The sequence below is a fragment of the Rhinoraja longicauda genome, chromosome 1, assembly GCF_053455715.1.
Source record: "Rhinoraja longicauda isolate Sanriku21f chromosome 1, sRhiLon1.1, whole genome shotgun sequence".
In the NCBI taxonomy this organism is placed as follows: Eukaryota; Metazoa; Chordata; class Chondrichthyes; order Rajiformes; family Arhynchobatidae; genus Rhinoraja; species Rhinoraja longicauda.
In genome coordinates, this window is record NC_135953.1 from 116,141,089 (window position 1) to 116,213,177 (window position 72,089).

Sequence of the window (72,089 nt, forward strand, 5' to 3'; positions counted from 1 at the left end):
AGAATCACTCAGGTTATGTAGCAGCTTAGGTGAAACAGCAGTGAGTTGTGCTATCTACCTTCGAAATAGCAGCATTGCTCTGAGTTCTTCAAGCTTGTTCTCGAGTGATTGATCATTAGCTATAACTGGGCTGGGGAAGGGGGGATGTCTACCTCCGTGCACCTAGAACCCTCACATTTCTTTGCTTTGTTTGTACTCTCAGCTCTGCCGGCAACGTTGGGTCCAATAAAGATCACTAGTTTTGTAAGATCCTTTGAAATTCAGATAACTGACGGAACTTTCAGCACTGGAAGTAATGGCTTTCTCAGCACTGGAACGGATGGATAGAAAGGAGAAGCAATCATACAATACTGTCTCAACTCCTTTAAGAGGAGTTTCTCGTAAAATGATACCACTCTCTGGCATCACCTTTGAGAATGCTTTTGAGATTGGTTGAAGAGGTTATGTGTCTGAGCAGTTGTTGATTCTTTAACTTGATTACTTCTCTAACTTCAGATAGTTCCTCTGTCCCTCTCTTTCCCCTCCCCCTTCCCAGTTCTCCCACAGTCTTCCTGTCTCCAACTACATCCTATCTTTGGCCCACCCCCTCCCCTGACATCAGTCTGAAGAAGGGTCTCGACCCAAAACATCACCCATTCCTTCTCTCCTGAGATGCTGCCTGACCCGCTGAGTTACTCCAGCATTTTGTGTCTACCTAAGAGTTGTTGATTTGTTGCACTGAAAGTATCGTGGCTGAACTCTTCACAGTTCTGTTGGTGATTATTGTGTTTAATAGCCTGATGGTTGTTGGGAAGAAGCTACTCCCGAACCTGGATGTTACAGTTTTCAGGTTCCTGTACCTTCTTGCGAAGACAGGAGTGAGATGAGAGCGTGGCCAGGATGGTGTGAGTCCCTGGTGTTCCTGGCTGCCTTTTTCAGGCAGTGCCTCCTGTAGATCCCTTCGATAGTGGAGAGGTCAGTACCTGTGCCGGACTGGGCAGTGTTCACCACTTTTTGCAACCTTCTTCCTTCCTGGGCGTTTGCGTTGCTGAACCAGGCCGTGATGCAACCATTCAAAATACTCTACTGTAAACCTGTAGAAGTTCACAAAAGTATTTGTTGACATATCAAATCTCCTCAAATTTCTAAGGAAATAGCTTTCTTTATGATTGCATCAATGTGCTAGGTTCAAGACCCAGCATAAAATGACGTAGCGGGAATTTATGTAGTCAGAAGGTGGTGAATCTGTTGAATTCATTGCCACAGATGACTATGGAGGACAAGTCATTGGATATTTATAAGGTGGAGATTGACATATTTGATTAGTAAGGGTGTTAAAGATTATGGGGAGAAGACAGGAGAATGGGGTTGAGAGGGAAAGATAGATCAGCCATGATTGAATGGCAGAGTAGACTTGATGGGCTGAATGGCCTAATTCTGCTCCTATCTTATGAACATGAAGACATATCTTCAGAGATATGCGCTCCTGGGAATTTAAAGTTTTTGACTCTCTCCACCTACTGTACATCCCGTTGATGAAAACAGATTTGTGGGTCCTTGACCTTCCTCTGCCAAAGTCACCAATCAGTTCCTTGGTTTTACTGATATTGAGGGATAGTTGTTGTTCTGGCACCCTTTGTTCAGTCAATCGATCTCCCGCCTATACTTTGACTTATCATCTGTAATTCAACCAACAGCAATGGTGTCATCAGCGAATTTGCAGATGGAGTTGGAACTGTGTCTGGCTAAACACTCGTGAGTATCAAGTGAGGAGAACGGGGAGCTGAGCACACGGCTCCTTAAGGGTGCTCCTGTGCTGATGGTTATCGAGGAGGAATCGTTGCTGCTAATTTGCACAGATTGTGGTCTGTTGATGAGGAAGCAAAGTATCCAGTTGCAGAGGGATGTGCAGAGACCCAGTTCTGTGAGCTTGGTAACTAGCTTGGAGGGGGTGATGGTATTGAATGTCAAGCTGTAGTCTATGAACGTATGTGTTATTATCCTGACGTATGCGTTATTATCCAAGTGGTCCAGTGCAGAGTGGAGCGCCAGTGAGATTGCATCCTCCGTTGACCTGTTGTAGCGGTAGACAAACTGTAATGGGGCAAGGTTCTTGTTGAGGTAAGAGCCTTAACCAACCTCTCAAAGCACTTCATCACCACAGACATCAGTGCCACTAGTCAGTAGTCATTGAGGCACATAACCTTACTCTTTTTGGGTTCTCTTATTGATGCCCTTTTAAAGCAGGTGAGAGCTAATGCAGTGAGAGCTAATTTATGTGATGTCCTCTGAGTATATCAAAAATAAATTATAGTGTTTCTGCTGTTCTTAGAACATATCTGCTCAAATCGCCTTACTATTCATACTAGCTTTTCTCCAGAATAACAGCCAAATATTATCTCAAATTTAGAAATTTGTCAAGTTCCAAGTTCCAGTTTTAAGTTATTAATTTGTTGGCAAAACTTCTCCTTGCAAAAGTGCTACAATTCATAGAGTCAGTATCATAGAGCAGAGAAGCAGGCCCTTCATCCCATGCTGATGGAGATGCCCCATCTACATTAGTCCCATCTGCCCATGTTTATCTGATATCCTTCTAAATCTTTCTTATCCAGCTCAATTCATTTGTTTCTGAAACATAAATAATGTACATATGTAACAAGATTGGTGTAAATGTCAGCGTACATATGGGAGGAAATTGAATACAAGTCTTAACAAGTATATCATCTATGCACACGAGGGCTACTCCTGCACCTATTGTCTATTGTCTATCCTGTGTAAGCCGATGCTGGCCACATTTTGTGCCGAGATGGCTTGTGGAAATCAGTTAGGGTTTGACAATGGCAACGAGGATTCCTCAAAAGGTTTGTACTTTGAGGAGATCTGGCTCCTTAGAGTCATAGAGACTTACAGCACAGCAACAGGCCTTTCGGCCCATCCTGTCCATGCCAACCACTGTACCCATCTCTACTAATCCCGTTTCATCAGCCTTTGGCCTGTAGCTTTCTATGCTTCGGTAGTTTAGGTCTGGATACTTCTTAAAAGTCATGAGAATCTCAGCCTCCACCAGTCTCTCAGGCACTGTATTCCAAACACACTCCCTGTGGAAAAGTTCTTCCATGTATCCCCTCCAAAACTCACTCCATACATTAATGGGTTCAAGGTCTTTTATTGTCACCTGTACCAATTAAGGTACAGTGATATTCGATTTACCATACAGCCATATAAAAAAAAGCAACAAGACACACAACTACACAAAAGTTAACATAAACATCCACCACAGCGGATTCCCCACATTCCTCACTGTGATGGAAGGCACTAAAGTCCGATCTTCTTTCCTCTTTGTGAAGTGCAATCTCTAATTCCCTCTAATACGTCCTCCAGTTAAATATTTCTCTACAATGGGAAATGTTTACCACTCTCTCCCCTGCCCATACCTCATAATTTCATATATATCTTTTAGGTTCCCCTTCAGTCTTCTCTACACTAAGAAAACCAAATCCAGCACTATTCAGTCCCTCCATAATTGAGCTACGCCATCCCATGCAGTCCTGGTTGTGAGAGAGAGGTAAAAAGGGATCATTGATTTAAACTAAGGACCATGAGAAATAGCTGACCCAACTGTGCTCGGCTAGATAAGAACCGCAAGAACAAATGGTGACATTCCAAGGATAAGTGTTAGAAGATAACCAAAGAACTAGGAGAGAGGGCAAGATAACCAAAGAACTAGGAGAGAGGGCAAGATAGCCAGAGAACAAGGGGAAAGGGCATGAACTACTCTGTACTGCGCCTGCCTAATAAGATAAATGAATATTACAAGAACGCCCAGCATGACAAGATGCCTCATTTAAATGCACATGCGATGTATGATGTGGGAGGCAACAGGGGCGGTGTCGTTAGATTGTGCACCTCAGTGCTCCGATTGGAAGGAGCCCGAAGGGGAGGAATTAAAGGTGTGACAATTGTAAAGTGAAGTGAATAAAAAGAAGGGATTTTCCCGACCTCGGTGTGTCTTGAGAGGGAAGGCACCCAACTCTGCAGACTTGCAAATAAAATACTTGTTTCTCTAGATTGTCTCGAGCATCGTGATTGTGAGCACTCACATTTGCATCTCACAAGCTTCCTCCCCCATTTTCTTGGGTGGTCTCCTAGTTCTTTGGTTATCTTCTAACACTTATCCTTGGAATGTCACCATTTGTTCTTGCGGTTCTTATCTAGCCGAGCACGGTTGGGTCAGCTATTTCTCATGGTCCTTAGTTTAAATCAATTATCCCTTTTTACCTCTCTCTTACACTGGTGAATCTCCTCTCACATTATTTATATATGATGATGATAAAAATTGTGCACAATATTTCAGCTGTGGCCTCACTTACATTAACTGCATCTTCCATGCTCAATACCCTATATTCTATGCCCTGTCAGATGAAAACAAACATATGCCTTTTTTTTTACCACTTATCTACCTGAGTTGTCTCCTTCAGGTAACTTTGTATTTTCACACCAGAGTACCTTTGTTCCCCAATACTCGCCAGGGTATGCCATTCACCGTGAATGTCCTCTCTCCCATCTGGCAAAAGATATAAAAGTTTGAAAGCACGTACTGCCTGATTGAGGAATAGCTGTTGACAGACTACTGAACAGTCCTTTTTATAAACTAAGGGTGTAGTCCCATTCTATCAATCCACCTCATTGAGGACCTTGCACTTTTTCATATGCCTTTTCTTCATAAACGTAACACTATAATGCCCTAACTTTCTGCACTTTCTCTTTGCACTACCTGTTGAACCTGTGTATGGGGAGATTGGACTCATGTACAGCGTGATTTGACGACGGCACGCAAGGTTTTGCCACTGCATCATGGTACACGTGACAATAATAAACCAATACCATCATTTTACCTCCAAACTATTACTTCACGCTTGTCAAGATTTAACTCCACCTGTGGTTGCTCGTGCCAGCTGACCAATATCTATAAATCGCCTGAGAGATTGCACTTAACAATCGACAACGTCCCCAGTTTTGTTGCACCATTGAGTGTTGCCTTTCGTATAAAGCGTCTGTTGATAACAGTCTGAAAGTTGCAACACCAAAGAGTATAAACAAACAACTGAAATGAATCCTCAACAAGCAAACTGTAGAATTGGGGATCATTGGTCGAGCTGGGGTAAACCGTAAACGTATCTAGCGCCTTTTCTAGTGCAGGGTAGGTAAACAGCAAGCTCCTTGAAAATACAGCGAGGGGGGACTAAGATATGATGGGTGACTGACTGACTGACTCACGATACGATTAGAGCCGAGTATGTACGTGACTTCTCCTCGTGATATGGCTTCGTCAACTTTGCAAGTTTGAACTTTCTCTTTCGAAAGTGCGCCGAACAATTAATTATCCATCAGCAGAGGGTGCTCGCTGGAGGTCGGTCATTCCCTGGAACAAAGCTGGTATCTCGCGTTGCGAGCTGACAGTTTGTGTGCATGCGTTGAGAGGGAGAAGACTCACTTTAAGTTGGAGTCTGCCTGGGTTTGACGAGTTGGCGCGCTCCAGGATCATGATCGCTACCGCGAAGAGGAAGTAAAACGGACGGATGAGCCCTCTATTCTGCATCTTCGCCCTACCTCTCACTGTTCTGTCGCTTATGCGGTCCTCTCCATTCACCCAGGTAATTATTTTACAATACCGTGCATATTCTTTCTGCAGAATGGACCCTAGTCCCATTTCGGCTTGCGATCGCTCCCCTTCCTTGCCATAAACAAGATAAGGAATAAACATATCGCCTGGTTAAATTTGATCCCCCCCCCCCCCCATGTTCTAGGCTCACGTAAACTTACTTTCTGGTGAAACCCATTGGTTTCCAGTGGAGTGGGTGAGAAGGCATCTGGAGCTGGTGGGCTGCAGCAGCGCCAACAAGCCTGCATTTTCTCTTTCAACGTTCAGCGTTTGTTTGAACAAAAAGCTCGACATTTACCGGCTCAATGTCAACAGTTGTCCCCTGCGCAAATATGTGCTCGGGGAAGAGTTCGCTTTTGGAAACTCCGCGACCCCTTTTGATTGCAACCAGCAAAACATTAACAGCCGGGGGAAGACCGAGGAAACCCAAGTGCCCTGAGCGCATGAAATGACCGGGTGTAACACCATGATTCACATGGTGTGAAAGTTTAGATTTGAGCTAGATATAACATTGAATGAACATTTCATTGCTATATCTTGCACTAAATGTTGTACTTCGATATTATATATCAATGTTCTACCCCTTATCCTTTATCGGTGCACGGTGGACAGCTTGATTGTATTCACGTACAGTCTTTTCTTTGACTGGTTAGCACGCAAACAAAAGCTTCTCGCAGTACCTTGGTGCACGTGACAATAATAAACTCAACGAAAGATATGAGAAATATGTTTTGTCAAAAGATTTCTGAGTAGTTATTTGGCTCCCACTGGTATGACTTTGGTCTTGAAGCAAAGCATAAGTATACTATAACGTTCATTTTTTATTCATTTGGGGGGAAAAAACATTCTAGTTGGCAATTTTCTTATTAAAATAGGGGAATTTTCAAAAATAATTTTGGGCATGAGCTTAATGTGTATTTATGCTGTGGGAAAATAAGTTGGGCAAAATATGATGTAATATCAGGTCAACATTTTTTCAGTACCTAAAATATCCCACGTTTCTTCGAAACAACGCTGCCAAATACATTTTGAAACAAAGTGTCCTCAAATTACTTATGAGACAATTTCAGAACCAAAAAAAGCTCAAGCAGCTTTTAAAGATGGCCTTAAAATTTCGTTGTACTGCTCGTACAATGACAATAAAGGCATTCTAATTCTAATGGCAAAGGGGACAGAAAGGCCTTGAGATGGAACTTTGGAACTTGGGACCTGTGCAGTTGCAGTCACAGCTGTCAGTTGTGTGTGTCAGAAATAATGTGTAGGAAGGAACTGCAGATGCTGGTTTACACCGAAGATAGACACAAAAAAGCTGGAGTAACTCAGCGGGACGGGCAACATCTGGAGAGAAGGAATGGGTGACTTTTCGCGTTGAGACCCTACTTCAGGCATAGATAACAATGTGCTTTAGAAATACTTTAACTGTAAGCATTTCTAGATCAGTAGGTGTCACTAGGATGGAGGTCAATCACATTGCAGGCTTGTGAGTAAGCTGAGACACCAAGAACTTAAAGTGAGAGGCCAAACCTTTTTTATAAAGAGTTCAATGGGAACAGCATATAACATGTGATGATATTGAAATGTTTTACCATGTTACATTAACTTTGATTTTGTTTGGAGCATTGACTTGCAGTCGATAAATACTAAACAAATTCCAATAGAACAAGAGGATATACAATGTCACCTGAAAGATACAGATTTTGTATTTCTCTGTTAGAATGGGCAGCTCAATGTGGCCATAGACTGGTCAGATAGAACCACACTGAGATAGACAGCTGGGTGACCAGGAATGCCACATGTAGTTTCCTTATATTAGAAGATGCACCATTGTCCAATGAGTTGGAAGATAGAACAGATAAAGCCACTTTAGCAGTCATTGGAAGGAATGTTCCTTTGTTCAGTTGACAATGGGTGATATAGTATTAGGAAGTGACAAAATGTTGGTGTAACTCAACAGGGACAGGCAGCATTTCTGGAGAAAAGGAATGGATGACAATTTGTGTCAAGACCCTTCTACACACTGATATAGTATTATAGACAATAAACAATAGACAATAGACAATAGACAATAGGTGCAGGAGTAGGCCATTCAGCCCTTCGAGCCAGCACCGCCATTCAATGCGATCATGGCTGATCACTCTCAATCAGTACCCCGTTCCTGCCTTCTCCCCATACCCCCTGACTCCGCTATCCTTAAGAGCTCTATCCAGCTCTCTCTTGAAAGCATCCAATGAACTGGCCTCCACTGCCTTCTGAGGCAGAGAATTCCACACCTTCACCACCCTCTGACTGAAAAAGTTCTTCCTCATCTCCGTTCTAAATGGCCTACCCCTTATTCTTAAACTGTGGCCCCTTGTTCTGGACTCCCCCAACATTGGGAACATGTTATCTGCCTCTAATGTGTCCAATCCCCTAATTATCTTATATGTTTCAATAAGATCCCCCCTCATCCTTCTAAATTCCAGTGTATACAAGCCTAATCGCTCCAGCCTTTCAACATACGACAGTCCCGCCATTCCGGGAATTAACCTAGTGAACCTACGCTGCACGCCCTCCATAGCACGCCCTGCACGCTTACACTAACCTACACACATTAGGGACAATTTACAATCATACCAAGCCAATAAACCTACAAGCTTGCACGTCTTTGGACTATGGGAGGAAACCGGAGCACTCGGAGAAAACCCATGCAGGTCACGGGGAAAATGTACAGACTCTGCACAGAGAGCAACCGTGGTCAGGATCGAAATTGGGTCTCTTATGCTGTAAGGCAGCAACTCTCCACTGCTCCATCCTGCCACAGTGGAGATACTCTTAAAGCTAGCTGGAAAGTGAGGTAGACAATTCTATTGAACAAGCAGGCCGACAAGTGAGATGCTGGAAGAAGGTTTCTGACCTTCTATGAAATATGATGATGGACGGATACAAGTTTTCCCGGAGATGACTGATGAATGGAGAGATATTTGACACATAACTGAACTGAAGTTGTCTGAAAAATGTAATTTGGAGATTTGAGGGATTTGATTGATAAGAATATTGTATGGGGGAGTGGAGATATAGGACTGAGGGATCATCTTTTGAGAGAAATTGATTTTGATCTGTAAACTCTGTGGTGCTGCAAATCCATCTTGTCAGTGATAATATGTTGAGTAACAACAGCACAATTATGTCCACAATAAAAAGAGCAGACAGCACCAGTTTGAAGGATGCAAGCAATATAAATGGCAAGAAAAATGCCCCATGTATGGAATGGAATGCCACGAGTGTAAACACATGAATCACTTTCCATCCCTGGACTGGTCATTTAATAGGATGGGTTCAGAGGGATATTGGCCAAAAGCATCTCCCTCGTGTAGATGGGACATGTTGGTCGGTGTGGGCATTGGCAAGGGTTGTTGTCACACTGGCTGACTATGTCTCGAGGTATTTGACAAGGTTCGGCATCAGGAAGGATAGATCGCATGGGATCTAAGGAGAGCTAGCTGATTGGAAAGAAAATTTGTTTTTTTGTAAGGAAGCAGAGAGTGGACAGTTGTTTTTTTAATTGGAAGCCTATTGGAAGTTGTTTTTTTAATTGGTGTGCCTCAGGGTTCCATTCTGGGCCCATTGCTGTTTGTCATCTATCCCAATGATTTGGATGAGAATGAACAAGGCATGATTAGTAAGTGTGCAGATGACACTAAAGTGGATGGTATTGTGGATCACGAAGATGGTTGTCAAAAATTGCAGCAGGATCTTGATCAGCTGGACAGGTGGGCTGAGGAATGGGTAATAGAGTTTAATACAGAAAGGTACAAGGTGTTACATTTTGGGAAGTCAACCCAATGCTGGACCTACACAGTAAACAGTAGGGCTCTGGGAAGTGGTGTAGAGCAGGGGGATCTAGGACTGCAGTTGCACAGTTCTTGAAAGTGGCATCACAAGGTGGTCACGGAATACATATTTTGAGTCGCGCAATTTTTCAGGATTCTAATAAAGCTTATTGTTTTAGCGAAGGATATAACATCATTATGTAAATATATAATGCTTAGTTTCAGAAGGCTTGGAACTCTGTCTGATTACAGGCAGATCCCATCTTACCTAAGGTTTCTGTTCGTGAGAACTATCTGTAAACCATTTTGTCTCTCTCCATAAGTCAAAAGAAAACACTTTTACGAGTGTCCTTGAAACATAAAGATTTAATTACAATGCCTAGTTACAATGCCATCGAATAAGAATGCACCACATCCATTGGCTAATTTTGAAGGCCTTAAAGTATCAGTGGAAGTTACATTGTGTAGGAAAGAACTGCAGATGCTGGTTTAATTCGAAAGTAGACACAAAATGCTGGAGGAACTCGGCGGGTCAGGCAGCATCTCTGGAGAGAAGATATGGGTGACGATTGTTTGAAAACTATTTTGCATGTAGAAAAGGTCGACTTATCAGTTTCCAAAGCAAATATTTAAAGTGAATTCCTACTGTGAACAGGTGGTGGCTGTGATCTTAAACACAATAATGTTTGATTACTGCGGGGAGGTTACATCAAAACAGATTTTCTGAAAACTGGTTATCTTTTGAATTAATGAGGTATCACCTTCTTCTATAGCTCCTGTAGAATATGGCATTTAATTTAGTTTAGAGATACAGCATGGAAACAGGCCCTTTGCCTCACCAAGTTCACTCCGACCATCGATCACTTGTTCACACTAGTTCCATGTTATCCCATTTTCTCATAGAAACATAGAAAATAGGTGCAGGAGGAGGCCATTCGGTCCTTCAAGCCAGCACCGCCATTCATTGTGACCATGGCTGATCATCCACAATCAATAACCCGTGCCTGCCTTCTCCCCATATCCCTTGATTCCACTAGCCCCCAGAGCTCTATCTAACTCTCTCTTAAATTCATCCAGTGATTTGGCCTCCACTGCCCTCTGGCAGAGAATTCCACAAGTTCACAACTCTCTGGGTGAAAAAGTTCTTTCTCACCTCAGTTTTAAATGGCCTCCCCTTTATTCTAAGACTGTGGTCTCTGGTTCTGGTCTCCCCCAACATTGGGAACATTTTTCCTGCATCTAGCTTGTCTAGTCCTTTTATAATTTTATATGTCTCTATAAGATCCCCTCTCATCCTTCTAAACTCCAGTGAGTACAAGCCTAGTCTTTTCAATCTTTCCTCATATGACAGTCCCGCCATCCCAGGGATCAATCTCGTGAACCTACACTGTACTGACTCAATTACAAGGATGTCCTTCCTCAAATTAGGAGACCAAAACTGTACACAATATTCCAGATTTGGTCTTACTAGGGCCCTATTCAACTGCAGAAGAACCTCTTTACTCCTATACTGAAATCCTCTTGTTATGAAGGCCAACATTCCATTTGCTTTCTTCACTGCCTGCTGTACCTGCATGCCAACTTTCAGTGACTGGTGTACAAGGACACCCAGGTCTTGCTGCACCTGCCCCATACCTAACCTGACACCACTGAGATAATAATTTACTTCCTTGTTTTTGCAGCCAAAGTTGGTAACCTCACATTTATCTATATTATACTGCATCTGCCACGCATCTGCCCACTCACTCATCCTGTTCAGGTCACCCTGCATCCTCCTAACATCCTCTTCACAGTTCACACCACCACCATCATCTGCAAACCTGCTAGTGTTACTTCTAATTCCTTCATCCAAATCATTAATATATATGGTAAACAGTTGCGGCCCCAACACTGAGCCTTGCGGCACTCCACTCGCCACTGCCTGCCATTCTGAAAAGGTCTCATTTACTCCTACTCTTTGCTTCCTGTCCGCCAACCAATTCTCTATCCATGTCAACACCCGACCCCCAATACCATGTGCTGTAATTTTGCTCACCAATCTCCCGTGTGGGACCTTATCAAAGGCTTTCTGAAAGTCTAGATACACCACATCCACTGGCTCCCCTTCATCCATTTTACTTGTCACATCCTCAAAAAATTCCAGAAGATTAGTCAAGCATGATTTCCCTTTCATAAATCCATGCTGACTTGGACTTATCCTTTTACTGCTATCCAAATGCACTGTTATTACCTTTTTAATAATTGACTCCAGCATCTTCCCCACCACCGATGTCAGGCTAACTGGTCTGTAATTCCCCGTTTTCTCTCGTTCCTTTCTTGAAAAGTGGGATAACATTAGCTGTCCTCCAATCCACAGGAACTGATCCTGAATCTATTGAACATTGGAAAATGGTCACCAATGCGTCCACTATTTTGTAGAGCCACCTCCCTGTGTACCCTGGGATGCAGACCATCAGGCCCTGGGGATTTATCAACCTTCAGCCTCATCTAGTCCCTACACACTAGGGGGAATTTACAAAGGCCAATTAACCTACAAACCTGTATGTCTTTTGGATGTGGGAGGAAACCTAAGCATCCAGAAATCCACATGGTCACAGGGAAAACGAGGAAATTCCACATAGACAGCACACAAGGTCAGGATTGAACCCGGGTCTCTGGGGATGTGAGGCAGCAGCTGTGCCACTATCTTTCCTATCCTGAAAAATTCTTCAAATATTTATGTGCCATTTTCATAGAGTTGTATTTATGTAAGTCAGTCCTTTCATGACTGGGAAGCTACTGTAGTTAAATTTGCCATTGCAACAGCAAGAGCTCTGTTTAGTTTTGGTTTAGTTTAGACATGCAGCGTGGAAACAGGCCCTTTGGCCCACCAAGTCCACGATGGTCACCGTACACCAGCACTATCCTACACACGAGGGACAATTTACAATTTTGACCAAAGCCAAATTAACCTAAATCCTATAGTATAAGAAAATAACTGCAGATGCTGGTACAAATCGATTTATTCACAAAATGCTGGAGTAACTCAGCAGGTCAGGCAGCATCTCGGGAGAGAAGGAATTGGGTGATGTTTCGGGTCGAGACCCTTCTTCAGACCTAAAACCTATATGTATTTGGAGTGTGGGAGGAAACTGGAGCACCAGGGGAAAACCCACACAGTCACGGGGAGAATGCGCAAACTCTGTACAGACCGCACCTGTAATGGATCAAACCCGTATCTATGACGCTGTAAGGCAGCAACTCTGCCGCTGTGCTGCCCCCTCCATTATGAATAGAGAGGATTGAACTAGTGCTCTCGTTCCTGTGCAGGTGAGTTGACTGGAGGTGAGGTTAGGATAAGTGTAACATTATAATTCATAAGTCAACGTTTAGTAGAAGGGAAGTTTCTTGTGGAAGGTGATTTGCAAGAAGAGAGGAAAATTGTTGAATACACTTACAGAAGTAGGAATGAACGTAGCTGGACAGTTTCTAAATGAATTATTTTAATTCCCAGCATGTTATTTTTATCTATGGATTTCATGAAGATCCCCTCAAACTATTTTGTTTGATAAATTTTGTTTAATATTATCACTACAATTGATACTTGAAAATATCTTGTATTTATTGCTCTCGCTACTGTTTATACGTAGGCCCGATACATTATTTTCACAATCAAGTTATTTTGCTGTAAAATTGATTCCTACTAATTCAAGTTAGCGATGTGGGTATTGCTGTTTAAGTCATTGTTTATTGCCCATATCTGATTGTCCCTTGCACCTTCTTGAACCATTACCGTCCTTATGGTGAAAGTGCAGCTAATTTTTGTCATTCGCCGTATCCCAGTTGGTAGTTTCAGGTTTCTGAGGTGCATTTGTAATAATCAAGCTGAATAAATGGCAATACATTTTGTAGATGGTACCACTGGTGGTGGAGTTAATGAACACTCACGGTTGTTTGAAGTGCTAATCAAGTAGGCCATTTTGCCTGGATGATGTTGAGCTTTTCAAGTATTGGAGCTCCATACACCAAGTGAGTGGAGAGTAAAGGGTTGATCATGTTATGTCCATAAGGATAATGCCCCCCAGATGTGGCGACACTGCCCTAGCAGCTGTGGCTCGCCTGCGGTCCATTTGTCTTTTCCTTCTTGTCTTGTTTTTAATGTTAGATGAATGTTATAGTTTACTTTTAGTTGTGTATTATGTAGGGGGTGGGGGAAACTTTTTTAAAATCTCCTTCTTCAATGGAGATGCAACCTTTTTCCGGGTTGCGTTTGCATTCGTGCTGCGGCCTAGCAACAGGGAGCTGACGGCTTCCAGACATACTTACCATCGCGGAGCTGGCTGACTTCGAAGGTTTCGGAGGCTTCGGCCGCAGGCCCTGTGGACTCTGGCGTCGGGAGCTCGCTGGTCCCTGGTTGGCGACCGTGTTTCGGGGGCTCCAGTTGCAGCGTCTTCGTCTGCCCAGAATCGTGGGCCTTGGCTCGGCCCGTTCGCGGGACTTTTCGTCGTCCGGCGCGGCTTGGAATTGGCCATGGGATCTTCCATTGTCCGGCGGGGACTTCAGGGTTGGGAGCCTCGACGAACCGTTCGCAGGACTTTTCATCGTCCGGCGCGGCTTAAAATCGATCGCGGGATCTTCCATCGCCCGGTGGGGTCTCTGGAGTCGGGAGCCTCGATGGCCTCGACGCAGCAGTTTTGACTGCCCGACCGCAGGTGAAGAAGCAAGAAGGAGATAGGACTTTTCTTTTTACCTTCCATCACAGTGTGGAGGTGCCTGGAGGAGATTCACTGTGGTGGAGGTGTGTGTTGAATTACGTAGTTGTGTGTTTTAGTGTTGTGACTGAATTTCATTCAAACTTGTTTTGAATGACAAATAAAGATATTCAGATATTCAATTCAATTCACAAATCACTACTCAAAAATCTGAGATTCTCCTGCTGTTAACATGACAGCAACAAGTCAATGACGGCACAGTGGCGCAGCAGTGGAGTTTCTGCCTTACAGAGCCAGAGACCCGGGTTCGACCCCGACTACAGGTATTGTCTGTATGGAGTTTGTACGTTCTCCCTGTGACCATGTGGGTTTTCTCTGAGTGTTCCGGTTTCCTCCAATGTCCCAAAGACATGTGGGTTTGTAGGTTAATTGGCTTCTGTAAATTGTTCATGGTGTGTGGGAGAGAACTGGTGTATGGGTGACCGTTGGTTGGTGTGGACAGTGGGCTGAAGGGCCTGTTTTCATGCTGTTTCTCTAAAACTAAAACTAAATACTGAATAAAATTTGCTTTCGCAGAATTTATGTAGCAAAAATGCACCTAAATAAAACATAGTCATCAAGTGATACAGTGTGAAAACAGGTCCTTTGGCCCAACTTGCCCACGCCGGCCAATATGTCCCAGCTACACTAGTCCCACCTGCCCACATTTGGTTCATATCCCTCCAAACCTGTCCTATCCATGTACCTGTCTAACTGTTTCTTAAATGTTTGGATAGTCCCAGCCTCAACGACCTCCTCTGGCAGCTTGTTCCATGCCCCCATCACTATTTGTGTGGAAAAAGCTACCCCTCAGATTCCAATTAAATATTTTCCCCTTCACTTTAAATCTATGATTACCCCTCATCCTCCTGCGTTCCAAGGAATAGAGTCCCAGCCTACTCAACCTCTCCCTATAGCTCAGACCTTCTAGTCCTGGCAACATCCTTGTAAATCTTCTCTGTAGCCTTTCCAGCTTGACAACATCTTTCCAAAAACATGGAGCCCACAACTGAACACAATACGCTACATGCGGCCTCACCAACGTCTTATACAACTGTAATATGACCTCTATACACAGTACTCTGACTGATGAAGGCCAATGTGCCAAAAGCTTTTTTGACCACTCTATCTACCTGCGAACCCACCTTAAAGGAACCATGCACCTGCACTCCTAGATCCTACTGCTCTACAACGCTCCCCAGAACCCTACTATTCACTGTGTAGGTCCTGCCTATGTTGGACTTCCCAAAATGCAACACCTCACGTTTCTCTGTATTAAATTCCACACAATTATTTTTTTTCAAGTCTCATTTCTTGACACGGGCAGATAACACAGCTTTACGTAACGGAAAATCAAAATATAAATAATTTTCTCGGAATGCAACTCTTTCCCCAACCCCCATCAAGTTGCTAAATGTAAATGGTGTAAAGACTTTATGGTGTCAGATGGAAAATCATTTGCTACAGAAAACCTAGCCACTCAACCTCTGTTGTACTAATAGTATGCATGTGATTGGTGGCTTGACTAAGGCTTATCACTGTAAGTACATGATTCCCCCACCCCTGACATCATTGATTCCTGAATTTGGTGTGAAAATGCTAAGGTTGGGTAAAAATTGGTAATAGTTCACAATTAGTTAATTATCTCACCGCCCATCTTCCAGCTTTCTTCCCCCTACAACAGTCAGTCTGAAGAAGGGTCCTGACTTGACACATTGCCTATTCAAGTTCTCCAGAGATGTTGCCTGACCCATTGAGTAACTCCAGCACTTTATGTCATGTTTTAGTGATATACACTATTTTATATAGGCCCTGGTAAGAAAATCTATAATAGTGTTCCTTTCAAGTTCACACAATGTTCTCCTTAATAAGTACAAGACGCCAAGCCCCATTCACTTCAGTAATCACCTGAGTAGGTGTACAGTGAATAAATCTCTGCACAGCTCCTTTGGAAATCGTTAAGATTTGCATCTAAAAAGAACTCCTTTAATAATCCAAATCATGTCTAACCACTGATTGATGCCGCTGCAGTGATGATTTCTATCATCAACCACCCCTCCCCCCCACCCCATCCATCCTCCCCACCCTCACAGCCCCTTCCCCTTCCCCAATAGCTGATTGCACCATCTTAACACAGCCTGGTTCTTCATTGATCTAGTGAATCAGTCTGTTATGATCACAAAGAAATGCCAGCACATTGAAAAGGTGGCAAATGTGACAACTCAGTTCACATTTTCAGAATTGTGACAAATCCTGACTTTGTGCTGTCATGATAACATAGTTCAATGGTCAACTGCTTAGAACAAACATATTCCACTTCATAATGTGGCTGTTAGTTTAGTTACTTGTATGGTTAATGTATAATCCTCATGGGTGTTGGTCTCTGCATGAATAGCTGCCGGTATTCCTTGCGATTAATTTTAACTTTCATTCCTTGTAGCATGTTCCTCATAGTATGATGCAATATAAAATGTGGTCAGTTTTTATCCATGAAGGTGACAAAACTGTCTTTATCTGTTTCCATCTTCTAATATTTTGAACTCTCAGCTTTTGCAATAGGCCTGTCCATGCCAATTATCTGCCCATGTGTAAATGTTATCCAGATGTTGCAGCCATGGACGGCTTCATCTGCGGAGCATCAGTGGACATCCGACCTTTTGAAGTTCAACGACTGGCCAGCACAGTGGCACAGCAGTGGAGCTGTTGCATTACAACACCAGAGATTCTGGTTCGATCTTACGGGTGCTATCTGTACAGAGTTTGTACGTTCTCCCTGTGACTGCGGGTTTTTTCAGGTGCTCTGGTTTCCTCCCGCACTCCAAAGACATACAAGTTTGTAGGTCAATTGACGAAGGTAAAATTGTAAATTGTCCCTACTGTGTAGAATAACGCTAGTGTACGGGGTGATCGCTCATTGGCATGGACTCGATGGGCCGAAGGGCCTGTTTCCGCGCTGTATCTCCAAAGTAAAGTCTAAAATAATATGGAAACTTGCCCATTTATGTCCAGTGCATAAAATGTAGGATAATCAATTCCAGATAATTATCATCTAAAACAGTATACCCTCAATCGTCAGTAAAGTGATGGCAAGTATAATTGGCAGTGTTGTCACTATTCAGTTGGAGATGGTAGGCCATTGGATACTGTTCTGAAGAACTCTTACAGTGATATTCTGCGGATTTTGAATGACCTCTAGTAACCTTAATCATCTTGCTTTGTACCAGGTACAAAGTCCAGTGTTTTCTCCTGGGATGTCAATTCATTTTTGCAGGATTGGAGCAATGACTCTCGCCTTGCTTCTGGAATTCAGCTCTATGCTCCATGTTGGACAAAGATTGTAATGAGATCTGGAGACAAGCAGTTCTGGTGAAACGCAGACAATGCATTGGTGAGCAGGTTAATGATGAGTAGTGACAGCATTGTCAATGAAACTTGCCATAATTTTACTGATGATTGAGGGTATACTGCTTTTGACAGTAATTATCTTGATTAAATCTTCCTGCTTTTCGAACTGGCTGAGTTCCCATATTAAACACAAAATGCTGGATCCCAGTGGGTCAGGCAACATCTCTGGAAAAGGAACAGGTGACATTTCAGGTCAGGACCCTTCTTCAGACAGTGTAGGAAAGAACTGCAGATGCTGGTTTAAATCGGTTAGACACAAAATGCTGGAGTAACTCAGCGGGGCAGGCAGCATCTCTGGAGAGAAGGAATGGCTGAAGTTTCGGGTCGAGACCCTTCTTCAGACTCCTCCTAAGAAGGGTCTTGACCCAAAATGTCACCCATTCCTTTTCTCTGGAGATGCTGCCTGACCAACTGAGTTACTCCAGCATTTTGTGTCTGTCTTTGGTGTAAACCAACATCTGCAGTTCCTTCCTACACAAGTTTCTATATCGTTGAGAAGATACCAGAGTTGTAAGTTTGTTCAGCACTGACCAGACATATATCTGGTGCAAGACTAGGACCTTTGTCTAATCCTAACATTTTCTTTCGCTGCGTTCAATGTTCTCAACCTTGGAGTGAATCCAATTGGCTAAGCATGATTTCCGTGCTGTTGACAATCCCCGGAGGAAACCGCAGTGAGTCACACATTTGGCATTTCTGCCCGAACGTGGCTGTGAATAATTCATCCTGATTTTTATCATGCATGTGCTGGACGCTGCCATTGTTGAGAATCAGTATGTTCATATTTGTTGTATTGTCCACCATCATTGCAGATTTGCTGTTGCCGAGGTTTTGTTGCAATTCTATAGAGTGTCGGTGAGTCCTCGAGTAGAGTTTGTCCACTTACCCAATAAATAGATAATACTAGACCAGGTGGACCCGTTGGGCCCAAACCTCTTCTGCATTGGTGCAGTACCCTCTCCTCCCCCCCCTCCCCTCTCCCCCTCCCTCCCCCCCTCCTCCCCTTCTCCTCCCCTCTCCCCCTCCCTCCCCCCTCCTCCCCTTCCCCTCCTCCCTTCCCCTCCCCCTCAACTTCACCCCCTCAACCCCCCTTATCCTCCCTCCTCCCCCCTCCCTCCACCCCCCTCCCTCCCTCCCCCCTCCCTCCCTAGGAGATAGATTTAAACTTTAAAATGTGAATAACTTTAAGAATATAACACCGATTTCAATTAAACTTCTTCCATTAGCACCATAGGGATGACGGTGAGTAAGGTGGGCCTAAAATTGTCGCGCTATCGTGTACCATTTTGGCTGTAGTTCAGGAATAAACAAACAAACAAATGAGAGTTTTAGTATATAGATAACATTGGATGCATTCTAAAGGAGATTCACCAGACTAATTCCTGGGAAGAGAGGGTTGTCACATCTAGAGAGAGTAAGTAGTTTGGACATGTGTCCTTGGAGTTTAGAATAATGAAGGTTAACATTTAAGTATATATGGATTAAAAGGGCGAGCGGGCAAGATCATCTCTGACCCCTCTCACCCTGGCCACAAACTCTTTGAAGCACTTCCCTCTGGAAGGCGACTCCGGACTGTCAAAACAGCCACAGCCAGACATAAAAACAGTTTTTTTCCCACGAGTGATAGTTCTACTCAATAACCAAAGTCTGTAGTCTCTTTTTTGCTCTGGTTTATTTTCACCCACATGTTTAGACCGTAATGGTGAATCCTTTTTGTTTTGATGTTTATGCTTTATTCTTAATAACAGTATAACAGTATAACAGAACTTTATTGTCATTCGGTATAAATACCGAACGAAATTTCAGCAGTCACAAGACACAGCAAAAAAGAAAAGAACACAGGACACACGACCCCAACACCAACATCCATCACAGTGACTCCAAACACCCCCTCACTGTGATGGAAGGCAACAAAACTTCCACTCTCTTCCCCCCGCGCCCACGGACAGGCAGCTCGACCCCTACCGAGGCGACCGACCCGCACAGCCCCCGCAAGGGGATGGAAGGCCCCGCGGCCGAGTGGCCCCGGGCACCGAAACGTCCCGCGGCTGAGCCGCGCTGGCGATGTTAAGTCCAGCGGCCAAGCCGCGCCGGGCGATGGAAGGCCCCGCGGCCGCTGCTAAGTCCCGCGGCCAAGCCGCACTGGGCACTGAAACGTCCCGCAGCCGAGCCGCGCCGGCGATGTTAAGTCCCGCAGCCGAGCCGCGCCGGGCGATGGAAGGCCCCGCGGCTGCGCCGGGCACTGAACCGTTCCGCGGCCGAGCCGCACCGGGCTATGGAAGGTCCCGTGGCTGAGCCGCACCGAGCGCTGAACCGTCCCGCGGCCTTACCGGGCGATGGAAGGCCCCGCGGCCGAGCCGCGCCGGGCACTGTTAGGTCCCGCGGCCGAGCCGCGCCGGCGATGTTAAGTCCAGCGGCCTGTTAACTTATGTTTGTATTGTAATTTGTGAGCGGAGCACCAAGGCACATTCCTTGTATATGCATACTTGGCCAATAAACTTATTCATTCATTCATTCATTCATTCATTCATTCATTCATTCATTCAACAAGGTTGATGTAGGGGTGTTTTCATTAGTGGTAGTCTTGAACAAGGGGATGCAACTACAAGATAAGGGGCCGATCTAAAACTGAAGTTTCAAGTTTTTTCTCTCTGAGGATGGTAAATCGCTGGAAATTTCTATCAGGTGATTGGCTGAAGCTGGATCATGGAAGTATTTGAAGTGGAGGTGGGTAAATATTTCAAATGTTGAGGATCAGAGGGATGTGACAAAATTGCGCCTAAGAGGAGTTGAGGTTGGCATTGATCAGCCATGAGGACCATGGGGCAGACTTGAAGGGCCTGATTCCCGTCACCTACTTCTATTTCTTTTGTTCTGTTAACCATATGCCATTTTATCTGCTTATAGCACATATTGCAAACTCATCAGTTTGTCACATCATTCGATTTAAAACTGTGCCTAGTATTGTGACATAGGATTTATCCTGTTGATGATGATGATACTTTATTGTCACTTGTACCTAGGTGCAGTGAAATTCTTTGTTTTTACGTACAAAACACACAAAAAATTAGGCACAAAGGCGTCTACAAAATTACAAAAGTACTCATACCTTCTTCCACACAGGCCGGGTTCCCCTTAGTTCTGTATGTTCCCCCCCCCCCTCATGTTGTCCCTCTTAGTTCTTGGCGGCCCCCCCAGGCCAGGTTCCCTTTGTTCTCGGCGAAGCGGCATGCCCACCTCGAGACTCTGACCGTGGCACCAAGAGGTGACCATTCAAAAAAGCAACTTCGATCCTGCAAACAATCATCTCAGTCTGAAGAAAGGAATGGGTGACCCGAAACGTCACCCATTCCTTCTCTCCAGAGATGCTTCTTGTCCTGCTGAGTTACTCCAGCATTTTGTGTCTATCTTCGGTTTAAACCAGCATCTGCAGTCCTTTCCTACACAAACAATAATCTCTGTTCTCTATTTCTTGCAAGCTGTCTTTTACCTGAAAGAATCCATATAAATGAATAATAGTTAAACTGTTTGCGATTTTGAACATAATGCATCCCAACAACTACTTGGAATCTATTCCGATGTGTACAGGGGAACAACCTTGTCCTTTGTAAGTTCTTAAATCTTGTGAATAATGTGACCAAACAGATTCAGGAAAGGAAACCAACTCTATTTCCTTTGGCTCAGCACCCTGTTTCAAAAGCCACTGAGAAATGGTTAGTCACTTTTTATACAATTAAGGCCATTAAACGTGCCTTTACAGTACTGAAGTAACTCAATAGGTCCTGACCCGAAACGTCACCTATCCATGTTTTCTCAGATGCTGCCTGACCCGCTGAGTTACTCCAGCACTTTGTGTCTTTTTTGGTAATTCAGCATTTGCAGTTTCTTGTGCATGCCTTTACAGTATAGTCATCGTTTTAGTTTTAGTTTTAGTTTAGAGATACAGCACAGAAACATGTTACCAGTGATCCCTGTTTTCTCGCTTTCTCCCCTTTCTTTGATCCCTTTTTATTTTGAGTTAAACTCTTCACTGCCGATTTTGCACCTGCCATCTGACCCAGTTGATGAATGACCTTACAGCTGACATTTTTTTAAACTACTTTCTTTTCCTGCTTTAAGTTCTCAGGCTGAACCAGACCCAACAACCAGTCTTTAACAATCACTTTTGCAATGGACATGGCAAAGGTTTTCCCCCAATGCTGACAGCATCAAATATCAAGCCCAAGTGACAACAAGTCGTGCTGCAGCCAGAAGTATGACAGGATGTGATCTAAAAATTGATTTTAATAGTTGTGTCCCACCAGGTTCTGTTATCTTCGGCTTAAAGTATCTCCTCCTTAATTTGGTTATTGTTTAGTGTTGAAGTGAAATGGCACTTTTATGACTTTTTAAATTCTTTTCATCATCTCTGCCAGATGTTTATTAAGGGTGAACTGCTGCATCCAAACTGTTTTGCAAATTGTAGAAACAATGAACTGCAAATGTTGGTTTACAAAAAAGGACACAGCGCTGAAATAATTCAGCAGAAAATATGGATAGGTGACATTTCAGGTCGGGACAAGTCTTTAGACTGATTCCATTATGCATTGCATAATGACGTAATTGCTCCTTTAACACTTTATTGCCACTACATTTATTTGTTTAGATGAATTTGTCTCTCAAAACCTGCTTCCCGATCTTATAGATTACTGGGGTAATCTATAAAGCTTGTTTCCATTGTCACTTTCTACAGCAATATAAATAACCATACCACCTTAAAATACTCTGAACTAGATCCAGCCTCTGTGCTTCTTCTAACTTGATAGGTTGATATGATGACAATACCTGAGCGATTGGGCAAGAGGCCTTGATTAATCAGTTCAGAGTTGCCCCCTCCCTGCTACTCTTTGGCAGTTTGTTCTTTCGTAAAAGGTGAAAATTTAAAATTATTTTTCTTTATCACTCTCTCTCCTTTTGTTTCTTTCACTTTATGAAATTATTGATCATAAAGTCATAAGTGATAGCAGAATTAGACCATTCGGCCCATCAAGTCTGCTCTGCCATTCAAATAATAATAATTTGCCCTATACTTGTGCAATATGTGATTTTGTGATTTATTAGACAGGCTACATTCTGCTCACAGATACTTTGGGGTGACTGTTGGTAATCTTCCATTCTTGACAGCTTGCCTAATGTATTACTTGACACTGTCCCTAGTTGCCATTCGTTGGGCTGACTTGATATCGTGGCGTAACCCAGACAGAACAGTCCCATTCAGTTAAAGCTGACACCACTTCTTGAATTCATCAGACCAATGCGACCAAGTGCAAGACATATTCTTCCCATTTGAAAGTTACTGAATCCTTTGCTGCTTCCCTTAATTGTGGGGTAATATAAGCTTCATCTTAATTCTCATGAGTCGTCCATCAGCTAGAGTATGGTCCTGAACTCCCATCTACCTTATTGGGGACCTTCGAACTATCTTTAATCGGACTTTATCTTGCACTAAACATTATACGCTTTATCCTGTATGTGTATACTGTGGATGCCTTGATTGTAATCATAATCCTTTCGCTGACTGGCTAGCAAGCAACAAAAAGCTTTTTGCTGTATCTCAGTACACATGACATGAACAAATTAAACTAATAAACTAAACATTCCTAGTCTGGCCTGAATCTATTCATATTGTGTAAAACTTAAAATAATTCACCGAATTATTGACATCTATTTATTCACTTCCCTATGTTCTTTAAATCCCTGTAAAGCGTCTTTGAGTATATGAAAAGCGTTATATAAAGGTAATACATTATTATTATTATTATCATAAAAAGCAGTACAAATAACATACAGTGCCCTCCATTATGTTTGGGACAAAGACCAGTCATTTATTTAATTGCCTCTGTGCTCTGCAATTTGAGATTTGACATTGAAAAAAATCATGTGGTTAAAGTGCACATTGTCAGATTTTAATAAAGGCCAGATTTATACATTTTGGTTTCACCATGTAGAAATTACAGCAGTGTTTATACATAGTCCCCCCCATTTCAGGACACCATAATGTTTGGGACACAACAATGTTGTGTAAATGAAAGTAGTCATAATTATTATTTTGTTGCATGTCCTTTGCATGCAATGACTGCTTGAAGTCTGTGATTCATGGACATCACCAGTTGCTGGGTGTCTTCTCTGGTGATAGCTTGTGCTTATTTTGGGGGCTACTCCCCTTCAGTTTTCTCTTCAGCATATAAAAAGCGTGCTCAATTGGGTTTAGATCAGGTGATTGACATGGCCACTCAAGAATTGACCATTTTTTAGCTTTGAATAACTATATTCCTTTAGCAGTATGTTTTGGATCATTGTCTTGCTGTTGAATGAACCACCGGCCAATGAGTTTTGAGGGATTTGTTTGAACTTGAGCAGATAGGATGTATCTGTACACTTCAGAATTCATTATGCTACTACCATCAGCCCAGGCCATAACACCCCCACCACTGTGTTTCACAGATGAGATGGTATTCTTGCTATTGAGGGCGTGCAGCGTAGGTTTACTAGGTTAATTCCCGGAATGGCGGGACTGTCATATGTTGAAAGACTGGAGCGACTAGGCTTGTATACACTGGAGTTTAGAAGGATGAGAGGGGATCTTATCGAAACGTATAAGATTATTAAGGGGTTGGACACATTAGAGGCAGGAAACATGTTCCCAATGTTGGGAGAGTCCAGAACCAGGGGCCACAGTTTAAGAATAAGGGATAGGCCATTTAGAACAGAGATGAGGAAAAACATTTTCAGTCAGAGAGTTGTGAATCTGTGGAATTCTCTGCCTCAGAGGGCAGTGGAGGCCAATTCTCTGAATACATTCAAGAGAGAGCTAGATAGAGCTCTTAAGGATAGCGGAGTCAGGGGGTATGGGGAGAAAGCAGGAACGGGGTACTGATTGAGAATGATCAGCCATGATCACATTGAATGGCGGTGCTGGCTCGAAGGGCCGAATGGCCCCCTCCTGCACCTGTTGTCTATTGTCTATTGTCTATTGTATGCTTTGGACCTTGGGCAGTTCCTTCTCTCGTCCATTCTTTGCTCTTGCCATCACTCTGATATGTTAATCTTCGTCTCATCTGTCCACAAGACCTTTTTCCAGAACTGTGGTTGCTCTTTTAAATACTTCTTGGCAAACTGTAACCTGGCCATCCTATTTTTGTAGCTAACCAGTAGTTTGCATCTTGCAGTGTAGCCTCTGTATTTCAGTTCATGAAGCCTTCTGCGGACAGTGGTCATTGACAAATCTACACCTGACTCCCGAAGAGTGCTTCTGATCTGTCGGAGAGGTGTTTGGGGATTTTTCTTTATCACAGAGAGAATTCTTCCCTAAGCTCACCAGTGCTCTCTTTCTTCTTAATGATGTTCCAAACAGTTGATTTTGGCAAGCCTAAGGTTTAGACAATAGACAATAGACAATAGGTGCAGGAGTAGGCCATTCAGCCCTTCGAGCCAGCACCGCCATTCAATGCAATCATGGCTGATCACTCTCAATCAGTACCCCATTCCTGCCTTCTCCCCATACCCCCTCACTCCGCTATCCTTAAGAGCTCTATCCAGCTCTCTCTTGAAAGCATCCAACGAACTGGCCTCCACTGCCTTCTGAGGCAGAGAATTCCACACCTTCACCACTCTCTGACTGAAAAAGTTCTTCCTCATCTCCATTCTAAATGGCCTACCCCTTATTCTTAAACTGTTTGGCTGATGTCTCGAACAGTTTTATTCTTGTTTCTCAGTCTCATAATGGCTTCTTTGACTTTCATTGGCACATTTGGTCCTCATGTTGATAAACAATAATAAAAGTTTCCAAAGGTGATGGAAATTCTGGAGGAAAGATTAGGTGCTGAGAGCTCTCTTATACCTGCATTAAAGAGGCATTTAAACACACCTGAGCAATTACAAACACCTGTGAAGCCATGTGTCCCAAACATTATGGTGCCTTGAAATGGGGGGACTATGTATAAACACAGCTGTAATTTCTACATGGTGAAACCAAAATGTATAAAAATACCCTTTAATAAAATCTGACAATGTGCACTTTAACTGCATGTGATTTTTTTTTCTATTTCAAATCTCAAATTGTGGAGTACAGAGGCAAATAAATAAATTATGGATCTTTGTACCAAACATTATGGAGGACCCTGTAACATATTGAAAGAATCCATAAAAGAAATCCATATATAACTTGGGTACTCCAATGACCTCTCTAATTTTGAATTGTAACTGGGATGCACATGCATATCTCCCTAATTGTGGTGACTCACACTGGGTGCTTGTCCCCGCTGCACAGGTGAATCATTTCCATTCACAGTTTCCCTGCAAGCAGTTATTTAACTTTTAAATGTTACTCAATTGTACAGTTTTATTTAACTCCAGATGATCACTCAGAGGTGTCTGTTCCCACATGTGAGGAGCATAAATCCTGTCTGCAAGATTTACAAGTTCTTAAAGTTTACCCGTGACAATTTAATTGATGCAACTCTTTCCCCTACCATGGCTTTTGATTGTACCATCATTATCTTTTTCTCGACTCTTTACTGTAAATCTGTGAGATTGTTTCTTCTTAAACTTGCGACAATGAATCCTTTCAATTGAGGTCATAATGCTGAATGTTTTGACATTTATAATATTTAAGTGTTTTGGTAGAAAGTTTCCAAAGCAGAAGGGCCGAATGGCCTCCTCATGCACCTATTGTCTATTGTCTATTGTAATGCGATTTCTCCATTAATTTGTATGTCTTGCACATAGGGAGACATTAGAGATTCGGAAAAGAAAACGGGCTCTCATTTTGTTCCGCTCACAGACTACTTAGAAAGTTCAGTTAGAAGCTCCTTGGTTCTCATAGCATGCTTTGATTAGTGAAATAAAAATGATTAATGAAAATTAATCAATTGCTGTGTGTGAAAGCCACAAAACTGCTTTTACAATGCACTCATCCGACCTCTTTAATATTGCTTTGTTTGGGGATAAATATCTTGCTGTAAATTTAGCCTCACCATTGAGTTAAAGCCAATAATTTTGAATGCAATCAAACCAATTGAAAATTCTGACATAGTGCCAAAATATGAACTCAGTGAATTACTATTTGAGTACTGGATTTTATGGCAAGATATTTTCACAACTGTATGGTGGTGAAGATAGACACAAAAAGCTGGAGTAACTCAGCGGGTCAAACAGCATTTCTGGAGAAAATGAATAGGTGACGTTTCGGGTCGAGACCCTTCTTCAGTTTAGATAAACCTTTCAAAGCACAGTACTGTTGATGTGCCATTTACCACGTTGGACTACAGAAGCTAGAAACATGCTAAGTCATAGTGAAATTCACCAGATGTTGATTAGGAGGAATGAACATAAAGCAAAATGGATCAAAAAAACTATTTTTTGGAAAGGTTGGGGATGATATGCTAACAGTATAGGATTGGAGTTTGTGTGTTCTCCCCATGGAGTTTGTGTGTTCTTCCCGTGGTTTGTATGTTCTCCCCGTGGAGTTTGTATGTTCTCCCCGTGGTGTTTGTATGTTCTCCCGGTGGAGTTTGTATGTTCTCCCGGTGGAGTTTGTATGTTCTCCCCGTGGAGTTTGTATGTTCTCATTGTGGTTTTTTCTGAATGCTCCAGCTTCCTCCTACATTCCAAAGACGTGCAAGTTTGAAGGTTAATTGGCTTTTGTAAATTGTCCCTAGAGTGTAGGATAGAACTAGTGTACAGGAAATTGTTGGTTGGCATGGACACAGTGGGCCAAAGGGTCTGTTTCCATGCTATATCTCTAAACTAAACTAAATAAACTAAACTAAACAGTGCAGGTTTACTATATCATAGTGCAGCTATCCATCCTTGTGAATCAACGTACTAGCCCTGACAGTTGCTCTCTAGCATGAGAAAATGGAACTTTATTGAGGGAGCAACTGGCGGGAGACAAACTGTAGATGTTGCAAGTATCTTTGGCTCTGATTTGGAAGCAAGCCAACATAAGAGTTATGGTGATGATTAGCAGCACGATGGGCATAACACTCTTTGCCAAGGTTGGAGTTCAGACTGGGAGCTGATGGTATCTTTGAGAAATTCATTTTAAAGGGCAGAAGCTCGGTGCTGCTCCACATTGAAGTTCATCTGGGAGTAGTGCGGCACAGTGGCACAGCGGCAGAGTTGCTGCCAGACAGCGCCAGAGACTGAGTTTGATCCTTTCTATGGATGCTGTCTGTACGGAGTTTGGACATTCTCCCCCTGACTGCGTAGGTTTTGTCCAGGTACTCTGGTTTCCTCCCACTTTCCAAAGACATACAGGTTTGTAGGTTAATTGACTTTGGTAAATTGAAAATTGTCCCTAGTGTAGGGTAGTGTTAGGGTAGGGGGTGATCACTGGTTGGCGTGGACTTGGTGGGCCAAAGGGCCTGTTTCGGCACTGTTTCGCTATAGTCTACAGTCTAAAGTGCTCCTTGAATACCCTGGGTGGATATAGCCATATGCAGTCCTTGGTTCTCCTTCCAATCCCAGCATTTTTCCATGTTTGCTTATTCTCCTGAATATTCTGGGAGCACCTAGATTATGCAAGATGTTGAAGTCCAGATTATAGATGCACCAATTCTTGTGACATTGAACATTAAAGAACTCTAGAATTCTGCAAGGTGGTTTCTAGCAACCAAACACCAATTAACCTTTCAGTTAGTAGACACAAGGATCTGCACATGCTGGTTTACAAAAATAGAGACAAAGTTCTGGAGTAACTTTCGAGGAAACCCTCGGACTATCTTTGATCGGACTTTACTGGAGTTTATCTTGCACTAAATGTTATTCACATTATTTAGTTTATCATGTAATCATGTATTGTCTTTCCGCTTTCTGGTAAGTACGCAACAAAAGCTTTTCACTGTACCTCGGTGCACGTGACAATAAAGGTCAGGCAGCATTTCTGGAGAACATGGATAGGTGACATTATGGATTGGGATCGTTCTTCATCCGGATGCCTCGGGTCGGGGCCCTTCTCCGGACTTTCAGTTAGCACTGGTGGAGGTTTCTCCTGTTGGTTAATTCAATTGTGCCAGATTAAAAGTGGGTGTTTGGTTTCAGTTTGGCAGTGTTGATTGACATCATGTTCAATCTTCCCATGTATGTACTAAATCTGTTATCAATATGGTGATTAATACAATTTGAACTTCAAATGCCCTCATGCAAATTGGCTGCAATATTGAGAATGGTTGAACAATTGAACACCAGGTGCTGTGAAACTAAATTTTGCATTCAGATATTTCTGAGTCCCTGTCCCCCATTGTCATGTTAGCTGAAGTTAAAAAGTATCAGATTTGAAGCTTGCAGGACCCAACACGAAAACGCAGCAAATAACAAAGTACTCAAATTTCTCAACTATATTATCAAAAAGGTTTGTGTTATCCAAATTGCTCCAATTAGATTGTATGCTGCGGTTTGTTCACCTTTTTAGTACAGTAATAATTTGACACCAGGTGTGCCTCTTACTTTTTTTGTATACAAATAGTTTTGATTTTGGTAAGGTGGTAAGGGGAAAGGGAAAGTTTTCTATCACACTGAAACAAATTCAGGACATAAAATGCAACCAGAAGAATTGTATATTCCTTAAACATCAGAAAAGATTAATTAAATAATGTTGGACACAAAGTTCTGATCATTTAATTTGCATTAAATGGCTGGTGTCATCTCCTGCACCATTTTTCAGTTGGACTACAGTTTCCAATACCAACACTTGCTTTGACCACAAGTTAAAACTAGCGGCAATGATTTACAACGTAAAGTTATTTATCATTGTCACTATTTTAAATTCTGATCAAAGCAAGTATTGGCATTGTAAACTGTAGTCCAACTGATGATGCTAGGATCTCATACAAAGTAAACAATTAACATTATTTAAGAATGCAAGTGTTGTCTTTTGATTTTAGAATTGTGTTGATGTGACCCAAATCCTTAAGGGCTTGTCCCACTTAGGCGATTTTAAGGCGACTGCCGGCGACTAGGCTGTCGCCGACAGTTCGCCGGGGTGTCGCGGGCATGATCGTGAGGAGTCTTCAAAGAATCGTAGTGGATCTCAGCATGTCGCTGAGAAATCACCCGGAGTGAAATTTCTCGGCGACAGCTGGCTTGTCGCCAGGTATCGTTGCTTATTGCGGGCGCTGTCGCATGCTGTCCCCAGTTTTGCTAGGTTCTCTTAGATGCATTTAGAAGCACATAATATTAAAATAAGTAAAGTCATTTGAAGATACCATAAAATACTTGTGTTTAACCAATTTATTTACCGTCAGGACATTTGACAGGTAGGTTGGAGGCAACAGTTTGACAGTCAGGTAAGCGTGGGAATTTTCGCGATGTTTATGGCCATCAGCGATTACATTTAAAGTAAGCTCCCAACCCAGATATGCAACCCAGAAACCAGATATGCATCTCCCGTACACTTTCAAAAAATGCCCACACTCCGCACAAAAAACCATTTAACCACTTTTAAAATTAAATTTCTTAATACTGCTATTAGTAAACTGGAAGTAAATCCAGTTTATGCCTTGTTACCGTGAAGGTTGGTTTTCAAGTAACCCGGGCAAGATGTTATATTTCAAAACTCTCAAGTACTTACCGACTTGTCAGTGATTTCAGCGAAAAATAGGACGCCGGAGAAGCATTGACAGCGTGGTAATTTGCGCCATGTTTCCGAAGACGGTGTAATCTCGACCTGACGCGGCATTGTCGTGGTCATTGTCGTACCATAAAAGAAAATTTTGGCGATCTGCTATGACTTTGACAGTCGCCAGGCAGTCGCCTACAAAATCGCCTAAGTGGGACAGGCCCTTTAGTTAAATGGTCCATTAAAAATTGATGGATACCACTTCAGTTTTGTTGAAAGATACTAGAGGAGCAAGATGAACCACTCCGTTGAAATCGCCTATACTGAAGTGTAGTACGCAAAGGAGCGTAACGTTCGCCATTTTAGTAAGCAAAACCCGCCGTTCACTATGCCTCTCGCAGTGTTATCAATCAGTGTTTTGGGGGAACAGTATGTGTGATGATACCATAAAAATGCAGAATGTATCTCATCTATCAATTCACAGATTTTTGTTATTTTTCTTTTTAAATGCTTCTGCAAGTTTCTGCCTACTAAAATGGAGCCATGACATACTACGGTTTTTAGGGTCGAGTGGTCTATCTTGCTCCTCTAGTATCTTTGGTTTTGTTAAACCAGTACAACAGTATAACTGATGTATATGTTGTGCAGTACACATGGGCTGCAAGTATGGTTGACTGATGTAACTTCTGAACAGTTAGAGCAGAATGGTCCTTGTATTGGCTCTATGACATGATTATTTGCTGCATGTGTTTATTTAACAATGGGTTTGTTTATATAATAAATTGGCCTGAGAGATTAAAATAATTTGTAATTTATAAATGTTGTAAATAAAGGCTGCATTGGCTGACCTTTATATAGATTTGTAGTAAACTATTACTCAACCCATTCCTTCTCTCCAAGACGCTGCCTGTCCCATTGAGTTACTTCAGTACTTTGTGTCTATCTTCGGTTTCCAAGATAGAATGGAATGACAGACTGAAAATTGTTGTTTTTAAAAAAAATCGTGGGATACATTGTGGCATTGTATATGCACGTAAAGTACTTGAAAATCTTTTCAGTATACAGTACATTATGATCTCAGTGCAAGAAAGTTTAAGAGACATAAATGGGTAAACCGTCAAGAAATTACACCATTGTTCCTGTTATGTTTCGTATAGTTTTTACATTTTGTTGCTGCTGGGGTGGCAGAAATGTTTTGTTTTTGTTCGATTTTTACTGCAGTTTGTCAAATTTAGAGCCTGCCATTTTTATGTGATCTTACTTTGTAGAGGCATTAATTATTGATGGAATGAACACAGTTTTTGGTGTGAGCGCATAATGATCTGTCAGATTATATTGAGATTTCTTTGTATTTTTTGCACCAATGTTTAATTGGGGATTTCCTTGTCCCGCAGTCTTATTATCTTCTGCTGACCTAGCATGTCCCAGTGCCCTTCTCCTGAAGACAAGGGATTGGTTTAAGTACAAAAAATGTAGACATACTGCTTAAGTGCCATTAGGGTTTTTTTTAGTGTACGAAAGAACTGCAGATGCTGGTTTAAATCGAAGGTAGACACAAAATGCCTGAGTAACTCAGTGGGAGTACTCAGAGGCAGCATCTCTGGAGAGAAGGAATAGGTGACGTTTTGGGTCGAGACCCTTCTTCAGACTGATGGGTGTTTTAGTTTTAGAGGTACAATGCAGAAACATGCTCTTTGAGTCCACACCGACCAGCGATCCCCACACATTAAGACGATCATACACACACGTGCCGCCCTATTCAAACTTTGCCAAAGCCACGCCACCAGAAACTTAGGAAACCGGAAACAGGTTGTTGCCTTGCCTTGGTTACTATGTTTGTACATTGTTAAGTAATTATGATCTCTCTTAATAGTCAACAAGTTGAATCTTAATTTCAATGTTCCGTTTCAGTACATATGACAATTAAACAGTTTTGAATCTTGCCTCTTAACTTATTGAGTTGTGAAGTGAGAGTCTGATATCTGACCGATGCACAAATAGTGACCTACTAGTTCCTATGGCCAGCAGCGTAATCAAGGACGAGGTGCACCCTGGCCACTCCCTCTTCTTTCTCCAATCAGGCAGGCGGTAGAGAAGTGTGAAAATGCACACGCCCAGATTCAGGGACAGTTTCTTCTAAGCTTTTAGCAACTGGACCATCCAACCAACAACTAGAGAGCAGCTGTGAGCTACCAAATACAGTGCATTCAGAAAGTATTCAGACCTCTTTGTTTTTTCCACATTTTGCTACGTTATAGCCTTATTTTAGAATGGATTAAATTCTTTTTTTTATCATCAATCTACACACAATACCCCATAATTTTAAAAAACGAAAACAGGAGTTTAGAAATTTTTGCAAAGTAATTAAAAAGAAAGAACTGAAATATCACATTTACTTAAGTATTCAGACCCTTTGCTATGACACTCAAAATTGAGCTTATGTTCATCCTGTTTCCATTGATTATCCTTGAGATGTTTCTGCAACTTGATTGGAGCCCACCAGTGGTAAATTAAATTTATTGAACATGATTTGGAAAGGCAAATACCTGTCTGTATAAGGTCCCACAGTTGACTGTGCATGTCAGATAAAAAAAACCAAGCCATGAAGACGAAGGAATTGTCCGTAGATCTCCGAGACAGGATTGTGTCGAGACACAGATCGGGGAAGGGTATAAAACAATTTCTGCAGTATTGCAGGTCCCGAAGAGCACAGTGGCCTCTGTCATTCTTAAATGGAAGCACTTTGGAACCACCCGGACTATTCATAGAGCTGGCCACCCGGCCAAACTGAGCAATCGGGGGAGAAGGGCCTTGGTCAGGGGGGTGACCAAGAACCTGACGGGCACTCTGACAGAGCTCCAGAGTTACTCTGTGAAGATGGGAGAACCTTCCAGAAGGACAACTATATCTGCAGCACTCCACCAATCAGGCCTTTATGGTAGAGTGGCCAGATGGAAGCCACTCCTCAGTAAAAGGCACATGACAGCCCGCTTGGATTTTTAGATTTTTAAAAGATTTTTTTAGATTTAGAGATACAGCGCGGAAACAGGCCCTTCGGCCCACCGGGTCCGCGCCGCCCAGCGATCCCTGCACATCAACACTATCCTACACACACTAGGGACAAATTTTTACATTTTGCCCAGCCAATTAACCTACATACCTGCACGTCTTTGGAGTGTGGGAGGAAACCGAGGATCTCGGAGAAAACCCACGCAGGTCACGGGGAGAACGTACAAACTCCGTACAGATCGGAGGTCAGGATCGAACCTGAGTCTCCGGTGCTGCATTCACTGTAAGGCAGCAACTCTACCGCTGCGCCACCTTGCCGCCCTTTTACCGAGTTCACCAAAAGGTGCCTAAAGGACTCTCAGACCATGAGAAACAAAATTCTCTGGTCTGTTGAAACCAAGATTGAAATCTTTGGCTTGAATGCCAAGCGGCACGTCTCATCACCTGGCCAATGCCATACCTACAGTGAAGCATGGTGGTAGCAGCATCATGCTGTGGGGATGTTTTGCAGTGGCAGGAACTGGGAGACTAGTCAGGATCAAGGGAAAGATGAATGGAGCAAAGTACAGAGAGATCCTTGATGAAAACTTGCTCCAGAGCATTCTGGACCTCAGACTGGGCCGGAGGTTCACCTTCCAATAGGACAACGACCCTAAGCACAAAGCCAAGACAACACATGAGTAGCTTCATGACAAGTCTGTGAATGTTCTTGAGTGGCCCAGCCAGATCCCGGACTTGAACCCGATTGAACATCTCTGGAGGGATCTGAAAATAGCTGTGCATCGACGCTCCCCATCCAACCTGACAGAGCTTGAGAGAATCTGCAGAGAAGAATGGGAGAAATAACCCAAATGCAGGTGTGCCAAGCTTGTAGCGTCATACCCAAGAAGACTTGAAGCTGTAATCGCTACCAAAGGTGCCTCAACAAAGTACTGAGCAAAGGGTCTGAATACTTATGTAAATGTGATATTTCAGTTATTTCTTTTTAATTACTTTGCAAAATTTTCTAAACGTCTGTTTTCTTGTTATGGGGTATTGTGTGTAGATTGATGATTAAAAAAATGAATTTAATCCATTTTAAAATAAGGCTGTAACGTAGCAAAATGTGGAAAACTTGAAGGGGTCTGAGTACTTTCTGAATGCACTGTATCTTTGATCGGACTTTACTGAGCTTTATCTAGTACTAAACGTTATTCTCTTTACCATGTATCTGTACACTGGATGGCTCAATTGTAATTGTTGGTTAGCACACAGCAAAAGCCTTTCACCACTGTACAAGTGACAAAAAAGTAAACTCAACTCATGTGAGACTAGTGCACATAGATGGATTGTGTAGGAAAGGAGCTGCAAATGCTAGTTTACACTGAATATAGACACAAAATGCTGAAGTAATTCAATGGGACAGGCGGCATCTCTGGAGAGAAGGAATGGGTGACGTTTCTGCTCGAGACCCTTCTTCAGACCCGTTATGGACATCTATTCATTGTGACATGTAAAATATGCCACATAAAGCTGTTCTTGTAATAGTTTGCTGTATAATACAATTTATAAGTTCTGCCTAATAATCAATACAACTTTTAAATTAATTTATTTGTTTAGATCACTGGTAAGTTAGCATTTAACATCACCCATTCCTTCTCTCCAGAAATGCTGCCTGTCCCGCACATAGATGGATAATGAGGCATATGTAAGCAAAGGAAACAAAAAATGGAAATGGCCACGAATAATATCAAATATTTGTGAGGAGGTAATATTAGGAAGAGGCAGGAATATTGGGAAAAAAACGTTATTCCCTTACTGTGAATGGATCGATTGTAATCATGTATTATCTTTCTGCTGACTAGTTAGCACGCAACAAAAGCTTTTCACTGTACATGTGCCAATAAGCTAAACTGAAACTGAACTATCTTAAGATAAAAAAGAAGAGACGGGTAGGGCCACCTGTAGAAGCACAACCTTTAGATAGATATATATCATGTTTACTAATTTAATGTTGGATAGATCTCATGTTTACTAGCATCTCTGGAGAAAATGGATAGGTGACATTTCGGGTGGGGTCCAGAAACTTCACCTATTTATTTTCTCCAGAAATGCCGCCTGACCCGCTGAGTTACTCTAGCATTTTTTGTCTATCTTTGGTATAAACCAGTATCTTCAGTTCTTTTTTATTACATTTTATAAGAAGTATGTGGATTAGGTGGAAGTGGTGTGTCTCGCAATTCAGACTTGACGGAGATACCTGTGGAACTCGAAGCCCTTGGTTAGACTGCATATGGGTGACCACAAAGGGGGCTAACATGATTGATCAAGGAACTGAAAGGTAGATATAAATGGGGATCTTGGACTAGGTTGGTAGTGTGACCCCAGGCTAGCATATTTAATGCTAGTAAGATGTAAGTGTTTATCTGTTTCGTGTCCTTTGAATAAATATTATAGCCTGCACCATTTCTCAATTTTCTGATCATTTACTTGCCAACAGTTAGATGGAGGTGGGCAATTGTTAGTGGCCATGTGGTTCTTGGTTGATACTTTGCCTCTCCAGAACCAGCATGACGCAAGTCAATGAGTGGCTATGGAACATTTTGATGGGACATGATCATCCGAGGTCATCGTTCATTTCAGTACCAGGACATAGGTAGGAAGAGAATGTCACCCTCAGTATAAACAACTGAGAGGGATTATTAAGCATTGCCTAATGTTGTAATATCTGAATTATCCCAGAGCCACTTGATAGTGAAAGCAGAAATAAGAAGATAGTGGAGGTCAACGTGAGTCTACAAGGAAAGTGCAAGAGGCAGGGTTTATGAAAGCTGAGGGAAATGAGAAAGTAATTGAGAATGTGTGACCTTTAAGGCAACAGCACCCGGGCCAATATCTTAGTAGGTTTGCTGTTGTTAAAGGGGAGAATATAATTAGTTTGGCAGTGAGATGGGAAACTGAGTCTGCATTCACAATGGATGATAGAATAAGATGGAAAGGTAACTTTTGAAGACAGAACAAACAAAGGCTGCCAATAGGCAATTTAGATTAACAGTTTTAAACAGGGTTTTTTCTCCCACTGAATAAGGCTGAGTTGGGCCTCTCTGACACTTGGCTTAAAGATGCCCAATTCATAATTCCTGATACCAGGAGGGAATGGTTTCAATATTTGGGTTATTTGGGTAACTTTATGGTTATGGTTACTTCTGTCATGTTATGTTGAAAATGAATATTGAAAACTGTATATGTTTTATAATGAAGATTATGTTCTTGAGATTCAACCACCTATCTGCACCTCATTTATTTTATTGGAGAATCATATGCAGACTTCATCGTACATTAAACAATATGCCGGGAGTCATTTTGATTGTAACCCTATGTCAGGCAAGAGTCAGGCAACATTTCCAATGGGCCCTGTAGCTTTCCATTTAGGTGTTCTTTAGCCCCTTTTGTGGCTTCATACTGTGGGAGATGGCACGGATTTAAAAATAACTTACCACGTAGTTTGTGTGAGCACACAAGTCCATGTGTGTGTAAATGTCTTCATAATATTGAACAAGCTATTGCTGAAACTTGTAGCTTGAATTCTAGTTAAGCTGTTGCTTGATATGTGAGCTAATTCTGTATTCACATCAAATATTGATAGGACTATATAGGTTTGTGTTTTGTTTATATATTTGAATGCAAATATATTGACACTTATTGCAGAGTGATGTTGCATGCAGGGTGTTGACAGACAAAATGTACAGTTCTATTTAGGCCTGAAAGGACAATGTTTTTTTCCATTTGATACATCCACTCATATTTTAACTAGTCTTTCCATATTTAATTCTGTCCATTTAAAACAAAATTAAAATAAAAGTTATTGGTAATAATTATCGGTATTAAATAAATGTTAAAATAAGACAATTGTATTTTTGCAGTGTTTTTATATATGTATCATTTTTTGTTTTTTCTGTAGAGAAGGCAAGTGAAGCGAGTTTATTTCAACTACAACTTACACCTTAATTTGGACTGCCATATTTTCACCTTCATAAACACTGAGACTGGCTTTTCTCTGCTCTTACTCTGGTAATTTTGTATTTATGGACATCTATTCATTGTGACATGTAAAATATGCTGCATAAAGCTGTAATGTAATAGTGTACTGTATAATACAATTTATAAGTTCTCTCCTTCTCTCCAGAGATGCTGCCTGTCCTGCTGCGTTACTCCAGCTTTTTGTGTTTATCTTCGGTTTAATCCAGCATCTGTAGTTCCTTCCTATACAACCTACCATTTATTGTTGATTTCTAATTCCCTTTGAATTTCTAATTAAACTCTCATATCACTTGCTGGACTCTTTCAAAGGGCATGGCATGGAAGGGTCAACTGTAGGTTTGTTGTTACATATAGTCATATAATAATAATAATAAAAATAATAATATTCATTTATTGTCATTGCAACGAGTACAACGAAATTAAAAAATAGCCAATCCTGACGGTGCGTACAAACATATATGCAATAAATGCAAAAACAAATAAATACATAAATACAATTAAATACAATTATATTAAGTACAAGATTTTTTAACGGTGTTGCCTAGTGCAAAGGTAGTGTTCAGTTCTCGTATGGCCCTGGGGTAAAAACTGTTCTTAAGTCTGTTTGTTCGGGATTTGATCGACCTGAAACGTCGACCAGAGGGCAGATGAACAAACAGACGGTGGCCGGGGTGGGATGGATCTTTTATTATTTTGCCTGCTCTACTGAGGCAGCGTAGGCTGAACAGGTGCTCCAGGGAGGGCAGTGAGCAGCCGATGATCTTCTGGGCCGTCGTGATGACCCTCTGAAGGGCCTTCCTGTCCTTTTCTGAGCAGCTGGCATACCATGTGGTTATACAGTATGCCAGCACACTCTCGATGGAGCAGCGATAGAAGGACAACATGAGCTTCTCCTGCAGGTTGGTTTTCCTGAGGATCCTCAGGAAGTGGAGTCTCTGCTGTGCCTTCTTTACTGTGGTGATGGTGTTGGTAGACCAGGTAAGATCCACTGCGATGTGCGTACCCAGGAACCTGAAAGCTGGTACCCTTTCCACACAGACCCCATTGATGTAGAGTGGGTCGTAATCTACACTGGTTTTTCTAAAGTCAATTATAAGTTCCTTTGTTTTGGAGGATTTCAGGACCAGATTGTTCACTGAACACCATGCTGCCAGCCTTTGGATTTCATCCCTATAGGCTGTCTCATCTCCTTCTGAGATGAGTCCAACCACAGTCGTGTCATCCGCGAACTTGATGATGGTGTTGGTGGGATGGGTGGGGGCGCAGTCGTGAGTGTAGAGGGAGTAAAGGATGGGGCTCAACACACAGCCCTGTGGTGAGCCGGTGCTCAGTGTAATGGTGGAGGAGAGGTGAGGGCCTATTTTGACGGTCTGGGGGCGGTTGGTCAGGAAGTCCTTGATCCATTGGCAGATGGTTTGGGAAAATCCACGGTCGGAAAGTTTGGTGACCAGTCTGCTCGGGATGACCGTGTTAAAGGCAGAGCTGAAGTCGAGGAAGAGCATCCTCACATAGCTCCCCTGGTGTTCAAGGTGGGTCAGTGCAGTGTGAAGAGCAGTGTCGATGGCATCCCCTGTAGACCTATTTGCTCTGTAGGCAAACTGGTGTGGGTCGAAGGTGGGTGGGAGGCTGGCTTTGATGTGCTGCAGGACCAGTCTCTCGAAGCACTTTGTGATGACCGGTGTGAGTGCTACTGGACGGTAGTCGTTAAGACCGCTGATGACAGACTTTTTCGGCAGTGGGATGATTGTGGCGGACTTCAGGCAGGGAGGGATGGTGGATTTTAAAAGGGACAGGTTGAAGATTTTTGTGAAGACCTCAGATAATTGGTCTGCACATTCCCTCAGCACTCTGCCCGTCACACCATCGGGGCCTGCAGCTTTCCTGGGATTCACTGCTCTGAGCACGCGCTTAACATCATACTCCTGCACAGTGAAGGTGTTGCTGTCAGGTGCTGGAGAGGGTGTTATGTCTGCCACTGTAGCTTTCACCTCGAAACGAGCAAAGAAACAGTTAAGTTCCTCTGCCAGCGAGGCGTCGCCGTCGGCAGTCGTGCGGTTGCTGGTCTTGTAGTTGGTGATGTGCTGGATGCCTTGGAGGCTAAATGGAATATAGTGGCAGATTTCCTTTTCTGAACAACTGAATTTTGTTTTGCAACAATCTGTAGCTTTGTGCTCGTCATTCGTAATGATTAGCTTTAAGAAATATATTTAGATTATTACCTGAATTATAACTTCCAGCTGCAGAACAGCATTGTTAAACTTGAAGGACAAAAATTATGCACCTGAAAGGCACTTACATTAAACTTAACAGTCTATCATTCTCAAATTCAGGCTGATATCTTAGGTTATTATTCAAAAAACTGGGAAACACAGCAAATTAATTAGATTTAAAAAAAAAGACAATTTTGTAATACCACATAATTTTTATTCTCTATGTGTGACATAGTAAGGTTTTGACCCAGCCAGCATCTTTAAGTTTAAAATCACTGCTTAATAATGTGTTTATTTGTACAAATTTACCAATGCATTAAAATGGTTAATTGCACGAACCTTGGCTGGCAATTTGGCTATTTTTGGCTTAGTTTTTGACAATGTCTATAAGTTATTATTATTATTAAGTTTTACTGCTTTATGTTATTAAAGTTTGCAAGTTCACAATGAATATAAAAATAGCTTGGCGGGAGGAGGCAGAGTATATTAGAGGAGAGTTGTTTTTCCAGATTGGAGGCCTGTGACCAGTGGCGTACAGCAGGGATTAGCACTAGGTCTTTTGTTGCTTATCACGGTATTAATGACTCACTGAGAACGTATGTGGCATGTTTAGTAGGTTTGCAGATGACAGCAAAATTTGTGGTACAGTGGACAGTGAAGGTTTTTAAGATTACAGCACGGCATGGTGGGGCAGTGGTAGAGTTGCTGCCTTACAGAGCCAGAGACCCGGGTTCGATCCTGACTATGGGTGCGGTCAGTATGGAGTTTGTACATTCCCACTTGACCGCGTGGGTTTTCTCCAAGATCTTCGGTTTCCTCCCACACTCCAATAAGGTACAGGTTTGTAAGTTAATTGGCTTGGTATAAATGTATATTGTCCCTAGTGTGTGCAGGATAGTGTTAATGTGCGGGGATCGCTGGTCGGTGCAGACTCGGTGGGCCGAAGGGCTTGTTTTTGCGCTATATCTCTAAACTAAACTAAACAGGATAGCTATAATCTGGCAAAGTGAGCAAAGGAATGGTAGTGTTGGAAAATAACTGCAGATGCTGGTACAAATTGAAGGTATCACAAAATGGTGGAGTAACTCAGCAGGTCAGGCAGCATCTAGGAGAGAGGGAATGGGTGATGTTTCGGGTCGAGACGCTTCTTCAGACAAGGAATGGTGGATGGCATTTAGGAAGTTAAACAGATCAGGGTATAGACGATGAATGACCTTGCACTGGGAAGTGCTGTTGAACATGAGGCCAAATGATACAAGCTCATAGTTGCATTAAAGTGACAACAAGGTGAACAAAGTGGCAAATATGATTTGTGGCACCCTGTACCTGGAGTATTGTGTTTTGTTCTGGTCACTACACTATGAGAATAATGTGAGTAACCTAAATAGGGTTCTGAAAAGAATCGCAAGGATATTGCCTGGATTGGAAGGCTTAAGCTGTTCGGAGAGATTGGATAGGCTGTAGTCCCTGGATCACCGGCGACTAAAAACTGTCATGATAGAAATATATAAAATTCATGAGAGGCATAGACAAGGTCTGTTTCCCACAGATGATGTGCTTGTAAAAGGAGCGAGCTTAGGTTTAAGATGAGAGGGGGGATGTTTCAAGGAGATCTGAGGGGTAAATGTTTCACACCGAATAGTTGATATTTGGAATGAGATGCCAGAGATGGTGGTGGAGGCAGGAACAATAACAACATTTAAGAGGCATCAGTATATGTACTTGCAAGAGCAAAGCATAGAGGGATATGGAAGTAATGCATATGGTGTTATGCATTGGTATAGATAGGTGCTGTGGTCAGTATAGACATAGTAGGCCAAAGAGCGTGTTTCTATGCTGGACAACTCTATAGTCAATTCTTAATAATCCAAGCAGTGGAAATTAACTACATTGCTCTGTCTGGCAATGAGGGATATAGACAAGATCAGGTTGAGTGCAGCTCCGTTGTTCATAAGTTCATAGGTTCTAGGAGTAGAATAAGTTCTGCCTCATTCACATTACAGTATGTTTAACTAGAATCACAGGATTTCACAGGTTTTGTGAAAGAGAAATTGTTGACAAATTCAGTAATTTGAGGCTTTAACCAGCAGAGTGGAAAATTTGGAAAATGGTGGATTTCATTTCCTTGGAAGCCTATAGTAAGGTGCCACACAAGGTTATAACATTATATCAGGGACAATCAGAAAAGAGATCACATCAAGGGAGCTGGTTGCACACAGTGGGCACTACAAGAATCAGAACTTGCCCTCAGCTACTTACAGGCTACAGAATGATTATGTATGAGTCAAGCAAGTGGAGAATAGCCATTACTACAATTGATGCTGCGCTGTGGAAATATGCCAAGAGGAAGAAGCAATGAGGGATATAGACAAGATAAGTGCTTGTCAGCCAGGTTGAGTGCAGCTCCGTTGTTCATAAGTTCATAGGTTCTAGGAGTAGAATTAGGCCATTCGGCCCATCAAGTTTCCTCCACCATTCAATCATGGCTGATCTATCCTTCCCTCTCAACCCCATTCTCCTACCTTCTCCCCATAACCCCTGACACCCTTGCTTATCAAGAAGCTGTCAATCTCTGCCTTAAAAGTATCCATTGACTTGGCCTCCACAGCCGTCTGTGGCAATGGATTCCACCGATTCACCACTCTCTGACTAAAGAAATTCCTCCTCATCTCCTTTCTAAATATATGTTCTTTTATTCTGAGGCTATGGCCTCTGATCCTAGAGTCTCCCACTAGTGGAAAAATCCTCTCCACATCCACTCTATCCAGGCCTTTCACTATTCAGTATGTTTCAACGAGACCTCCCCTCATCCTTCTAAACTCCAGCGAGTACAGGCCCAGTGCTGTCAAACCTCATCATATGTTAACATAGAAACATAGAAAATAGGTGCAGGAGTAGGCCATTCGGCCCTTCGAGCCTGCACCGCCATTCAATATGATCATGGCTGGTCATCCAGCTCAGTAGCCTGTACCTGCCTTCTCTCCATGCCCCCTGATCCCTTTAGCAAAAAGGGCCACATCTAACTCCCTCTTAAATATAGCCAATGAACTGGCCTCAACTACCTTCTGTGGCAGAGAATTCCACAGACTCACCACTCTCAGTGTGAAGAAATGTTTTCTCATCTCGGTCCTAAAAGACTTCCCCCTTATCCTTAAGCTGTGACCCCTGGTTCTGGACTCCCCCAACATCGGGAACAATCTTCCCGCATCTAGCCTCTCCAACCCCTTAAGAATTTTATATGTTTCTATAAGATCCCCCCTCAGTCTTCTAAATTCCAGCGAGTACAAGCCCACTCATTCCTGGGATAATTCTCGTAAACCTCCTCTGGACCTACTCCAACGGCAGCACGTCCTTCCTCAGATATGGGGCCCAAAACCATTCACAATGCTGCGTAAATTGCTCTGTGCCACCCCATCTTCTGGCCACAAGCTGAGCGTACCCCTTTGATGTCATGTGCTTGCTGAAAAAGTAAACCTGCAATACTGCTGTTACATGTACTGAAGCACTGCATCGTAACCCACATTGAACAATGTTTTAGCAGGAAGCAACTACAGTTGACAAGGAATGAAAAGACACAGCGTTACGTAAATTGAATCATGCAGTGACATTTATCTTTATACTTTAATGTTTTTGTGCAAGCACCATGCAGCTAGCATATTAAGATTGTAAGCCTATTTTTTTCCTTTTAAAATCAAATCACAAATACATCTGCATTCCTTTTTTGTTACACTTCACTGAAAGTATAGGGGGATTGCACGTAAGGTCGTAAGGTCCAAGTGCGTGACGCACGGAGTCGCTCAAGCCATCTGGAGGACATGGCGGCTTCCAGCATACACTACCAGCACATGCAACAGGTACATTCTTACTTTGAAAAATCCACCAAAAGGCCAATTTTTGTGCTGTAAAAAATGAGGAAGAAGCTGGAGGATCCAGCGGAGGAAGAGGAACCGAGAGAAGGGCTGCCAAGCCCGTGGATGCAAGAAGCAGCTGGGAAGACATCTGGCCAGCTGGCGGGAAAAGGAAATGCAGCCGGGAAGGGAGGATGGAGAGCAAGGCCGAGAAGCAGAGGGCCGCCGACCGGGGGCAGAAGAAGTAAAGGAGGAGGAGGAAAGGACGGGGTTGAGCGAGCTGGGAGAGGAGAAGCGGGAAGAACCTGAGCCGAGGGGCCTGGAGGTCTGCAGGGGCAGAAGCAGCGAGCGTTGGAGGTCGGCGACCCGCCTGAGGGCGAAGGTCCCAGGGAGGAAGGGCTCGACGGCCTTGGAGGAGGAGGCGGTGGAAGAGGAGGAGCAGAGTGTCGAGCCCGAAGAGGAGGAGGAAGAGAACCGGGGAGAGGCCGATCGGCAGTGGAGGCCGAGCAGCAGCGAGAGCTGGGCCGGGCGCTGGGAGCCGAGGTGGAGGACCCGGCCACCGCTCTGCTCGGCGGCCCCAGCCTCGAGGTGTTTGGCGCCGGTCAAGTGGAAGCGGAGCCTGGCTGACGGAGATGGCGAGCGGGGAGAAGGGCTGGAGGGCCAGCAGGAGCGGCGAGGGGCTGAAGAACCGCAGGAAGCGAGGCGTGGAGCTGGGGCGCCGAGCGTGGAGCTGGGGCGCCAAGCCTGGAGGAGCGAAGAGTGCAGGAACGGGGAGAGGTGTCGGGACGCCCGGAGCGCCGGGAGGGAGCCGGAGACGCACTGATGGGTGAAAACGGGTGAACCGAGCTGCAGCAAAGTGCAGCCGCAGCATTCAACTGCAACACCCTCTCATTAGGACTGACGAATTGTCCCACAGCAGAAGTCGTTCCAAACATAAAATAGAAAAAAAAGACTAAATAAAGAGTCTGTAAGTGATTGCCTGCAGTACACGACATGCCCCCCAGTAGGCGTCGCGTGGCAACAGTACGGGTCGGGTCGTGACCTCGCCTGCCGTGCAATCCCCCTATTAGATTGATTTAAGAAACTATTAAAAGATGTCTTCAGCAGTTTTTGTGGAAGATCAATGTTTAATTGAGTTTTTAATATCCAGATCTTTCATAAGGTTGCCAGTTTGCTTCAGGAATAGGATGAATGTGAAGTGTTATTTAACATAGAGATTGGCAATGTAAAGTTGACAAATGAGCTGTGACAAAATTGGTGCAAAGCTCAGTTCAAGGATGTAACCTTATTGCAAAGCATGATGTAATGTAATTGATAATTGTACATGGTTTAGCAGTATTAAAGCTTTGCATTTTAAATGATAGGACTGTGAAAGTGATACAATAACAGCAGCCTAAAAGGTTACTGCATGTTCTAGATAATTGTTTCTGCATTACTCAGTAGCCTTGCTGTGTGCCTTCCAAAGGCAGATGGTGCAGACTCTAACAGAGCAAGAAAAATGAAAAGATCAGCTGAATTGAAAGAAATCCTAGAACTAACAATGAGTATTCACGTTAGTATTCAACACATTTATAAAACTTTTTAACATTATTATCGTGGCAATTGCTTTTATTTTATTGTATGTTCTTTATTTTTGTTTAGAAACAAGTATCGAAGGAACCTTGTCATGTAAGTGTCAACTAAACTGTGTTGATGTTGACTTAATAGTACATCAGTGAGAAATATTGGGCCAGAATTTCCGATCAGCAATGAGCTGCTGGGACTAACAGCAGATTAGCAGTAGAAGCCAGAACGTGCCATTTTGCTGAATCCCCTGAACCACATTGGAGAGACATTTCATGATGGTTGAGCCTTGCATGTGGAAATATCTTCAAAAGTGTACGTCAGAACACGTCTCATCCATGAAACAGCCAACAATAATTATTTGACAACCAGCTAAACCACAATACCCATCCAAGCTGGTTGTCAAACCTTATTTAAAAACTGTGAATGTTTCTGGATGTGTCTCACATTCAAAAACATTGAAATCAAACAATTGCATTCAGTTTTATTTGCATTCAAATTATTCTAATCCATAAACAAATAAATGACTAAAACATGCTATTAATTCACTGGCATTTATGATATGTCTTAGTTATTGTATGTGAAAAGAATACTTTAAATATTCTTCCTCTTTGTCTATTTGTAATCTTTAATATCTCTTTTCTGCCTCTGAAAACTAGGCTGAGATGTGAGTCACAAAGCCCTTTTTGAACATAATAGTGATGGATTGTCTAATATTTGGTCTCCACCTCACCTCGCCCCCATTTGCCCCTAATAGCTCAGAATGACTTGCTTTCTCTCAAGTTCAGTGGTTACTAAGGTGGCTGATGCAGCTAATGTTAGATCTGCAGGTGAGCAGGAGATACTTGAAATGTATGTAGGCTGATGTGATACTTTCAACACTTTGACCAAATATCTGCATGCTCCCAGCAAAGAACCTCTGGGTTCTCAGTGCTTTCATCCACACTCCTTCATTTTGATCTTTCAAGGCCAGGATTAGAATGTTACATTTTTTCCAAAAATACTTTGAGGTAATGCTTGCATTTGCCTGCAAATCACTTGCTGTGAAGAAGCTTGGAATTGAGTGATTATTGGTTCAGTGCTAACCTTTAAATGCACTTTTCACTCATTTTAATTAGGATATTACATTATGTATGGTGGTTAAAATATATTTAAGATTGATATACAAGATCATAACCATAGGACACAAAGTGCTACAATAACTCAGCAGCTCAGGCTGCATCTCCAGAGAACATGGATAGATGACTTATCGGGGCAAGACCCTTTTTCAGACCTCCTTCAGATCTTCTCCAGAGATGCTGCCTGACTTGTTGAGTTACTCCAGCACTTTGTGTCCTTTTGTGTATTAACTAACACATGCAGTTCTTTCTACAAGATCATAACTATGGCTGATTTAACCTGTGTAGGAAAGAACTGCAGATGGTGGTTTAAATCGAAGGTAGACACAAAATGCTGGAGTAACTGATTTAACTTTATTTTTTAACTCTCTATTGTCAGTTCTGTGTTTCATGAATTTATGAAATGTAATTTAATATTTTACCGAGATATCTTCACCGAATAGTAGTATATTTCTGGTATATTTGTTATCATATCATATCATATCATATATATACAGCCGGAAACAGGCCTTTTCGGCCCTCCAAGTCCGTGCCGCCCAGTGATCCCCGTACATTAACACTATCCTACACCCACTAGGGACAATTTTTACATTTACCCAGCCAATTAACCTACATACCTGTACGTCTTTGGAGTGTGGAAGGAAACCGAAGATCTCGGAGAAAACCCACGCAGGTCACGGGGAGAACGTACAAACTCCTTACAGTGCAGCACCCGTAGTCAGGATCGAACCTGAGTCTCCGGCACTGCATTCGCTGTAAAGCAGCAACTCTACCGCTGCGCTACCGTGCTACAACTCATTTGCATTCACTCTATCTCACTTGCCCATGAACTATTCCAATTTTCACCCACTATTCTACTCCCCACAACATATGTTTCCAGCAGTTGTTAAACAAAATTAATTTGAACAAGCTATAGAAATAGTTGTAGTACCTGATTCTTGAAAAAAAAACCTGTTGATAGAATTTTGCATACATGTTATGCCTCAAAGTGAAGATAAAGGGTTACCTCACAAATTGGATTTAGAAGAATAATTCTGTAACATTTTGTTTTCATTTAGGATTTGCAACCAAACATTTCTGCAGATTTACCTGTAAGTATTTGGCAACAGTGGCTTTTTCCAGTGCCGTTTAGACTAATTGAAATCTTGAACCATTTTATTGCATATTTTATTGTCTCATAAAATAGTAAAACTGATTCTTTAGGTATCAGATGGTTGCATTCTCAGAATTAGCTCCCAGCAAAGATGTCTTGAGGTGGGAGTGGGTTGTATGGAATGTCTAAGTCAATATGCATAAATCCCCATGTCCATGTTTAGAATGGTGTTTTATATATATATATATATATATATATATATATCTCTCTCTCTCTATATATATAATATATATATATATATATATAAACATAGCACAAAAAGTAAGGAAATTTGTGTTTGGTAGATTATTTCTTTGTTGTAACAATGCTTCTTGGCAATAAATCTTATACCGTTGGAAAGCCTGTTTATTTCCCTTTTAAATGGTGCCACATTTGTAAGGAACATGCATTTGTGGGATGAGCAGCAGAGCTGAGTATATGGGTTGCGCCCATGAAAAATTTGCCAAATCTTCTCTGCCAATGCCAAACAGCTTATTCTGCCATTGACTCTTGTTCGGTGTTGTTTGGTGGATTGGATGATTGAAGTCTGAAGAAACAAGACATATTGGCAATTTAACAATTTATTCATTTAATAAACAGGAGCCATAGTAGCGTGTGGAAGAACCATACACAGCCATAACAGCCTGGCACCTCCTCCTCATGCTGGTCACCAGCCTGGTCACACACTGTTGTGGGATGGCATCCCATTCTTGTCAGCACCTGGGGGTACCAGAAGCTCAAAACAAGAGTCAATAGCAACAGCAGAATAAGCTGTTTGGCATTGGCAGAGAAGATTTGGCAAATTTTTCATGGGCGCAACCCATATACTCAGCTCTGCTACTCATCCCACAAATGCATGTTCCTTACAAATGTGGCACCATTTAAAAGGGAAATAAACAGGCTTTCCAACGGTATAAGATTTATTGCCAAGAAGCATTGTTACAACAAAGAAATAATCTACCAAACACAAATTTCCTTACTTTTTGTGCTATGTTTATATAGTGTTTTATATATATACTGTATATACTTGCCATGCTTTAAATTCATCTTCCTGGAATGAGAATATTTATAGTTATCCTCGTCAGGAAAATGCAGTTGCAACATGAGAACATTTATATCAATGTATTAATTAGAAATGTGGACGAAAGAATGTATATTGGAAAAGTTGACAGGAGTTATACCTAAGCACAGATATGAATCAACAAAGGAAGAGTGGCAAACATGATGAAAAGACAATGAGAGTTGGAGAAAATAAGGGAATTAAAGTGAAGAGTATGTGGTAATAGGCCTATTCATATTCCAATGGAGAGATCATAAGCTTCATGTATTTGTTGGCAGATCCTAGCCCAGAAAATGTATGTAAACAAATTAATTATTCATCACAAATCATATATTGCGAATTAATCCAGATTGGTCATAGGATGACAGAGAAGGCTCTAAATGATTCTACTACTGTTTTGCTCATGCTTGCACCCATTGCAAATGCCTGTATTCTTTAAAAAAAAAACTTTTTCATATTTAGCTACAAAGTTATTTTACCTGCAAAGAATAGTCTTGGAAACTGAAAGATCTCCAATGTTATGTATCCATTGCTTATAAACTACTAATTTAATATTTAAAAATCAAGGGTACGCAGGATTTAAATGTCCAACATGCAACAAAGCTAACATTTTCTTCCTTTTTTTCACTTTAGTCTTAACCACAATCAAGTTGCAATCCCAATTATCCATAATTGACTCCAATTACTTTAACAGCAACCACCTTGCACAATGTTTGACATTAATTTGGCACTACCTCAATTTTGACTAGCTACCAAATTCTTATTGCCTGGAGATATGCATTAAATTAATTACTAGTTTAATACCTAACAGTACCTTACCATGAAACCATATACTTGTACATAATTACTAGTATTCTCTTCAATTCACATGACTTCCTAGTACTAACTAATTCACTTTCACATTAACCAATATTTTCCACTCTGCTTGCAACCTCATGATGTCTCACATTCTCCATTCAGTTACCAACTGTCTAACTTATTTTAAATCTAATGAATCTCATCCACGAGCCATTGATTCAAATATAAGAAAATGTTGAAATGGATTTGTTTGCTCCAAAAGATTGCTAAAGTGAGAAATGTAACAGTAGATAAACTCATGTGCATGGACAATAATGCCTTTTCCATCTCCTGTCCACTGCTAGAATGAAGACTGTGATACAGATTGCTATTGTGAGCTGTTTTGAGCCCCATATCTGAGGAAAGATGTGTTGGCGTAGGAGAGGGTCCAGAGGAGGTTTGCAAGAATGATCCCAGGAATGATTGGGTTAACATATGGTGAGCGTTTGAAGGCACTGGGCCTGTACTCGCTGGAGTTCAGAAGGATGATGGGGGAACTTATTAAAAGTCACTGAATAGTGAAAGTCCTGGATAGAGTGAATGTGGAGAGGAGGTTACCACTGGTGGGAGAGTCTAGGACTAGAGGCTATGGCCTCGGAATAAATGGATGTACCTTTAGAAAGGAGATGAGGAGGAATTTCTTTAGTCAGAGTTGTGAATCTGTGGAATTCATTGCTGCTGACGGCTGTGGAGGCCGTCAATGGATATTTTTAAGGCAGAGATTGACAGATTCTTGATTAATAACGGTGTCAGGGGTTATGGAGAGTTAGCAGGAGAATGGTGTTGAGAAAGAAAGATAGATCAGCCATGATTGAATGATGGACGATGGGCTGAATGACATAATTCTGCTCCTTGAACTTATGAACCTCTGCAAAGCTATTTACTGTCAACACATTAAATAAAATTATGATTTCCAAAAATAGAATATACTATTTATTACCATTTTTTGAATATTGTTGTGTTGGTAGAATTATATGTAAACCAATAAACTTGCACATGAAATTAACGGGGTTGCTGTATACTAGGACAATTTAAATGAAAAATTCTGACATGCATTTTCATTGAAGCTCTTTCTTTTCACTTAGGAATTGTTGTTATACACTCCTGCAGATGTACCAGTAAGTATTAATCATTATAACACCATCTTTGCACTATTAAAATAAACTAATGTTCATACTGTTGGGTAGCTTGCAACCCAATGGTATGAATGTTGAATTCTCCGATTTTAGGTGACACCCCGTTTATTTTTAGATTTCTCATCATGTCATTTATTTTAAAAGGCGTTTTATAAAATCCTCTGGATATACTTTATCAATCCCTAAAAGCTTCCCTCCACTCCCATTTTATCAACATAATAATGTTTCATGCATCTCTAATAGTGTAAATCCAAAGCTCATTCAGCATTAAAGGGCAGCTTGTTCTATATCAAACCTGATTTCATATCATCAGTCACGGTAATAGCACATTTAATTTGTGAACATAATTTTGCATCATCTGATGATTATTTGTCATTGTGTGAAAAAAATAATCAATTGTTTTTGCTGCATAATGCTGTGATTTTTTCTTTCTTCTTTATTAGGATTATTTTGTGTTTCCTCTTCAAGCACAGAATAGCCATTTATTTTTGTATGAAAAATATATTACCATATTTATTAGGCCCCAATGTATTGGCTTGACATGATATGTTAACTTAGAAAGGTCTTTGTACAAATCAGGTGATTGCCAAGTGAATTCTTTCAACTCCTATACAATTAGTGATGTTTCCTAAGCTAAATTCTTCTTTTCTTTTTACCAGTATACTTCCAAACTACAAGAATTCTGATTTGACTGGATCTGAATTCATTTGGCATTAACTTATTTAGATATTCTTGAATTTAAATATCCACCTACTTCAGATTAATTTTCTTCAGCATTGAAGTCAAGTTGTATAAAACTAGCCGAGGTTTTATTTAATAAGGAATAAACTTTATACCTCTTTTCTCAAAGCCCTAGCTCAGATAGTAGATCACCAGCACCACAGTAATCCTAAGTAGGTAGAATTGGCTGCCTAAAGACGATTGCAGATTTTCTGACTCCACTGACTATTGCGCTTAATTTAATATTGAGAAATCGCCAATATACTACTGCAGGGTTGGGCAGACTGAGACTTTATTCCTTGGAGTGTAGGAGACTGAGGGGTAATCTTATAGTGTATAGTGATCATAGGTGTATAAAATCATAAGGACAAAGATAGAGTGAACACGCATAATTTTTGTCCCAGGTTTGGTGAATCAAGAACTAGAGGGCAAAGCTTTAAGATGAGATGGGAAAGATTTAATAGGAAATTGAGGGGCAATGTTTTTACACAGTGTTGGGTGTATGGAAGGAGCTGCCAGAGCAAGTGGTTAAGACAAGTACAATAACAACATTTAAATGTCTGTGGACAGGTACATGGATAGGGATGGTTTGGAAGGATATGGGTCAAATGCAGGCAAATGGGCCTGGCATCGGGTCAGCATGGAGAGTTTGGGCTAAAGTACCTGTTTGCATAGCGCATGGAACAGCACAGTACAGGAATGGATCCTTTGGCTCACAATGTTTGTGCCAACCATGATGCCATGTTAAACTGCTCTCATCTTCCTGTACATGATCCATATCCCTCTATTCCCTGCACTTCCACGTGCCTATCTAAAAGCATCAAACACCATTACTGTATCTGCCTCCACCACCACCCCCTGTAATGCATTCCAGGCACCCACCACCCTCTATGTAAAAAAAAAAACTTGCCCCTCACATATCCATTAAACTTCCCCCCCTCTCACCTTATATGTATGCCCTCTCATGTTGAATATTTCCACCCTGGGGAAAATGGTTTCACTGTCCACACTGTATCGCTTTACATACTCCTATCAAATCTCCCTTCAACCTTTGATATTCCTGATGTTCCAGAGAAAACAATCCAAATTTATCTAACCCACAAACCTACTGACTCCCATTGCTATCTAGACTACACTTCTTCCCACCCTGTAAAGATTCTATCCCCTACTCCCAATTCCTCCGTCTACGCCTACGATGAAGTTTTCTATACTAGATAATCGGAGATGTCCTAATTCTTTACGAAACGGGGGTTCCCCTCTTCCATTATAGATGAGGCTCTCACTAGGGTCTCCTTGATATCCTGCAGCTCCGCTCCCCGTCCCCACATTCGCAACAAGGACAGAGTCCCCCTTGTCGTCACCTTCCACCCCATCAGCCATCGCATACACTATCGCCACCTCCAACGGGATCCCACTACTGGCCACATATTCCCATCCCCACCCCTTTCTGCTTTCCACAGAGACCGTTCCCTCCGCATCTCCCTCGTCAACTCGTCCCTTCCCACCCAAACCACCCCCTCCCCAGGTACTTTCCCCTGCAACCGCAGGAGATGCAACACCTGCCCCTTTACCTCCCCCCTCGACTCCATCCAAGGACCCCGACAGTCTTTTCAGGTGAGGCAGAGGTTCACTTGCACCTCCTCCAACCTCATCCACTTTATCCGCTGTTCCAGGTGTCAACTTCTGTACATCGGCGAGACCAAGCGCTGGCTCGGTGATCGTTTCGCTGAACACCTCCGCTCAGTCCGCCTTAACCTACCTGATCTCCCGGTTGCTCAGCACTTCAACTCCCCCTCCCATTCCCAATCTGACCTTTCTGTCCTGGGCCTCCTCCATTGTCAGAGTGAGGCCCAGCGCAAATTGGAGGAACAGCACCTCGTATTTCGCTTGGGTAGCTTACACCCTAGCGGTATGAACATTGACATCTCTAACTCCAATTAGCCCTTGCTTTCCCTCTCTTTCCATCCCTTCCCCCTTCCCAGTTCTCCCACCAGTTTTACTGTCTTTGACTACATTCTATCTCTGTCCCACCCACTCCCCTGACATCAGTTTGAAGAAGGATCTCGACCCAAAACGTCACCCATTCCTTCTCTCCAGAGATGCTGCCTGTCCCGCTGAATTACTCCAGCATCTTGTGTCTACCATGTTTATCTAACCTCTCCTTGTAGCTGAAAAACTCTAATCCAGGCAGTATTCTCGAAAACAATGTTGCATGACTGACCAGAGTGAACAACATTTTGTAGTTTATCAGCTAGATTGTTAGTAACTAGGAATGTTATATTAATAATTCAAATTCTGTATTTTCATTGCAGGTGTTTCAAAACTAAATTAATAAGATAGAACAATTGAGTTTGGAGCCAATCTCCCATTATTAAATATCAATCTTTTTCAAACACAAGGATGTTTTCCAATTTCATTTGTTGGTCAATGCAGTTCTTTTTAGGACATGCAAGTAATGAAAAATCTTTCCAAAAAAATCAGAATTACTGGAACATAGTGGTAGAGTTGCTGCCTCACAGCTCAGAGACTTGGTTTTGATCCTGATTATGGGTGCTGTCTGTGTGGAGTTCTCCCTGTGACCACGTGGGTTTTCTCCTGATGCTCCGGTTTCCTCCCACACTCCAAAGATGTACAGGTTTGTAGGTTAATTGGCTTGTAAATTGCCCTTGGTGTGCAGGACAAAAAAATTATTGTACGAGTGATTGATAGTTGGCATGGACTCGATGGGCCAAAGGGCATGTATCTACGCTGTATCTCTAAACTAAACGAAATATATAACATTTATTTTTTTCCCCCTCTAGGATGATTGTTTTAACACAGCCCTGAATTGCTTCATCTCAGAGATGGAAGTTGTAAACTATGAATTCAAACTCGTCTGTAAAAAATTAAATGAATTCAAAGCAATATTTTACAATGCCAAAGCACTAAACAATACAGATGTTGCATTTTCTAACATCAAGGTAAGTTGTTAAGTTTTGAAACAAAGAACACAGGCCACCATAGGAACAGCCCTTTAGCCCACAGTGTCCATGCCAGCTTGGCCGTTGGCATGATTAACTCAAATGCATTTGTAAAAGAGGGCTTTTTCTCTGAAATAATATATCAGTGGAATTATATTCTTGAAGATAGACACAAAATGCTGGAGTAACACAGCGGGACAGGCAGCATCCCTGGAGAGAAAGAATGGGTGATGCTTCGGGTCGAGACCCTTGCTCAGACTGAGAGTCAGTGGAGATGGAAACTAGGGATATGGAAGGGTAAGGTATGAAAACAACAGAACAAAGCAGACAATGATCAAGAAAATGTAAAATGGTTCATTGTTGGCTGAGGGGAACGTGACAACGAGGCATACAGACAGTAAAATTAATCAGAAGGACAGTGAAACTAGTTGGAGAACTAAGGTGGGGGAGGGACGGAGAGAGCGGGAAAGCAAGGGTTACTTGAAGTACTTGAAAAATAAGTATTCATACCGCTGGGTTGTAAGCTGCCCAAGCAAAATATGAGGTGCTGTTCCTCCAATTTGCATTTGGCCTCACTCTGACAGTGGAGGAGGCCCAGGACAGAAAAGTCAGTGTGGGAATGGGAGGGGGAGTTAAAATGTTTAGCAACTGGGAGATCGTGTATGGCTTTGCAGACTGAGCGGAGGTGTTCAGTGGAACGATTGCTGAGTCTACACTTGGTCTCACCAATATATAGGAGTCCACAACTGGAACAGTGGATACAGTAGATGAGGTTGTAGGAGGTGCAAGTGAACTTCTGTCTCACCTGAAAGGTCTGTCAGGGGTTCTTGGACAGAGTCAAGGGAGAAGGTATAGGGACAGGATCTTCTTGAAATTCTTGAATGACTTCCTAAATACACTTATACCAATCATTCTCATTTGTGATGTATGCATATAAACCTTTCCACAAAGCCACATAAACAAGATCATATCAACTGCATAAATCAGCCATTGTTGTGTCTAAAGTTGTCACCATCCATTTTCTTTCAGTTTTCTCTGGAAATGTTTTCTTTTTTACGGTTTTGCTAGAGTTTTGTTTTAATTATTATATTACACCAAATGTAGAATCTTTCTTCAATCCTGATTTTTTTGTTTGCATATTGCATCTTTTTTCAGTGTTAGTGACCTATTCTCTCCTTGATATTCTTTCATTTTTTCTTTCAATGGTTTTGTGTACTTTATCTAGCCTCATAGTAATTACATTGGAGACGGCAAATGCTGGAAGCTGTTGCAAAAAAAGCAATTGCTGGAGAAACTCAGTGAGTCAGGCAGCATCTGTTGAGAAAATGGAACAGTTAGCCTAGAACTGTTTACAGTCCATTTCCCACCACAAATGCCACTTGACTGCTTGAGTTTCTCTTTTGTCTTTTATTTCAATTATTATTATATTGCTTGAGTTAAAGTTAAGCTTGCATTTTTAGGCATATTTTTCCTTCATCAGGTGCCTTCAATGCCTTTCTTGTTTCTAGTTCTAGAAAAATAAATGATTTTCATCCACTCTTCAAGATTAAATAACAAAGCTCCCCAAAGCAATTTAGTCTTACAGAAATTAAAGCTGATAGTACTGTATTCCATTGAACATATTCTGTACACATTACCCTATTCCAAAAGTTCAGTGCATCATATTGTCTCACAATGAAAGAATTGTGTCCTAGCTGCTGCAACATTAAAAACCTAAGATGCCAAAATATGCAGGTTAATCCAAAAATGTTCAGTGCATCGTATTCTGTCTAGCACGGTAACAATAAATGAAAGAATTGTGTCCCAACTGATGCAACATTAAAAAACTAAGATGTCAAAATATGCAGGTTAATCCACAAGGTAGGAACAAATGCTACCTATCAACAATATAAGGTAACCATGTCGAGATCGAGTTAATAATTTGTGAAGCCTAATAGAAAAAATGGAGTTCATTGTGTGGTTGCCAATGATGCAATGCCAATTCATGTCAGGCCAAAATAAATAGGTGGCATTGTGATTCTATCTGCCCATTGATTTTTGATCAGAGCTGCTTACTGATGTTTTTTCCTCCTTGTGTTGTGATGCTTTGCTAGTCTGTATGCCTGAGTGCCTCTCTTTAGCCTTTTACATTTGCAATAGTTGTAATGTAATCCTGAATTTTCACTATTTAGTTTTCATGCTATTCATTGAAAATGTGATTTGCTTTCCGATAATCAATTTAATGTTATGTCAGTCCTAAAACTGTGTTCTAATCCAACAGAAGGGCTGCACAACATGTGAGGAATTTCAAGAAAAAAATGTAACAGAATTTCTAAAAGCCTTTGAAGCTCTTCTACAAGGGTATAATTGGAAGAAGGAACACGGGAAATTGATTAATAGTGATCCGCCATGATCACAATGAATGGCGGTGCTGGCTTGAAGGGCCTAATGGCCTTCTCCTGCACCTATTTTCTATGTTTCTACCAACACAAACATAAATAGTGAATTGTAAATTTTACCTGTAAATAAATGTAAATATTTATAAATATTGAATTTTATATTTAACTTAATGCCAACCCTCTCACTAAATATGCTACATAATTTAGTGTGACAATACATATTTTTGTAAGAATTGCTTAATCAATTTCGTTTTCATTTATATAATTCTCAGTTTCACAAACAATTAAGTATAATTTGCTCAATACAAAGAAACTTTGTGTTATATCCTGTGTACATAGCAATAAACCTTTCATTCAGCACGCCAAGCCATATTGGCTTTCAAATGAACATTGAATTGTATACAATAACAGGGATCTAATGCTGAGGCTCTATAAGGTGTTGATGAGGCCGCATTTGGAATATTGTGAGCAATTTTGGGCGCCATATCTGAGGAAGGATGTGCTGACTCTGGAGAGGACTTACTTAAAGAAGCTTTTTTACCCCATTACAAGAATAATTGACTTTCCATTCTGCCAATTTAATTGCAACTGAAACATTCTGTCCACTTTTCATCTTCCACTTTGTTCTTTCCACATCCTTTATTTTTAATGTTGTATGTTCATCCATATGTATAATTGTTCCCTTGAGATGCATTCTTCATAAATTAATGCAAACCTGCAAAGGTAAGAACCAAAAAAGAAAAAAAAAGTTCTAATCAATGATAATTTATTTATTTGTAGCTTCATCTGGGGGTGTTGTCTGGTTGCAGTAGTTTTTTGCAATTGAGCATTCAGATGATAACTTGAATTATAAACTCACGCAGGAAACATTTCAAGCATGACTATATTACACATATTTGGAGAGCCATGTTTTTTTAAACAGGATAAACAATGTATATGCATTGTGATAACTTTAGATCATTTAATATATAGCATCTTAAGCTTATTGGCCTTGCTCTCTAAATAGCATTCCTGATAAAGGATGAAACAATGTTTGTTATTCATGATTAAGTTTAACCATGTTCCAGGGACTACTAATTTTACACAGCACCTTAAAGATATTGAAATGTACCCTAGGTATTGAAAAATGTCCACAAAAGTAGTCATTTGTATAATGATTCACGGCTTCCTATATTAAAAATATATTGTAACATTTGCAAAGCTATCTCTTCAGCTTATCCCAGCACGGAAGATATATTTGTTCAATTACTAAATAAATTTCAATGTTTTCTGATTATCCTAAGAAAATGGGCAAATTTATTGTTCGTGGAAAGCATTTGCTGATTTTGTTCCAAATAATAATTTTACAAGTACCAATTTTGATAGGAAAATTTGTTCAAAGTGAAAGTTATTGCCATAAAATATCACTATTTTTGATAACAAACTAAATTTAGGAGCATTTAAGCCGGAAAGCTCAGTCCTCCTGTGTTGTTTTAAGTTTGAATGATATTTAAGTAATTATTCAATTAAGATGCAATTATAATTTTAGACTTTTGACTGACATCTCTATTTGCTGTGACATTAAGTCCCATTAAAAATAATTTGAAGGTCTCCAATGGGGTGATGGGAGGTCAGGACCACTCTCTAGCTGGTGATAGGACAGTTCAGTTGCCAGATAACAGCTGGGAAGAAACTGTCCCTGAATCTGAAGGTGTGTGTTTTCAAATGAGAGCTGTCCATAGACTTTGGTATTCAGAGGAGTGGAAGGCAATCTTGTTGAAACATAAGATTGGGTGGCATTTGCTAGGCAAATGTTACCTCTTGGGTGAAATCTAGAACTAGAGATCCAGAAGAGAATCACCAACATAAGACAGAGTTGAGGAGGAATTTCATCTCTAAGAGTTAGAATCATTTGAAGTTCTCCATACTAGGAAGCTGGAATATATTCAAGGGTGAGTCAGACAGACTTTTGATCTAGAGGGAAATTGAAGGTTTTGGGGGAACATGCAGGAAAGTGGAAGCAAGGTCAGATTTGCCATGCTACTGAATAGCAGAGCAGGCTGGGTGGAGGTTTTACTGTTCTAAAGTACAATTTTCAGAAACAGTTCTGAAATATAGGGCTTGCAATGACTGGAAGAGGTAGTGAGCTTGGGAAGCAATCTTGAATTCATATAAAAAGATAGACACAAAGTGCTGGAGTAATTCTGCAGATCAGGCAGCATCTCTGGAGAAAGAAGGTAGGTGACATTTCGCATTGCTCTCTCTACAGAAATGATGCTGCAACACTGACAATTTGAAAGGCATGTTTGAGTGCCGTCCCAGTGTACAATGAGTAAATTATTAGGCTATTTTCATATGGCAAGTCCAGCTTTAAATTGCTCCTGGATAGTGTATTCTATTATAGTGTAGATATTGCAATATTGCATGGGTATGCAGTATTGAAATATTCATAAATAAAGAAGCAATACATTTATGTTTACCATGTAGAAGTGGTTGAAATTTAAGTTATGAGATGCACTTTATCTTTCATGTAAAAAAAATGTTAATTAAGGTGCCAGAGGCCACAAAGTGCGGAGTAACTCAGTGGGTCAGGCAGCATCCCTGGACAACATGGCTAGGTGACATTTCGGATTGTGACCCTATTTCAGAAGTGTTTTGAATTTAATTAAAGTGTTGTGCCATGTTCCAAGGTTAGGAAAATAATTTATTAAAATGTATTGTTCTTCCTTAATGTTAGAAAATATGCTGATCAGTCGTAGAAAAATGCATCATTGTTTCTCCTCCATTTCACTTCCCTTATTACCTACATTTTAGTTATCGCATTTGATATCCTGATGGTGCTGACCATTAGATAACTTGTGTAGGAAAATAACTGCAGATCCTAGTACAAATCGAAGGTATCACAAAATGCCTGAGTAACTCAGCAGGTCAGCCACAACTCTGGAGAGAAGGAATGGGTGATGTTTCAGGGCGAGACCCTTCTTCAGACTGCTATTAGATAACTTGTATTGTGTTGTTTTATTTAGCTGTAAGAAAAAAAAGTATTGTTTTGCATGTTTAGTCATAGTGAGACAGTGTGGAAACATGCCCTGTGGCCCAACTTGCCCACTCTGGCCAACGTCTCACCTGCCTGCATTTGGTCCATATTCCTCCAAACCTGTCCTATGTACCTGCCTAACTGTTTCGTAAACATTGGAATAGTCCCTGTCTCAACTACCTCCTCTGGGAGCTTGTTCCATATACCCACCCCCCCTTGTGTGAAAACGTTACGCCTCAGATTCCTATAAAATCTTTTCCCCTATTTTTAAAAAAAATATTTAATACCATTCCAGAATTTGGACAATATAACTTGATAATTGGAGGAGATTTAAATTGTACATTAGATCCTTATTTGGATAGATCTTCAACTCAAAGGAAAACAAAATCCAAGTCGTGTGAATTATTAAACTCTTATATAAATAGTGCAAATATAAAAGATGTTTGGAGGATTGATAATCCTTCAGGCCGAGAGTATTCATTTTATTCACCAGTGCATAAAACTTATTCAAGAATTGACTATTTCTTGGTGGACTCCAAACTTATTCCTTATACGTATAATTCAAAATATCATAATATTATTATATCCGATCATGGCCCTTTAACATTTAGGGTAAAACTCCAAGGAGTAACGGGGAAACAGACTAATTGGAGATTTAATCCGCAAATCTTAAATGAAAAAGCATGTTATGACTATCTTAAATCGCAATTTGAAACTTTTTTTTACGCAAATGACCTTCCTGAAACACCTGCGTCCCTGCTTTGGGAAACATTTAAAGCGTTTGAGAGGATGTATTATTGCTTTTCAAGCGTCTCAAAATAAGAAGAAGCGGGCTGAACAACATGACCTAGAAAGTCAGATAAAACAGTTAGACATAACAAATGCCATCGCTCCCTCTATTGAAATACATAATAAAATTGCAGCTCTCAAATATAAGTTAAATTATATTCTCTCAGCTCATATTTTAAGGCTTTTTCAATATACTAAACAAAAACATTTTGAATTTGGAGATAAACCACAGAAATTGCTAGCACGTCAACTCCGTAAATTAGAAGATGATTCTACAATTCATAAAATTAGATCAGAAAATGGAGATTTGCTTAAATTACCTAAGGATATTAATCAGAGATTTTTGCAATTTTATCAGTCATTATATTCATCAAAAATAACAGATAGTTCTGCGCAGATGCAAAACTTTTTGCAGGAATGTAACCTTCCTGGTTTGAATGTGAGTGGTAGAAATTTACTGAAGAGACCATTAAATCCATGAAAAATGGGAAGACTCCTGGCCCTGATGGCTTAAATAATGAATTTTATAAAAAATTCAGTGATTTGATCTCTCCACGTTTGCAAACTGTATATAGTCACGCCTTTAAACAACAGAGATTACCACAAACTCTGATTGAATCAACAATAATCCTCATTCCTAAAAAAGATAAGGATTCTGAAGACCCTGGTTTGTATAGGGCGATAGCTCTTTTAAATACTGATCAGAAGATATTAGCGAAAATCTTAGCTCAGAGATTAAGTCTAGTTATAGATAAATTGATACACCCCGATCAATCAGGCTTTATAGCCAAACGATATTCATTTTTCAACTTGAGACGCTTGTTCAATATAATTTATTCAAATAGACTATTAAATGAAGATTTAGCAATCATCTCGCTAGATGCTGAAAAAGCATTTGATCAAGTAGAATGGCCCTATCTTTTCTCAGTGATGGAAAAATTTCAACTAGGTGAAAATTTTTGTTCATGGGTGAAACTTTTATATACATCCCCAACAGCTAGAATATTAACTAATCAAATGCTGTCATCCAAATTTCATTTAGCTAGGGGTTGTAGACAAGGATGTCCACTATCACCGCTTCTATTTGCCCTTATTATAGAACCACTTGCTGAGAGTATTAGATCAAATTCAGATATTCATGGCTATAACACTAAACATACAACCAATAACATTTCTTTATATGCGGATGATGTATTAATATATATTACAAAGCCAGAAGTTAGCATTCCGAATTTATTAAATCTCATAACTCAATTTGGTTCATTTTCAGGTTATAGAATTAACTGGTACAAAAGTGAAATTATGCCAATAATGGAGCATAATCCGGCCATACTTCAACAATTTCCTTTTAAAATTGTCTATGAAAAGTTTAAATATCTTGGAATTTACGTGACTAGGAAATATACTTCTTTATTTAAATTAAATTTTCCTCCTTTACTCACTAAATTACACAGAAATATCCAATTTTGGAAAACACTTCCTATATCATTAGTTGGTCGTAGTAATGCTATAAAGATGATCTTTCTTCCACAGCTACTATACTTATTTCAAGCAATTCCGATCTATCTTCCAAAAAAGTTTTTTTTTTAAATTGATTCAATTGTTACTAATTTTATTTGGGACTACAAGACTCATAGAATAAATAAAAGACATCTATGTAAGTCTAAAATTAATGGAGGAATTGCTTTACCTAACTTTTTATTTTATTATTGGGCGGTTAATATTAAAAATATAACCTGCTGGTTGGATGATTCTGATCAACAACCGGATTGGTTAAAGATGGAGAAAGAGGATTGTTTACCATTCGATATTGGTGCGATCCTCTTAGCTCCAATAAATTTAAATTAAAAAACAAATGGAGGTAATCCCATTATACACAGTGTTATCCGTACCTGGAAACAATTAAAGCTTACGTTAAAATTGAGTAAATTATCTGTTTTCCTTCCTATTGCGAATAATCCTTCTTTTAAACCGTCTGTCTTAGATAGAGGCTTTGCTCAATGGAAAAGTTATGGAATTAAAAGGGTGGGAGATCTTTATCATAAGGGAACTTTTCTTTCTTTTCAGGATTTACAGCAGAAGTACGGATTACATGTTAATAATTATTTTAGATATTTACAACTTAGAGATTATGTAAAATCACACATGCAAGAATATAAGTTTAGAGGTCCAGAAACACTTGATGTATGCCTGAATCGACATTATAATTCAAATAAATTAATGTCCTTTATTTATAATACTCTCCTTGACACTGACATTCCGTCATCAGAATCTTATAGACGAGCATGGGAGGACGAATTGAATCAACTTATAATGCAAGATATATGGGATGAAAGTTTACAACATATACATCAATGTTCATTGAATACTAGACATTCCTTAATACAATTTAAAATAATACATAGATTACATTATTCGAAGACGAAATTAAATAGGATTTTTCCTAGTATCTCATATTTTCGTAACTTGTATAAAAATGCAAAACTTCTGGTTGGAGATTTTTAAAATAGTTTCTAAAGTTATTAATAAAAAATTAGATATGGATCCAAAATTAATTATATTAGGATTATCAGAACATACTACAAATTTTACAGCAAGTCAGGTACATTTTCTTGATTACAGTCTAATAACTGCGAAAAACTGCGAAAAAATTAATACTTAAATTTTGGAAAAAAACAATAACCCCCACAATTAAAATGTGGACTACGGAAATGACAGAGACCCTGCATTTGGAAAAAATAAGATTTGCCTTAATCGACAAACCTGAGTTATTTTTAAAAATATGGTCTCCATTTATTGAATTTTTAGAAAAGTAAATGGGTTTGGCACAGGACTAAAATAAAAAATTTAAATTAAAAGTTGAAATTTGAGTTAGGGGTTGGATGTACAACTGTGGTTATTGTCTCCCGGATCTACTCCCTTTAATTTTTATTGTTAGATCCTTTTTTTAACCCTCTTATTCTCTCTCCCCAAGTTTATCGTTTTTTAAAAATTTTTACTTTCTCTCTTCAAAATTGAAGCTATGTAAGAACTTTGTAACAAATGTGTTTTTTTATTTCTATTTGTACATATGCTTTTCAAAACAAAAAAAAAAAAAAAAAAATCTTTTCCCTTTCACCTTAAACCTATGTCCTCTGGTCCTTGATTCACCTACTCTGGGCAAGAGACTTTCTCTACCCGATCTATTCCCCTCATGATTTTATACAACTCTATAAGATCACCCCTCAGCCTCCTGAACTCCAAGGAATAGAGTCCTAGCCTATTCAACCTCTCCCTATCGCTCAGACCATCTAGTCCTGGCAACATCTTCGTATATCTTCTCTGTACCCTTTCCAGCTTGACAACTTCTTTCCTACAACATGGTTCCTATCTACAATTGCACTACAGCAAATTGAACCAATATACATTGATTTGGAGATTACACTCTCACCTTAACACATCAGCTCATTGGCATGACTAGACCTCTGCAGCTGAATTAGGTACCAGGCATTACGAAGGATGATTTGTTGAATGCCAAGGCTGATGGGAAGGAAGGTGAGGACAAGGCTAATCCTATCCTTGTTATGGCCAGGAGGTGAAGGGGTGAGAACAGAAGTGCAAGAAGTAGAAAAAAAACCATGGTTGAGAGCCCTGTCAACCATCAAAGATGGAAAGCCACAGCTAAATAAAAGGAAAACATCTTAAAGGCAAAGGAAGTCTCATCATCAGAGCAGGAATGACAAAGGTAGAGAGATTGGGAGAATGGAATAGAAACCTTACGGGAAGCAGGGAGGAAGGAGGTATAATGTTGGCGTTAGCAGGAATATTAGTAACCTATTCCTTGAGATGAGGGTAAGCATGTCAAGAAAGGAAAGAAAATATCAAACATGGTGCTTGTGAGCACAAGAGATGGGGTGGAAATTGGCAATGATATTTTTGAGTTATGTACGTGTAGCAAGCAGGACTGGATGCAACCATCAATATAATGGAAAAAAGAATTGAGTGAGGGGGTCTCAGGGGAAAGACAAAGCAGGACATCTACTCAACACTTCTGACTGAACGTGATTGTGAAAGCTTCAGCCTTGTCCTTGGCAAGCTCAGCACCAAACCCCATTGTTTCTCCTCCACTAGACCAAGGTCTCCTTTTAGCTGTTGTTCCTCCACTGTTAACCACTTGATGTGGCTGGAGTGCAGAATTCTGACCAGATCTGTTAGCTCTGTCTATTATGTGCTATTTAGCATGTACATAGTTGCAGCTTCCAAAGATTACACCTTAGTTTTAAATAGGCAAGTAGTTGCTACTACATATATTTCACTGGCTTCATATTCTGGTCTGAGTGCTCTCAGCCATTCTTGATTTTGATCATTAAATAGAGGCGAGGTGCCGGAAGACTGGAGGGGGGGCAAATATTGTGCCTCTATTCAAGAAAGGGTGCAGGGAAAGGGCTGGGAACAATAGGTCAGTGAGCTTTACATCTGTAGTTGGAAAGTTATGGGAGAGTATTCTGAGGGATAGGATATACATGCATTTAGATAGACAAGGGCTGATTAGGGATAGCATAGTTTTATATGTGGGAGGTCATGTCTCACAAATCTGAGTGTTTTGAAGATGTGACCAAAAAGGTTGATGAGGGCAGGGCTGTAGATGCATATATTTCACCAAAGCATTCAACAAGGTTCCACATGGAAGACTGCTCTGGAAGGTTAGATCACATTGGATCCAAGGTGAGATTGCTGAATGAATAGAAAATTGGCATCATGGACGGAAGCAGAGGGTGATGGTGGAAGGTTGCTTCTCGGACTAGAGGCCTGTGACTAGTGGTGTGCCTCTGATTTGGTGCTGGGCCTGTTACTGTTTGTCATCTATATCAATGATTTGGATGAGTACATGAGTATTGTGTACAGTTTTGGTCTCCTAATCTGAGGAAAGACATTCTAGCCTTAGAGGGAGTACAGAGAAGGTTCACCAGATTGATCCCTGGGATGGCAGGACTTTCATGTGAAGAAAGACTGGATAGACTAGGCTTATACTCGCTGGAATTTAGAAGACTGAGGGGGGATCTTATTGAAATATATAAAATTCTTAAGGGGTTGGAGAGGCTAGATGCGGGAAGATTGTTCCCGATGTTGGGGAAGTCCAGAACCAGGAGTCACAGCTTAAGGATAAGGGGGAAGTCTTTTAGGACCGAGATGAGAAAACATTTCTTCACACAGAGAGTGGTGAGTCTGTGGAATTCTCTGCCACAGAAGGTAGTTGAGGCCAGTTCATTGGCTATATTTAAGAGGGAGTTAGATGTGGCCCTTGTGGCTAAAGGGATCAGGGGGTATGGAGAGAAGGCAGGTACAGGCTACTGAGCTGGATGATCAGCCATGATCATATTGAATGGTAGTGCAGGCTCGAAGGGACGAATGGCCTCCTCCTGCACCTATTTTCTATGTTTCTATACAGTGCAAGATTTGCAAATTTGCAGATGATACAAAAGTGGGTGGTTATGCAGATAGTGAAGATAGTTGTGAAAAATTGCAGTAGGATCTTGATCGATTGGCCAGGTGGGCTGAGGAATGGTTGATGGAATTTAATACAGAGAAATGTGAGGTGTTGCATTTGGAAAGTCAAACATGGGCAGGACCAACACAGTGAATGGTAGGCCTCTGAGTATGTTGTAGAGCAGAGGGATCTAGGAATGCAGGTGCATAGTTCCGTGAAGGTGATGTCAGGTAGATCAGGTGGTCAAAAAAGCTTTTGGCACATTGGCGTTCCTCAGTCAGAGTATTGAGTAGAGATGTCGGGAGGTCATGTTGCAGTTATACAAGACGTTGCTGAGGCCGTAGTTAGAGTATTGTCTCCTGTTCTGGGCACCATGTTTTGGGAAAGATGTTAAGTTGGAAAGGGTGCAGAGAAGATTTACAAGGATGTTGCCTGGACTCGAGGGTCATGAGCTATAGAGAGGTTCAGCATGCTGGGTCTTTATTCTCTGGAGCGCAGGAGGATGCAGAGTGATCTTATAGAGGTGTATAAAATCATGAGGAATAAATTGGGTGGACCTGCAGAGTTTCTTTCCCAGAGTGGGGAAATAGAGAACCAGAGGGCATAGGTTTAAGGTGAGGGGGGAGATTTTATAGGAATCTGAGGGGTAATTTTTTCTCGCAGAGGGTGTGGGTGTATGGAACGAGCAGCTGGAGGAGATAGATGGCAGGAACTATCATGATGTTTAAGAAACAATTAGGAAGGTGCATGGATAGGATACAGTATGTTTCGAGGAATATGGGCCAAACACAGGCAGGTGGGACTAATGTAGATGGAACATGTTGGTTTGTTTGGGCAAGGTGGGCCGATGGGCCTGTTTCCACACTGTATCACTCTATAGCACTCTCACAGCAAAGGCAGATACTAGTCGAATTAACTCAGAAAAAAAGACTTTGAAGCATCTGGGAACATGTAGTGATTTGTTCAAGGAATTATTCATTTAAGGCAATGTATCAGACCGCTCTATGAAATTCCCCAGGGAAGACCAACTAGAGGAATTATACAGTGATGTACAATTAATTGGCATGGGATTCCTAATTAAAGATCAATGGGCAAGGAAACCAAATTGTTGCCATCTGGTGCTTTCCCTCATTTGTTGAATCAGCACATAAACACTTGACAGACAATTAAAGAATTAGCAAGGGCACTAAATGTACCCTGGATCGGTCTCTCACCAAAAGTGAGATGTTTGCTCATGTTTATCTTTATTTGCAACTTCTCAGATATCAAAGCAGTACAAGCCTGCACTGCAACATTTTTGCTCTACTGAGGCGTACATTGGCAAAGTGGCAAGTGAGAGACTGGATCTCTCTTTTTAAAATGCAATGGAATTTCTATGGTCATTTGCTCCTTCCTCAACCCCGTTTCCCCCCTCTTTCTTCCCCATACCCTTTAACTAAACCTTTCACCAGTTTTACATTACACTCCCCCTCTTCCTTTGATCCCCAGCTTCACCTTTTAACTCCATTTCACCTCTCGCCTTCATTACTAGATCCACCTATTTGTCAATCACCCTTCTTCACCTGAATCTACAGATCACTTGGCACTTTGGCCCCACATCGTCCCCTCACCAGCTTTACTCCATGAAGAAGGGTCCCAACCAAAAACATGGTCTATCCATTTCCTACCATAGAAGCTGCCTGGCCTACTGAGTTCCAATAATGCTTTGTCTTTTTTAATCACTGACCCCATCTATGTTATAACACTGAGAGAATACTGTATTTTAAGGATGCACTCTTTTCAAAATTAATAAACTGAAAACTGGATTGAGCAGGTAACACACAATGGATATGAGACCCATTTAGTATTAATACCCAAGACAAGTTTGTACTCCAAAGACCTTTTTAATAATAGAAATATGGCTTAAGTATTCGTAGTATCATGTGGCATAAGCACAGAAACAATTTGAATTTAAATTTTGGCTAACTTACATTTAACTTTCTGAAACAAAAACAGAAAATACTGGAAACACTCAGCAGGTCAAACAGCATCTCTGGAAAGAGAAACAGAATTAACATTTCAGGTGAAAGAGGCCTGTTCATGACAGAAACCTGAAATGTTACTACTGTTTCATTCTCCATAGATGCTGCCTGATACAGTATGCTGAATGTTTCCAGTATTTTCTGGGGGTTTTTAAATTTCAGGTGTCCAGTATCTTCTGTCTTTGATTTTTAACTTTCTCGGGTCTCTCAAAAGGAGAAGTCTCCATTCCACAAATGTTTTACCAGGAACAGTTTTTATAAAGTTGTTCAGCTACATAATTTACATTAGATAAAAGTATCAGATTGAAAATCCCACAGGACCTGTCAACTTCAATACCAGAATTCCTGCAATAAGGTCCAGGGCCCTAATCAAGCAAATTCAATGGCTTGTTACCAAAATTAGATCCAGGTATAATTGATGAGCAAAAATAAAATGGAAGTGAATTTATATAAAGTAAACCATCAGTGATCCTTCACTTAAAAGCACTTTGTGCACAAGGGGGATAGTTCTTGACTTCTGGAAGTAAGTGGAGTACAAGCCTCAATCCGCACTTAAATGTAGAAGGTTGAAAGTTTCAAGTTCATAGGTATAAATATTGCTGATTTGTCCTGAACCAATTCCATTAAAGCTAGGACCAAGAAAGCACACCAATGCCTCTACTTTCTCAGAAAACTAAGGAAGTTTGGCCTATCTCCAACAACTCTTACCAACTTCTTCAGATGCACCACAGTGGGATGCATCACAACTTGGTTTGGCGAGAGCTCTGCCCAAGACTGCGAGGAAAAAAAGTAGAGTGCTGTGGAAGTAACCCTATCCATTACACAGTCCAGACTCCCCCACCATCAACTTCATCTACACTTCACACTTCCTGAGGAAAGCAGCCAACATAATGATTTTTTGTAGTGTGGTTGTTCCCTATTTTCCCTACTCCCACAGGGCAGAAGATACAAAAGCATGAAAACACATTCAACCAGATTCAGGAACAGCTTCTCTCCTGACATTAAAGTACTGAAATGGTCCTCCGATAAACTAGAATATAGTCCTGATCTTTCAACCTACCTCACTGAGGACGACGGACTTTCTTTGTAACTGAAACACTGCAATGCTATAACACCATATTCTGTACTCTGGTAATTTTCTGTTTGCATTGTCAGTTATACTTGTTTATAGCTTGATTGTAGAGTATGATTTGACTGGATAGCACACAAAACAAACTTTCTCACTGTATCTTGGTCCATGTGACAATAATAAAATAATGCCAATGACAATATATGTTGGCAGCTCAATTTTGTGTACAGAACATGAAAGAATATAAATCAATTTTGGCAATCACACATCAATTCTAATTTATAGTGTTGACTCAGGTTTCTCTAAAATTTGGACTATTATTGCCTGTGCTCTTCCAAATTTACTGAGATCACAGTGACCTTTTTTTCCAACTTCACTAAACTATCGCATTAAAGCTACTGCATTAACTCATCTGATATTGATATAAATATATTCCAAATTCAAGAAATTAAGTTGTTTCGAAAGAGGGAATTGAACATGAATACCAACCATACAATGATAAATAGACAATAGACAATAGGTGCAGGAGGAGGCCATTCGGCCCTTCGAGCCAGCCCCGTCATTCAATGTGATCATGGCTGATCATTCTCAATCAGCACCCCATTCCTGCCTTCTCCCCATACCCCCTGACTCCGCTATCCTTAAGAGCTCTATCTAGCTCTCTCTTGAATGCATTCAGAGAATTGGCCTCCACTGCCTTCTGCGGCAGAGAATTCCACAGATTCACAACTCTCTGACTGAAAAAGGTTTTCCTCATCTCCGTTCTAAATGACCTACCCCTTATTCTTAAACTGTGGCCCCTGGTTCTGGCCTCCCCCAACATTGGGAACATGTTTCCTGCCTCTAACGTGTCCAACCCCTTAATAATCCTATACGTTTCAATAAGATCCCCTCTCATCCTTCTAAATTCCAGTGTATACAAGCCTAGTCACTCCAGTCTTTCAACATATGACAGTCCCGCCATTACGGGAATTAACCTAGTAAACCTACGCTGCACGCCCTCAATAGCAAGAATATCCTTCCTCAAATTTGGAGACCAAAACTGCACACAGTACTCCAGGTGCAGTCTCACTAGGGCCCTGTACAACTGCAGAAGGACCTCTTTGCTCCTATACTCAACTCTTGTTATGAAGGCCAACATTCCATTGGCTTTCTTCACTGCCTGCTGTACCTACATGCTTCCTTTCAGCGACTGATGCACTAGGACACCCAGATCTCGTTGTACGTCCCCTTTTCCTAACTTGACACCATTCAGATAATACTCTGCCTTCCTATTCTTACCACCAAAGTGGATAACCTCACACTTATCCACATTAAACTGCATCTGCCATGCATCCGCCCACTCACACAACCTGTCCAAGTCACCCTGCAACCTCATAGCATCTTCCTCACAGTTCACACTACCACGCAGCTTTGTATCATCTGCAAATTTGCTAATGGTACTTTTAATCCCTTCATCCAAGTCATTAATGTATATTGTAACTTGCTGCAGTCCCAGCACCGAGCCTTGCGGTACCCCACTAGTCACTGTCTGCCATTCTGAAAGGGACCCATTTATCCCCACTCTTTGCTTTCTGTCTGTCAACCAATTTTCTATCCATGTCAGTACCCTACCTCCAATACCATGTGCTCTAATTTTGCCCACCAATCTCCTATGTGGGACCTTGTCGAAGGCTTTCTGAAAGTCGAGGTACACCACAACCACTGGCTCTCCCCTGTCAATTTTTCTAGTTACATCCTCAAAATATTCCAGTAGATTAGTCAAGCATGATTTCCCCTTCGTAAATCCATGCTGACACGGAACGATCCTGTTACTGCTCTCCAAATGCTCCGCAATTTCGTCTTTTATAATTGACTCTAGCATCTTCCCCACCACTGATGTCAGACTAACTGGTCTATAATTTCCCGTTTTCTCTCTCCCTCCTTTCTTAAAAAGTGGGATAACATTAGCTACCCACCAATCCACAGGAACTGTGAATCTATAGAACATTGGAAAATGATCACCAATGTGTCCACAGTTTCTAGAGCCACCTCTTTAAGTACCCTGGGATGCAGACCATCAGGCCCTGGGAATTTATCAGCCTTCAGTCCCATCAGTCTACCCAAAACTTTTTCCTGCCTAATGTGGATTTCCTCCAGTTCCTCCGTCACCCTAGGATCTCTAGAATACAAACACAAGAGCCTGAAATACACAGCTGCATCTTCTATTTTAACTTCATTCTGTTCCACTAATTTTGCCTCAGAGTTAAGTGGTCTAATATATCACTTCAAGTCTGAAATTAAATGAATGCAGATGGTTCTGTTATAAATTCTGAAGAAAACAAGTGTTATGGAATATCTTATTATAAAAATAATTGTGTCAATGGGGAAAAGGTTTAGGGGATAGAGAGTTTCACACTTGCAATAACAAACTTATTTTCAAAATTAAGAGCTATTTAAAAATACGATTATATTTGTTGCTGTAAGCTAAAAATATTATAGACTGTATGGTATATTGTTTCATAACGTATCATTGCACGAGTGTCAATAGAGGCAATCATTTGTCAATTTCAATGTCCACCCGTGGTGAAACTGGCAGCTGGTTCTCAAGAGACAATGTAAAAAAAGACTGCAGATGCTTTTTACAAAAGTGACACACGGAGCTGGAGTAACTCAGTGTGTCAGGCAGCATCTGGAGAACGTGGATAGGTGATGATTCGGGTTGGGACCCTTCTTCAGGCTGATTGTTGGGGAGGGAAAGAAAGCTGGAAGCGAGCAGGGACAGGACAAAGCCTGGCAGCTAATAGTTGACACAAATGAGGAGGGGTTCCATATAGGCAGATGGTTGGACAAAGGCCAGAGATGAAAAGACAGAAAGCATGAGAAGAAAGGATTGAAGAGTTGCGAATTGTGAAGCTAGAGGAAGGAATGTAGGTCGAAGGGGTGGGGAGGAGAGAAATAGGTGTGAGTCCTGATGGAGCCCTCAGTAGGGGGGTGCGGGGGAACAATGGTATCTATGGAAACAGTGTTTTTTTGCCTAGACTTTTTTTCACTTTTTTTTTCTGCTTGACAATTTCCATCTTTTCTCTTAATTGGTTTTCCAGTTCCCAATCGAAATTCCATTAGAAACAACTTGGCCGGGTAAATAGCATGCATTAATTTATCAGTCACGTTATATCCAACTAGCGTTAAGGAAATATGCATTGTTGCAGGATTACGTGTACATGAATAGTATTGCTAAAGATAATTTCGAGAGACCCGATCCACCACTATCCAAGTTGGCTAACCTTCGCAGGAGGATGAGTTTGCTTAATGTATTTTTATTTGTTTTGGCAGTAGAGTGTCTGGTGAACCACACCTCAGAATGACGCAGAAGCTGGTGGGGATATTCATCAGGTCAGGCCGCATTTGTGGGAAGAGAAACAGAATTAATATTTCGGGTTGAAGATCCTTTGTCAGAAATGAGAAGGAGAGAGATTCGGCCTGACCTGATGAATATTTCCAGCATTTTCCATTATTGATTTAGATTTCCAGCATTTGCAGTTTTTGTTGTGATTTTCAGTTTCGTTGTGAA

General features: G+C 41.1%; 1 protein-coding gene across 1 annotated transcript; it reads left to right on the top strand.

The window, feature by feature from the left end:
* The first annotated feature begins 5,402 nt into the window (after positions 1-5,402).
* On the top strand, positions 5,403-56,288 carry il2 (interleukin 2). Its single transcript, XM_078404954.1, has 8 exons — positions 5,403-5,633; positions 37,133-37,242; positions 44,711-44,822; positions 44,912-44,938; positions 47,010-47,042; positions 50,066-50,098; positions 53,638-53,796; positions 56,057-56,288. Exons 1-8 carry the CDS (start codon positions 5,559-5,561, stop codon positions 56,186-56,188), a joined length of 681 nt encoding a protein of 226 aa, XP_078261080.1. The 5' UTR covers positions 5,403-5,558; the 3' UTR covers positions 56,189-56,288.
* The last annotated feature ends 15,801 nt before the right edge of the window (positions 56,289-72,089 follow it).

Excerpts from the sequence above, each read along its gene's own strand:
- il2 (XM_078404954.1), top strand. The coding sequence starts at position 5,559 with ATGAGCCCTCTATTCTGCATCTTCGCCCTACCTCTCACTGTTCTGTCG. Across the intron at positions 44,939-47,009 it reads TATCGAAGGAACCTTGTCAT|GATTTGCAACCAAACATTTC; the intron begins GTAAGTGTCAAC and ends GTTTTCATTTAG. Across the intron at positions 50,099-53,637 it reads ACACTCCTGCAGATGTACCA|GATGATTGTTTTAACACAGC; the intron begins GTAAGTATTAAT and ends TTCCCCCTCTAG.